General features: G+C 30.4%; 2 protein-coding genes across 5 annotated transcripts; both read right to left on the bottom strand.

The window, feature by feature from the left end:
- Positions 1 to 11,294: 11,294 nt before the first annotated feature.
- On the bottom strand, positions 11,295 to 27,905 carry LOC125063894. The gene is made up of 9 exons (XM_047670578.1): positions 27,441 to 27,905; positions 20,656 to 20,763; positions 19,666 to 20,576; positions 19,450 to 19,574; positions 19,241 to 19,348; positions 18,641 to 18,807; positions 16,001 to 16,147; positions 15,232 to 15,316; positions 11,295 to 14,269 (listed from the first exon to the last, which is right to left on the bottom strand). The coding sequence occupies exons 1-9, from the start codon at positions 27,498 to 27,500 to the stop codon at positions 14,160 to 14,162; spliced, it is 1,821 nt and encodes a 606-aa protein (XP_047526534.1). The 5' UTR covers positions 27,501 to 27,905; the 3' UTR covers positions 11,295 to 14,159.
- A 94-nt stretch (positions 27,906 to 27,999) lies between these two features.
- Positions 28,000 to 37,963, bottom strand: LOC125063881 (dentin sialophosphoprotein-like). Of its 4 annotated transcripts, none has more exons than XM_047670557.1 (21): positions 37,812 to 37,963; positions 37,429 to 37,566; positions 37,054 to 37,248; positions 36,869 to 36,949; positions 33,713 to 36,772; positions 33,534 to 33,626; positions 32,959 to 33,084; positions 32,780 to 32,848; positions 32,575 to 32,685; positions 32,396 to 32,488; positions 32,066 to 32,152; positions 31,703 to 31,795; positions 31,238 to 31,342; positions 30,951 to 31,052; positions 30,691 to 30,765; positions 30,060 to 30,185; positions 29,894 to 29,974; positions 29,582 to 29,674; positions 29,402 to 29,503; positions 29,200 to 29,258; positions 28,000 to 28,980 (listed from the first exon to the last, which is right to left on the bottom strand). In XM_047670557.1, exons 1-21 carry the CDS (start codon positions 37,834 to 37,836, stop codon positions 28,516 to 28,518), a joined length of 5,379 nt encoding a protein of 1,792 aa, XP_047526513.1. In that variant the 5' UTR covers positions 37,837 to 37,963; the 3' UTR covers positions 28,000 to 28,515. The 4 variants fall into 4 exon arrangements, with proteins under 4 accessions (XP_047526513.1, XP_047526514.1, XP_047526515.1 ...); XM_047670558.1 differs by having other exon boundaries at positions 29,894 to 29,971; XM_047670559.1 differs by having other exon boundaries at positions 30,060 to 30,170.
- Positions 37,964 to 63,354: the final 25,391 nt, after the last annotated feature.

Here is a 63,354-nt window from a genome sequence, read left to right as displayed (position 1 = left end):
CGAGAAGTAAAAGAAATATACAACAATTTAACGGTGATCGCTATAGTACTTGGAAGTTTCGTATAAGGTCACTACTAGAAGAAATGCAGTTATTGCCTGTTATTGACGAAGAACCACCACCAATACCAGATAATGAGTGGATTAAGAAGAATATGCTAGCAAAAGGTACGATTGTAGATTACTTGGGTGACACATTTTTAAGCTTTGCAAGAGGTTCTTCTACTGCAAAATCCATAATGGCCGAACTAGACAAAGTATATGAGCGGAGGAGCTTAGCGACTCAATTGGCTTTACGTAAACAGTTACTTAATATGAAACTACAGCCAGATGTGACACTATTCGAACATTTTAACAATTTCGATAATATCATTACTGAATTAATATCGGCTGGTGCAAAATTGGATGAGATGGATAAAATATCACATTTACTTTTAACTCTACCCACATCATACGATGGTGTTATAACGGCACTGGAAACACTTGGAGAGGAACAATTGCATCTATCTTTTGTAAAAACTCGTCTTCTAGATCACGAAGTCAAACTAAAGAATACCACGACGACAGAACTCAAAGTTTTACATACATCAACGAATAAATTCAAATCGCAGAACAAAATTGGATTCAATAAAAGGAAATCATATAATTATTATAAAAAGAAGTCATACACCGGAAATTCATCATATAAAATTTCAAAATTATATTGTGATTATTGTGGACGACGAAATCATATGAAGAAGGATTGTCGATTTTTCAAAAAGTTACAACAAAATGGAGGTAGTAGCGGCAGTAAAACAGCAGCTGCGAGCGCTTTGCAAATCAGAAACGATAACGAGGACAGTTTCGCATTTATGTTTTCAACGTGTAAGTTGTCAAATTCTTATAAATATCATATTAATAATATTGTTTTCATTTTAGATTCGGGTGCAACTGACCACGTTGTAAATAGTAAGGAATTATTTTCTTCCTACTCAGAGTTCACAATACCGATTAAAATTGGTATAGCTAAGAACAATGAAAGCATTCAAGCGTTTGGTAAAGGTACAATAAATGTCACTACTAATTTAGGTTTTCATTACCTAATTAATGATATTATGCCTAATGATACATTATGTGAGTCTTGCATACTTGGTAAACAGTCGCGGTTGCCCTTTGCAAAATCAAAAGATAAATCAGTCAGAAATAGGCCACTTTTTATAGTTCATTCCGATATTTGTGGTCCTATTACACCACCTACATTTGATGATAAAAATTATTTTATTACTTTTATTGACGATTTTACTCATTATACAGTAACGTATTTGATGCATTCTAAATCTGAAGCATATAAATGTATGAAAGACTACGTAACAAAATGTGAAAATTTATTTAATTCTAAAGTTGTTAATTTATATTGCGATAATGGCCGAGAGTACCTTTCAAACGAATTCAAAGAATTTTGTGTTGACAAAGGGATAATGTATCATTTAACGGTTCCTTACACCCCACAACAAAATGGTGTATCAGAAAGAATGAATCGTACATTAACCGAAATGGCTCGAACATTGGTTACAAGTGCGAAATTAAATAAAATATTTTGGGGTGAAGCTGTTTTAACAGCTACTTATTTAATTAACATACTACCCACTAAAACTCTGATAAATAAAACACCATACGAAATGTGGCATGGTAAAAGGCCGAAAATAAATCATTTAAAAATGTTTGGATCTACTGCATACGTTCATAACAAAGCTAGAAAAACTAAATTTGATGAGAAATCTTTCAAGTCAATATTGATCGGTTACGATGCAAACGGTTATAGATTATTCAATATCGAAAATAATCAAGTTTTTATAGCTCGCGATGTTATTTTTGACGAGTTAAACTTTGAAAAATCACGCCCTACACGTAGCAGTAGTGACAACATTGAAACCCTTTCAAAATTTAGTAAGCCCGAAATTGATTCGGCAAAGCTAAAAATAGATCAACAACAAGATTCTTTTAATGACAATTCGTTGGACGGTTCATCGAATACCACTAATTTAAGACGTAGCGAAAGAATTCGAGAATTACCCCCAAAGAATTATAAGCAAATGCACGATCCTGATTTATTTTTATCTCTTTTTAATGATACGCAATCTTTACCTACATCATATAAGAATATTTTCGATAGGCACGATTCTGATAAGTGGTTGAACGCTATACACGATGAAATTGAGTCGCTTCGAAGCAACCAAACGTGGACATTAGTTATTAGACCGAAAAATGTTAATATTATAAGTTGCAAGTGGGTATTTACAATTAAAAATAATGAATTTGGTGAACCTACACGTTATAAAGCTCGGTTGGTTGCTCGAGGTTTCACTCAAGAGTATTTACAAGACTATCACGAAACGTTCGCACCAGTGGCTCGGATAACTACTTTTAGATTTATATTAGCACTGGCAAATCAGTTTGATTTACATTTACACCACATGGACGTTAAAACCGCGTTTCTAAATGGTATATTGAAAGAAAATATTTATATGGAAGTACCGGAAGGTATTTTAGCAAGTAATAACCAGGTTTGTAAATTGAATAAAACATTATATGGCCTAAAGCAGTCGTCCAGGTGTTGGTATGCACGGTTCGATCTCATTCTCAAGGAAATGGGTTTTAAGAACTCTGAATTAGATCCTTGTCTGTACATATTAGATAAAAATTGTATAGATAAAAACGTGTATATAGTTCTGTACGTTGATGATTTAATTATTACTACTAAAAATAGTAATTTATTACAAGCGTTGAAAAACAGTTTAATGCAAAAATTTCAAATGACTGATTTGAAGGACTTAAAACTATTTCTTGGTATTAGAATTCAAAGAACAACTAATACAATTTCTTTAGATCAAACAACATATTTGCAAAATGTTCTAAATAAATTTTCTATGAAAGATTGTAATCCATCGAATTCACCTTTTCCTTCTAAAATCAATTTTGTAGCTTTAAATTCAGACACTCACTATGATGCACCTTGTAAAAATGTTATAGGATGCCTTATGTATGCAATGCTTTGCACAAGGCCAGATATTTGTGCTTGTATTAATATATTAAGTAGATATCAATCTAAAAATAACGAAGAGTTGTGGAAATATTTAAAACATCTCTTACGATACATTAAAGGTACAATTAATTTAAAATTGGTTTATAAAAAATCTGAATATAAAGAGATAATAAGTGGGTATGCAGATTCCGACTGGGGAGGTGACGAGAACGACAGAAAAAGTACAACTGGCTATTTGTTTAAGGCCTTTAATAATTGTACAATTTCGTGGACCACACGAAAACAAAATACTGTCGCCGTCTCTTCAACGGAAGCTGAATACATGGCTCTCTTTGAGGCTGTGAGAGAAGCAGTCTGGATAAGGTCATTGTTAAATAGTATTTCTATACAAATAACAGAGCCTATTGTAATATTTGAAGACAATAATAGTTGTATATGTATTGCCAATAACCCCACAAATCACAAAAAATCTAAGCACATAGATATAAAATATCATTTTATTAGGGAACAAATCGCTAATCAAATAATAAAGCTAGAACCTATTTCCACAGGAAATCAACTAGCTGACATGTTCACAAAAGCGATACCCTCCAAGAGATTTATAGAATTAAGAAAGAATTTAAATTTGTTTTGAAAAATAATTCATGTTTTGTGTTAATCAAGTAAATGAAGGAATGAGTTTATTTAATAAATAAAACTATGGTTTATCTAACTAAATAGTTAGTATTTTATTTGTAAAAATGAGTAATGAAAGAAATTATGTTATGGTATTGTTATATTATATTAACTTGTATTTTTGAGGGGGACTGTTGGAATATACAAAAATTCAAGCCTCTATACATAATAGATTTCTCTTTCATTATATTATTCAATCTTTCACTCATTCACATTCGCTCACCACTCATTCAATCAACGAACAGCTTTACTTGATTATTTAATATTCATTATTAAAAACATTGTCAAACAGTGCAGACGTGTCTTATTATACCTACCCCATTTCCCTTCATGAGGAAACCTGCATGTGTCTAATTTCAACGAAATTCTGCCACATGTGTATTCCACCAACCCGCATTGGAGCAGCGTGTTGGAATATGCTCCAAACCTTCTCCTCAAAGGGAGAGGAGGCCTTTAGCCCAGCAGTGGGAAATTTACAGGCTGCTAATGCTAAAAAAAAAAAAAGAAAATAATATTAATTACATGCAATGGAGCCATGTTATTAATAGTTTGCAAGAAAACGATATATAATTTTTTTTTTATGCTGAGTTATTACAAGATGTTTTGACGAAGTTTCCCAAAAAGTTGTCCAACTCAGTTGTATCCGTCTCTTAGAAGTTGTTTTTGTTTAGCTGAAGTAACTGCTTCTTGTTATACATAATCAGAAAAAACTTCGAGTGAGACTCCGTTTACAGTGACTGGTTCGGGTCAACGTGCTCGTTGATTATAACCAAATAAATGCCACTGTTTTATGTTTAGAAGACTTGATACCTCTTAAGATCCGGGACTCTCAATAGGGGTACAATTCGCTACTACGATTGCTGAAGCAATATCTTTCAAATTTCTTTGTAGAAAGATAAGATTACAAAGGTGTACATACACCTGATGGATTTGGCTTTTACTTGCTTATGATGTCAATAAAACCCTCCTGGCAAAATTTGATGCAAATAACATAATCATAAATATGTTTAAGTCATGGCTTGGGTAAGTAGATCTCTCAACTTTATTAAGAGTTCAAAATAGATTTTGGATTAAATTAAAAAGCTGTTATCTTTTTTAATTAGAGTTCCGATGGACTCTTTAAATATCTTTGGGTTACCAAAATGCATGTCTAGGGAAAATCCCAGACTTTTAAAGGATAAATGTGCCACAGATCTTGAATCAATTCAAAATTTCAATTCCATAAACAGATTGTGGCACGTGCACAGGTTAACAGAGTCCGATTGGGATCGAGCAATAAAAGGAAGGGCAAAGTAAGGTTCTCTCTAAGCAAGATAAAAGTCACAGGTACAGAGTAAATGCATTGAATTTAAAATATGGCTAGTCTCCTGCCTTATTATAAATCTGAATCCCTTCTCACCCGATCCAAAATTGTCTCGTAATATGTTGGAAAATCTTTATAGTTGTAATGAATTGTAATGATGAGATACAGCCACGCATTTATTGGTAGGCTGCAAGGTGCTTCTTAATAAGGATCGTTACTAAAGTCGCCATGAAGGAATATTTCAAATCATACATAAAGCAGTAAATGTTTCAGTAGCTAGAGCCCTAAAAAGATTGACCACACATAAAAATAAATCAACAAGAAGGCTTAAACGCTAATTCTAAGCGTCCATTCCATTCATCCTGTCCAGACATATTCCTTTTTTCTATAAAAATCGAAATCGAATACACCGAAAGACCACACAATAAAAATTAAATAAATATAACAAACAAAGTAAACCAGAGCGACCGCTGGAAGTGGAAGCAAGAGGTATACCAGCAAAATCTCTCCTAATATAACCTTCTAAAATACCTTGTCCTGACGAGATTATTGTTCTATGTTAGAAAGAATATTCAAAGCTGCGCTAACAGGTTTCTACTAGATTTTCCTAGCAACACGAGCAGTGTAAACCTACTCTCGGATCGCCTGGACCAGCTCTGACGTTGAATCCATGAATGATAAGAAGTTTGTTTTATATATATTTGGGATTAGAGAAATTTCTAACAGGGCGTGAATGGCCAAATCCGAAGCGATGAGGAATAGCCAAGAATACTAATAGAAATCATAAGCTCGATTTTGAAGACAGCTCTATTTAAAAAAAATGCATATTATAATTGCTTTTTGTCGTATTTATGATGATTTTATTTGATACATCGTTATTGTACGTTTGTTTCCCTTTCGTCCCTTAAATCTGGGAATGTAACTTTTTATATTATATTTAATATATTTAACATTTATTTCATTACTAGCCATCGTAGAAAGCACAAAATACCCTTGGAGTATAAAATATAGTTATATATATTGTTGTGTGATATTATCTAAAACTTTCAAAGGGATATAGTACAACAACATTTTTTATGCTAAATCGTAACGATGTTTATGGTCTTGACATTGCTAAAGCACTACAATTAAATAATTGAAACATATAGTTTGCATTCATGGAAAAATGTCTACTAAATTTGAAGTAAAAATTATACCCATTTTAACTATTTAAAACTGAAAATGGATCCTTACCTATTTTTGATAAATATGTATTATCCGCCTTCATATATATAAAGTATGTTATTTGTACTGTTTGCTGATGATGTTTCTAAAATTTCCTGTTGTTTTTTACTGTAAAATCTACTTTCCATAACTTTACAATATATATATTGTGTCTTATAAAAAGGCGACTCAAGTGCTCCTAAGAGCTCGAATAAATAATATTTTGTTTTGTATTTAGCTTTGATATTCAAAACAGAACAAACTGTATTTTTTAATAGCAATTTTGCCAACTATCTTTCTATTTTATCTATGTTTTATGAAGAATATGTTAACAATTATTTTTCTTTGTTGGAATATACAAAAATTCAAGCCTCTATACATACTAGATTTCTCTTTCATTATATTATTCAATCTTTCACTCATTCACATTCGCTCACCACTCATTCAATCAACGAACAGCTTTACTTGATTATTTAATATTCATTATTAAAAACATTGTCAAACAGTGCAGACGTGTCTTATTATACCTACCCCATTTCCCTTCAGGTTATGGGCCCAGGTCATGTTTAAAGTTGTTTAAATAATTAAAATTAATAGTAAAAGTGTTACTCAAAATGGATTCGCGAAGTAAAAGAAATATACAACAATTTAACGGTGATCGCTATAGTACTTGGAAGTTTCGTATAAGGTCACTACTAGAAGAAATGCAGTTATTGCCTGTTATTGACGAAGAACCACCACCAATACCAGATAATGAGTGGATTAAGAAGAATATGCTAGCAAAAGGTACGATTGTAGATTACTTGGGTGACACATTTTTAAGCTTTGCAAGAGGTTCTTCTACTGCAAAATCCATAATGGCCGAACTAGACAAAGTATATGAGCGGAGGAGCTTAGCGACTCAATTGGCTTTACGTAAACAGTTACTTAATATGAAACTACAGCCAGATGTGACACTATTCGAACATTTTAACAATTTCGATAATATCATTACTGAATTAATATCGGCTGGTGCAAAATTGGATGAGATGGATAAAATATCACATTTACTTTTAACTCTACCCACATCATACGATGGTGTTATAACGGCACTGGAAACACTTGGAGAGGAACAATTGCATCTATCTTTTGTAAAAACTCGTCTTCTAGATCACGAAGTCAAACTAAAGAATACCACGACGACAGAACTCAAAGTTTTACATACATCAACGAATAAATTCAAATCGCAGAACAAAATTGGATTCGATAAAAGGAAATCATATAATTATTATAAAAAGAAGTCATACACCGGAAATTCATCATATAAAATTTCAAAATTATATTGTGATTATTGTGGACGACGAAATCATATGAAGAAGGATTGTCGATTTTTCAAAAAGTTACAACAAAATGGAGGTAGTAGCGGCAGTAAAACAGCAGCTGCGAGCGCTTTGCAAATCAGAAACGATAACGAGGACAGTTTCGCATTTATGTTTTCAACGTGTAAGTTGTCAAATTCTTATAAATATCATATTAATAATATTGTTTTCATTTTAGATTCGGGTGCAACTGACCACGTTGTAAATAGTAAGGAATTATTTTCTTCCTACTCAGAGTTCACAATACCGATTAAAATTGGTATAGCTAAGAACAATGAAAGCATTCAAGCGTTTGGTAAAGGTACAATAAATGTCACTACTAATTTAGGTTTTCAAGGGGCGATTAATAATGTATTATATGCGCCGGACGTGCCATGTAATTTAATATCTGTATATCGTATTCAACAAGGAGGTATGGTTGTTATATTTAAAAATAACAGTGTTTATATTAACAATAGTATCAAGTGTTTAGTATCGAGTGTTATCAGTAATAATTTATTTAAATTAGTTTTTCAAGTGCATACGCGATCTCAACATAATTTAAATTTGTCTCAAACTTCTACATCTTACGAACTATGGCATAAGCGTCTAGGTCACTTAAACAAAAATAAATTTAACATTCTAAAAAACTTAATTGATGATAGTTACCTAATTAATGATATTATGCCTAATGATACATTATGTGAGTCTTGCATACTTGGTAAACAGTCGCGGTTGCCCTTTGCAAAATCAAAAGATAAATCAGTCAGAAATAGGCCACTTTTTATAGTTCATTCCGATATTTGTGGTCCTATTACACCACCTACATTTGATGATAAAAATTATTTTATTACTTTTATTGACGATTTTACTCATTATACAGTAACGTATTTGATGCATTCTAAATCTGAAGCATATAAATGTATGAAAGACTACGTAACAAAATGTGAAAATTTATTTAATTCTAAAGTTGTTAATTTATATTGCGATAATGGCCGAGAGTACCTTTCAAACGAATTCAAAGAATTTTGTGTTGACAAAGGGATAATGTATCATTTAACGGTTCCTTACACCCCACAACAAAATGGTGTATCAGAAAGAATGAATCGTACATTAACCGAAATGGCTCGAACATTGGTTACAAGTGCGAAATTAAATAAAATATTTTGGGGTGAAGCTGTTTTAACAGCTACTTATTTAATTAACATACTACCCACTAAAACTCTGATAAATAAAACACCATACGAAATGTGGCATGGTAAAAGGCCGAAAATAAATCATTTAAAAATGTTTGGATCTACTGCATACGTTCATAACAAAGCTAGAAAAACTAAATTTGATGAGAAATCTTTCAAGTCAATATTGATCGGTTACGATGCAAACGGTTATAGATTATTCAATATCGAAAATAATCAAGTTTTTATAGCTCGCGATGTTATTTTTGACGAGTTAAACTTTGAAAAATCACGCCCTACACGTAGCAGTAGTGACAACATTGAAACCCTTTCAAAATTTAGTAAGCCCGAAATTGATTCGGCAAAGCTAAAAATAGATCAACAACAAGATTCTTTTAATGACAATTCGTTGGACGGTTCATCGAATACCACTAATTTAAGACGTAGCGAAAGAATTCGAGAATTACCCCCAAAGAATTATAAGCAAATGCACGATCCTGATTTATTTTTATCTCTTTTCAATGATACGCAATCTTTACCTACATCATATAAGAATATTTTCGATAGGCACGATTCTGATAAGTGGTTGAACGCTATACAGGATGAAATTGAGTCGCTTCGAAGCAACCAAACGTGGACATTAGTTATTAGACCGAAAAATGTTAATATTATAAGTTGCAAGTGGGTATTTACAATTAAAAATAATGAATTTGGTGAACCTACACGTTATAAAGCTCGGTTGGTTGCTCGAGGTTTCACTCAAGAGTATTTACAAGACTATCACGAAACGTTCGCACCAGTGGCTCGGATAACTACTTTTAGATTTATATTAGCACTGGCAAATCAGTTTGATTTACATTTACACCACATGGACGTTAAAACCGCGTTTCTAAATGGTATATTGAAAGAAAATATTTATATGGAAGTACCGGAAGGTATTTTAGCAAGTAATAACCAGGTTTGTAAATTGAATAAAACATTATATGGCCTAAAGCAGTCGTCCAGGTGTTGGTATGCACGGTTCGATCTCATTCTCAAGGAAATGGGTTTTAAGAACTCTGAATTAGATCCTTGTCTGTACATATTAGATAAAAATTGTATAGATAAAAACGTGTATATAGTTCTGTACGTTGATGATTTAATTATTACTACTAAAAATAGTAATTTATTACAAGCGTTTAAAAACAGTTTAATGCAAAAATTTCAAATGACTGATTTGAAGGACTTAAAACTATTTCTTGGTATTAGAATTCAAAGAACAACTAATACAATTTCTTTAGATCAAACAACATATTTGCAAAATGTTCTAAATAAATTTTCTATGAAAGATTGTAATCCATCGAATTCACCTTTTCCTTCTAAAATCAATTTTGTAGCTTTAAATTCAGACACTCACTATGATGCACCTTGTAAAAATGTTATAGGATGCCTTATGTATTCAATGCTTTGCACAAGGCCAGATATTTGTGCTTGTATTAATATATTAAGTAGATATCAATCTAAAAATAACGAAGAGTTGTGGAAATATTTAAAACATCTCTTACGATACATTAAAGGTACAATTAATTTAAAATTAGTTTATAAAAAATCTGAATATAAAGAGATAATAAGTGGGTATGCAGATTCCGACTGGGGAGGTGACGAGAACGACAGAAAAAGTACAACTGGCTATTTGTTTAAGGCCTTTAATAATTGTACAATTTCGTGGACCACACGAAAACAAAATACTGTCGCCGTCTCTTCAACGGAAGCTGAATACATGGCTCTCTTTGAGGCTGTGAGAGAAGCAGTCTGGATAAGGTCATTGTTAAATAGTATTTCTATACAAATAACAGAGCCTATTGTAATATTTGAAGACAATAATAGTTGTATATGTATTGCCAATAACCCCACAAATCACAAAAAATCTAAGCACATAGATATAAAATATCATTTTATTAGGGAACAAATCGCTAATCAAATAATAAAGCTAGAACCTATTTCCACAGGAAATCAACTAGCTGACATGTTCACAAAAGCGATACCCTCCAAGAGATTTATAGAATTAAGAAAGAATTTAAATTTGTTTTGAAAAATAATTCATGTTTTGTGTTAATCAAGTAAATGAAGGAATGAGTTTATTTAATAAATAAAACTATGGTTTATCTAACTAAATAGTTAGTATTTTATTTGTAAAAATGAGTAATGAAAGAAATTATGTTATGGTATTGTTATATTATATTAACTTGTATTTTTGAGGGGGACTGTTGGAATATACAAAAATTCAAGCCTCTATACATAATAGATTTCTCTTTCATTATATTATTCAATCTTTCACTCATTCACATTCGCTCACCACTCATTCAATCAACGAACAGCTTTACTTGATTATTTAATATTCATTATTAAAAACATTGTCAAACAGTGCAGACGTGTCTTATTATACCTACCCCATTTCCCTTCATTCTTGAGAATTATTTGTTACATCCAATTGTAGAAGAAACTTTATTATATTATTTTAAAAAATAATAGAATATAATGAAACATTACCATACATTAAAAAAAAATTACAAATAAAACCCCACACATACTCATTTCTTTTTTATTACCAAAAAATTATTAAAAATCATTCAACTTAGCTGGCTTAATCTATTGCTATTAAACTAAACTACCTCTACCCTTATCTTCTAAAATCTTAAGTTTAATATGGATGTTGAAATACTGGCAGTGGAAAAATACATTTCTTGTTTTATGATACACATCAATTACAACTACTCGGCTATTGTGAGCATTATGGCCATTAATTGTTACAAATGTTTATTGCAAAATGTATAAAGATCAATTTCACTATTATTATTTAAAAATGACATCTTAGAACTTAATTTCATATTAAAGCGTTAGTAAATTATAAGCAAGATTTCTAAGTAGATCCTAAGATAGAGGGAAGTATTTACAAAATTGCACACTATAATATCAAACAAATCTTAATCAACATCGATTATTTTTTTCCGATGTGTAAAAAGGTGAAATTGTGTACTTATATAAAGTACAAATATTATTTTTTTACATATAAGTCTATATAAATTCAATCTACACTCAACTTCAATAAACCACTCGTACTACAGGCTTGCGAGAATACCGCACTACTTGCACTATCAGGCTCCAATTACTACTATTCATACCAATCGCTATAAACTTTTCTATAGACAATAGTCTATCACTCCAGGACCTGGTGACTGATTGTATCTAATTATGAGCACACACGATTACGTCCTACCCATACAAGTGGTGTTATAAATTTGTTTAAATGCGTAATTACACTATATAGAGGCCCATAGTTTATCATAATATAATTGAAATGTAAAGACACGTGTATTGCATTATTATTTAGGTTCTTACCCGGAAAAGGGACAATATATGGTCCCTGTACTATAATTTCATCATGTAATTTGTGTGATAAATTAGCAAATCTCGTATCACAGTTTTAACTAATCTAAATGAATTTTTATTTTAAGAGATTGCTAAACTATAAACTCCTTAAGATTGGTTAATTTATTATATATAAAGGTACAAATTGATTTATCGTTGAAATCGATACAAGTGCAATTACGGTGCATTTATAGTAAAGGACGTAACATGTGCCTACATAAAATACATAATAAATATTTCTAATAGACAATGCACAATGTAGATTTATTAAAGAGTGACATTTCGACTATTTATATTTTCTATCGCACCACATTATTGTAAATAACCATTGGCAACTTTACTTCTTATAAATCTACAATGTGCTTTGACTTATACTAACGTTCATGCTCTCTACGTACCGAGTATCTTACTTTAGACGAAACAAGTCACAACCAAATCTACTACACATTACCTCTTTTTTATCCTAAACATCGAAGTTGACAATCCTTAAAGTATGTATTAACATTCGCAATTATATAGTGAACAACAAAATGCCGCACTCGTAGACAAATTTAATATTACACTTAAAGGAAATCGAAAGTTATTTACCGAAATACTAAGATTAAAAATAAAAATATACCATAATTTATAAGACATTCTGTTTTGGTATATTATTTGATAATTTTATTACTTATTTAAAAAAAAAAGTAATTCTATATTAAATGTTTCCTTAATCGTTAAATTATCATTATAGAATTTATGAAATTGTCGTCACTGTTGTGTACTGATAAATAAATTCAATAACAAAATTAACAAAGATAGATTGTAATATTTTTTCATACTAGAACATAAACAGTGACGTGCATACTATACATATGGATAACTAATGTTTAAGTTTCGGTATCACTTATTAACTATACTATTTATATGTGTGTATATACATATATACACACACATATGTTAAAGTTAAATTGAATCGAATTGTCAAGAGTTAAAAACGATTACAATTTATTGGTTAATTTGTTTGATTTAATGTCCAAATAACTAAATTGTTACAAAATCTATTTAAAATTGTATTTAATCTAATTCTCGCTTTAGTTTGCCGTATACACAAAACCGTTTGCACGTCCCTGTTTCTAAAGCAAATATTTACAATCTCAAAGAAATAATGTAAATATTTTAAATCCACATTGAAAAAAAAAAACAGTTTTCTAAACTCGAAAAAAGACATTTGAACAAATAAATTCTGAGCCCTTACAAAATTTATTACAAAAAATATACTTAAGTAACACAATTAATATTATGATATTGTATATTAAAACTAATTTCTTACCTTGTTTGAATTTGACAAACCTTTTTCGATACATTTATAAGATCTTCAAATCTACTCATGCTTTGAAAATAAAGCATGAATACATTCAATGGAACGAATACAACATACGGGCTCAGAATTAATTTGTAAGAGAGAACAAGCTGCCAGCGTCAACATATAAAATGCACACAATAAAATAAATATGTACAAGCGGTGGGAGCTTTATTAATATACCCGCTATGATTTTTGCTACTATGGTAATAGTTTTGGTATATTTGAAACATTACATCTAAATACCTATACAAAACATATCACCAGAGTAGCAAAACACATGTTTTGTACTGAGAGTGTATGGTCTAGAAACCACTTATTATTTATAAGCTTATTAATAGAATCTATTCAATGATTTCGAGACTTTTTAAAGACAAACAATGAGGTTAACACCATCGCATATCCGTTTAACTTATTAACTAAAACTATATTTTACAGTGTACGATATGTAACGAGTGTTCCATCTTCGTAAAACGTAAATACACTTATCTGGTACAGACTATCACGAGGAATTAATGTTCACAGACAAAACACGAATACACACTACTAATATTACACTTAAATTTATTTCGTTTTAAAATAATATTGGAACTATATATGGATAACACTCGTTTTATCCTGTGTTTTTGTAATCACATTGTTTTAATTAATCGAAGTACGTCGAAACTAAAAGTTTGGGTAATATTTTAAAGTTTTCTTAAACTAGCGCTACTCTGTTCACGAGTGGTGTCTTTCGTCTGCTCGTGTGAGTTTGTGTTGTGACTGGTTGGTATATGAAGCTGGTCTTCGCCCTTTTCGCTGTATGAACTGAAAAAAAATTACGACTATAAATATAATGTTTATAAGTTTAACAATCGTAACAAAGCTTAATTTTATTAGAAGTAATTCAACTTTAAAAATGTGCCCAATATACAATATGTAAATAAAATAGCAATCAATTTTGAACTGCCATTTTCTTTATAAGTTTAACGAGAAATTTTATAGATGCTTACAAGTCTCATTCACAAAACACACTTATCTTTTAGTCTCTATATAACATTGTACAGAATACCAAGTTTGTCCTTTTTATTATTTTTCAAGTATTAAATTTATAAAAAATACTAATATATTTTGTATAAACTCTGTATTCCTAGAGTTTTGATTCTAAACTAAGTTTAAATAGATTTACATTTATGTAATTGTTATTATGTCATTTCAGGGTGAATCTGATTTTTACCAGAGGAAAACTTTATGCATTGAATGCATTAAGATTGCTCCACTTGAAAAATTGAATGCCGCTTGGTTTTTGAAGGCGCAACTTTCAGATATAGTCTATATATTTTGCTCTTATTCTCGTGGTGTAGAATATTTATTTATTCATACTTTATTGCTCTTCAATTAACGAAATAGTTCCACAGGTACATAATTAATTATGAATATAAGGTTGGTTTAGGTGCAGATTAAGTAATATTATAATGTCCGAATATTCTATATAATCGGAAATTGGAATCTATATGAAAGCCAATTTCTAATAGTTTACCAAATGTTAGTATTTTAACCTTACGCCACCACCACAATGGATTGTGTGAGAAATATTAGATAAAAAGTTTTACCATCCTACAATTAAGAATAAGCACAATTATTTAATTAATGTTAATTTCTAAACAAAATATACTTTTTTATTTTTATAAATATCATCAAAATTAGGATGTACCAGTAGCTCTCTGGAGTTTTAATATAAATTTGAATAATTAAAGTGTTGAGAGTTATAAGTACTTAATTATACTTACTGGTATAATTTTCCGAAACGGATAGATCTAGTTTGACAGGTTTCGTTACATCGATATCGATCTCTTCGTAGGACTGGTCCAATACCTGATAACAAATATGATCATTTAATAAATATTATTCGAATTACTTCTTTATTCTGTCAAAAAAAATATTGATAATAGTTTATTTTGCAACCCAATTTAAACTGTTCTACGAAAATAGATTGTTGCGCTTGGTATAAAATAAATTATAGTCGTTTTTAAAAACTACATTGGATTAGCGCGGTGGAATTAAATCCAAAGTGAATACTTACGAGCAGATACACTTAGCTCAGGAGTGGGACATTAAATGGCTGTTATTTTATGTACTTTATTACGTATAATTAAAATTGTATTTTATTCTTCTTTATAGACTAAACGAGACGCGATAGATCAGCTAATACGTAACAGACACATTACAAATGGACTCAACTGAAATAACAAAAATACAGCCAGTATGAGATGATCGTTTTAGAAAGTCTTAATGAGTTTTTAGTTTATAGATTTAAACGTGTTAACGGGAAGTAAGCTAAGAACGACATACAAGGCGCAAAATAATGAGTGATTATGAAGCATAATGAATTTGGTCGTGTGGTCTCGGCAAAATACAATAGATCCAACCTATTTCATCTCGTGATCTCGTATGAATGAAATGAAATAAAAAAATGTTGTAAGCGTTATGAGGGTCGGCCAGAAAAGAGAAATGGGAGTTAGGCGGGCGAATGAGGATGATATGTTAAAGCATAGTGACCTCTATGTCGCTGACGTCCTCTGCGGAGTCCACGTCGGCGACGTATGAGGCGAGTGAGGGTCCAGCGGCCAGCAGCCGGTAGGTGCCGCCCACCATACCCGTGCCTTCCACAACCTCCTCCACCTCCAGCTCCTGGTCCGACACCTCCTGGCAATAGGACACAACTCCGGTCACATCTCCACGTACTTTTATGTATAATAGATTTGAAATCGTGTCCAAAATATAAAGTTTTTAAAATACTAGACAGTACTTGTAAAAATAATAAAAGCAATACTTCATCACTTATTCCAAACGAAGGGCTTGAGACACACGAACCAAAATAAACAAATCACTTTATCTGTGCAATTTGCGAATAGCTCTCTTATTATTCATTATGAACAGAAAATATATCTTAGAGAAAAAGATTGTCCTGTTTCATATTTGTCCTATTTCACGTCAACATCCAAAATCTTTCGGGTACTTCTGGTATCTGATTTTAAAATTGTCAGCTTAGATATTCAAGTTCTCGAGTAAATGATATCGCGGTAATTCAATGTCAGTTTTTTATTTGCCTTTCTTCCCTATTGATTGGAATAGACTATACTATTAGATTTTAATTGTAAACATAATTTTTGTTGTTATGACTTTGTGATTTAAAATGGTTGGACTTTATTCCCAGACTTGACAATACGAATACTATATAAGATTTTAAATTAACATGGTTATTTTTATTACTAACAGTATTTAAAACGGGATATTTACCATGTTTTTTATTTGGTGGAGCTCGATATTTCTACATTATCTACGAATGTCTTGTTCTGTTAGTAATACGAATACTGATGTCATTTATGTTGTATAATTGGATGGCAAGGTTTTTATGGACTCACCCCTATTTTTTTAGTTGTGATAGATACAACCGATTACTAAATGTATTTTAGCGAGGTTTGTATGGAGTTATATACTGACACATTTATATGTATCAATAAATTGTTTAAAAATATGATTCTTCAAATATGGATCACAGATAAGGTTCTCCAATATATCCAAACTACGCAACAAAATGACAAGCGATGTATCTAAGCTGTATAGGCAAGTGTAGGATAAGTAAAACATACGTCAATCTATACAAATGTTATAAATGGGAAAGTAAATCTGCATGTATGTCTGTTGCTCTTTCACGGCCAAACACCCTGAATTGTATTTAATAAAATTTGGTCTGAAGCAAGCTTAAAGTCCAAGGAAGTACATAGGCTACTTTATATGCCTAACAGCTGACGACCAACCACTAAATGCGAGCAAAGCTGCGGCCGGCGACTAGTAACACAATATATAAATTAATAAAAGTTTTTTTATTTACAAAAAACACATTAGAATTCATATTCATAGCTATATTAATGTGATATTTATTTCGGCTATTTCGATGAATAAAAATGATACTTCTATTTAAAAATCCTTCATACGAAATTATAAAAGATTTTATTTTTACGGAACACTAAAACGAAAAAAATACATTAGCCTGGATGACATTATGCCTTGACATTGAGTGTTTACTATCGCATCACAGCGTATTTGCATAAACAAGAGGTCACTCACAGAGGATATAAAAGTTCACTTCAAGAGTTAAAATATATTTAAATACTCGAATAAAAAAATATTTTACAGTTGAATAATTAAATAATAATATTCATAATATTATTTATTAAATAAAGTCGAAAAAGCATATTTTTTATGTCTATACTTAATTAAACTTGAGCTTTCAAAAAAACTATTTATTTAATTACTACATTTTTTAAACTACCTTCATTATGAATGATTACATTGCACAAGTGCTATTGAAGTGAGCTATACGAATGATTATTTCTGTTCAATGTCAACTACTTATCCCACACAATTCATTAAAACCAAAAACGAGTCTTTCGTTTTTTTTTTTTTAATAATTTGTAAACATTAAGGAAACATTATTGGGTTCAGTTATTATTAAAAATATTAGTATTAAATTTAATTTTACAAAAATATAATTAACTAAATGTAAACAAATGACTTCTACATTCTTCACGGCAGCATAGGTAAAAATAACAAATTATTAATTAAAATAGTGAAACGTGATTCCAATTAATCTCAGTGCTAAATTTCACTACCAAAAACAATATTGCCGTTATTTACTTGTAGCAATTTTACTAGCACAAGTAGATAAATGAATTAATCTCGGTGTTCGTTGATGAAAATAGATTAATAGTAATTTGAATTACATAGACATTTTCAGAATATACTGAAAAGAAAATGTATATTTATTATAATAATAGAAATACCAAGGAATTTCTCTTTACTGTTCATTTTGTGTTTGAATCATATTAATTTATGGAAATTTGGTTCATTTTTGTGATGTTATTTTTTCAATATGATGTTTAAAAACTTTATGTGTATTTTTAAATAAATAAGACAGTCTCAACCGGCGATAGTCGACTAAATGAAATGTTGTTTACCGCATCCATCAAACGATCACGTAAGCCCCTAAACCAACCTTATAACGGCGGGAAACCTATCCACTAGCAAAGGTATTCCCAAGGAGGGTTGCTATATAGACAAGCCCCCGTAAAAAATGCCGACTTCACATACATATAATATTGTATTATTGGTTTACCAAAATAATGAATACGGTACCTGTTCAATGACGGTCTCGTCGTCTTCGGGCTCCTCTTTGACCTCGGGGTCGATCTCGAAGTCGTCGAGCTCCGGGTCTACGTCTGCATCTCCGTCGTCGTCGACTTCGTTGTCGCTGCCGAAGCCGCTGTACTTCATTTCACCTCGCTCCAGTGCCTCTAAACTCTCTGAAATTAGAACGATGGAAATTTAATTTCTGTTATTCTATAGTTTTGTAGGGATTTGTGTTAGTTCATCTGCAAATATACAACTCACACATCAGTTAGGAATTAATAATAGGGTTTTTCACATGTATTGCCGATAATAATTGATCATGTTAGATATTAATACGATGATCTCAATCCAAGCATCGCACGGAAGGTGATCATCACATTTAATCTTTTATCTACTACGTTAGAAGGGTATCATATTCAGTATTAAAGTTAAGTTATATTATTTTTATCTTTAAATCGCTTAAAGAGTAATTAATCTTAAGGAACTAAAGCAGGTTTTTATCCCACAGCAGACGTGAACTTGTTCAGATAGGCGGTTAAAAATATTGTAATTTAATTGATTTTTAGTTTTATATTATTGATTGATATAAAATAATTATCGACGTACCCGGATAGATCATCGCTTTCTTGATAGCTTGTGGGTCTTTCCTTGACCATTTTTGAACCTCCTCGTCCATTTTACCGACTTTTGAAGGATTCATTGCCCATAAACAACCTGCAACATAAAAATCAAATGAATATATATAGTTAATCATTTGGTAAACTGAATTATTATACTTAACTATATATGTGTATGTATTTTTGTAAAAAGCATACCTTTTCTTTGACTTCCGTTTGTTGATGGTTTTTCTATTTTTTCGAAACACTTATTTAAACTAAGATTATGTCGGACAGAATTCTTCCATCCATTTGGTGCAGTTTTGAAGTAGGGAAAATGTTGACTAAAATAAAATGAAATAATTAATTCATAAACCATAGAAGATAAAAATAATTAATATCAAATATTGAACGGAAAATATAAAAAAAACTCACCACATAAAATTATATATTTCAGAAACCGGTAGACTTCCTGTTCTGGAATTCTTTAGCGCCATTGCAATTAAACATGAATACGAATAAGCCGGCTTTGGAAATTCTCCCGCTACTGTTTTACTAGTGTTATTTACATATTTAGCTTGGCTCGTGTCCACGGTGAATGCACCGCTGACTGCAGTTTTAATTATTTGTCTACTATGATTTAATGATGAATTATCAATCAATATCGTCGCCTGATTTTTGTTACCATTAGCTAAAATTGTTCTAGATTGTTGAGCGTCCAATATGTGTATATTACCAGATATAATAGTTTTAGTTCCTAATGAATGAGTTATTTTTTGACTACTATTTAAAATGGAACAATTCTTATTGTTCATTTTCAATACTTCGGACTGGCTCGTTTTAATTCGAACTGTAGGTGTTATTGTAGGTATGCTATTGATTTTTGTTTTACTCGTATCTAAATCTTTTAACAGATCTTTTACTACACCATTGTTTTGTTTTCTTAAATAGATAACCATCTGCGTCGCTTCCTCTAAAGGTTTCTTGGAAATGGGTTCATTCGATTCCTGTACTTTTGATACTTTAATGGCATTCGGGGAGAAAGTCAAATGACTTTTTTCTTCTTTGGGACTTGATAGTGATGTACTATTATTAAGATCATTATTAACAGCTGAAGTTAGCAATAGATTTGACGCTTCCTCTTTAACGACGCTCTTAACTGGTGTTTCCGCGAACGTGGATGGCATAACTGAATTTGGATTTACCATAACAGCATTCGCTTCGGAGCCGTATAAATCGAGATTATGTACAAAACTCGAAGAAGAGTTGTTTAGCCACGTTACAGAATTATCTGTATCCATGTCTAATAATGGGGGCATTTCTGAAAAATTCAATCCCAGCGAGTCCTGAAATAATTTTATTATTGAGTAACGTTTCATAATAAAAAAAAAAACATCTTATAACTTAATATTTTCAGATACTAACCGAAAAATCGGTTATGCTGCTTAAGTCTGTTGCTATTTCATTTTTGATGTCCATGTCCAGCATGTCCTGGAGTGAATCGGTTATGTATAAATCCATGTCTAAGCACGCCTATAAATAAAAAAATAAAATTATGTTATTAAAAGCGAAATAACATTTAACTTATAATAAATATTATATTTATACATAGTACAATGTTTAGAAGTAAACTTTCGCGCTCTTTTTATTTCATAAATAGCAAGCATTTTTCGTGACGAAAGGAAGACGGGAATGAGTTCTACAACTCTGTAGTGAAACCTGTTCTTGTCTTTTGGTATGCGTTGCCCTAGCAGTGAAAGAGAGAGACTATATTTATAATGCTATCTCAGACGGGCTCATTACAAGGACGTAGATATATCTATACTTACTCAATTAATATAATTCGATCATTGGTTCATTAAAATATCGTGTTATGTTTATTTATCTAGAATACTAGTATGTTTTCATTCAGATATTAAAAGATAGATGTTTATTTTCATTCATATATTAAAGTACCATGGCGTGTATTAACTATGTACTGATATTATTTATTTTCGTAAGTTACTTTTTTATATAGACCTACATCAACAAATAATTAGTTGTCTTGGCGAGGGACTGAACTGGATGTATCGTCGTGCTACCTAGTGGTATACATAAAAAACGTTAACATCGAGAGGCACATCGGAAAGGCTTCCATGTTTCGGGACGATATTTTTTGTCGGAATATCAACGTAGCTATAAATAAATTACTTGTTCTGTTACCACGTGGTCTCTTTGAGCTATATACGAAAATAATCCACTTTCATCTTCCGATCGGAAGCGGTTACATTATCATAATATAGGTATAATTTAAAACTTCGCCTCGTCGAATTTAATGCGCGTTTTAAACCAATGTCATTAAGACTTATTAGAGGGGTTTTTAAAGAAATACAATGAGAGAGCATCTTCACGTTCTCGGCGTCGCAGTCAATATCTTTTGTGTCGTTACAAAGAAGTCAACGACAAAAAACAAGGGACTAGTCAAGGAATGAAGGTAGCAGAGCATAAAGTTATTCATGGGAAGTTCACGACCGACAGATGTTGATAGTATTGGTTTCATCGTTTCAATGTACGGAGTTTACACACAATGATTAGATTAACTCCAATGAACGCTGTACACTTCTTATAAAATAAATTACTCTCGCTATTTAAGATGTCTGACGATTTACTGTGGAAATGTGTTATGTTCCTCTGTGTGTATATTATCTGTTATATGCAGTCATTACGAATTTAACAATATTGTTCTCTCAGCGTTATATATAACTTCCATAATATTTTATGAGGGTTATTATATAAAGACTTTAAAATGAACTACAAACTATAGCAAGATATTTATTTATTAATGTTAAAAATGCCAAACAATTTATTTTGTATAAGAATATGTCATGATTGTTTATCTATGTTGTATAATATACACATACAAAATATTATTCTGAATGCGAAACGAGTGCACTGACAGATAAGAGGAAACGTGAGTACCATATCTTTAGCCAATCACAGACAAAGTTTACCGTATTTTTTTAAATAATTTACCTTTCACTAATCTATATCATACAATTTTTTAAATGATAGCAACTCAAACAAACATTGCCTGATAGTTCTTCAATGTTAAGAAATGGGTGATTATTATTGTTTTTATATTGTATTATTATGTGAATATATTTAAACGAATAATTCTGCGAGAAACTTTAAAATTGGGGTGGCAGAGAGAGACAGCAATATGAGATCGAAGGAGGGTGAATCGACCCCTAATGACATCGCAGCCGCCATTCCGCGCCCTTTGAGCTACTTTAGGCTGGCTACAAACATTTCTCGATTTTTTAAAATATATATAATTAAAAAAAAAAAAAACTTTAGAATTTAATGTTTCAATAAGTAATAATTATTTGATGATTCTTGATGAAGTATGCATTTGCTTGATATATATAAATATATTAGGGTCTATACTAATCTATACTAGCATTATAAATGTGGAAGTAACTGTCTATCTGTTACGTTGTTACCGTTAAACTCTAAGACAATCAAGCTTGAATCCCAAGGAAGAATAGGTACTTTTTATTGTACTAATTAACCTATGACATCCCTAACACTAAACTAAACTTGTCTTCTATAAATATGAAATGTTTGACCATAATGATACATGGTTTTTTGTCTTTGTCAATTACACTATAATAAGCCAAAAACACCGTTTCACATAACAGGGTCTTTACTTTCGTCATGCTCTGAATTTGTCGTTAACTTTTTGATACTTTTGCTTCTCTACACATAAACATTTGCGCCGCAACAATAACCATTTCTTAAATTGTCGATGCGCCACTAAACGTTGAAATATTATGTTGTGTTGTGCCTGTACACACTTACTCTGGCTCACCGACCCTTCCTAGTCTATGATGACCTATTGAATAATACCAGATTCAATAGCATGACTTTAAAAAGATTTTCATAGTTATTTGCTGTATGTAGTAAAATTTTGCTTTTATTATTTTCGAATTAAAATACTTAATCTGGATATTTATGCGCATGTTTGACAAAAGCATTTTTCTTTTCAATTTAAATGAATAGGGTACGAAAAACGTGTCATGAGCGTTTTATTATTCTCTGTTTTTATGTTAAAATGTTTCACAGGCCGAAAACGTCTGTACATCCGTCTCGCGAGTGCCGGAGTACAGCCATGCCGCAGAGGGCCATGAACTCGCTCTTTATTACTTAGAGTTCATCTCGCTTACGTGCGATATGAAATAGGAACTATTAAAAGATATTTTTGAAATGTTTCTTAAGTAGTTAGATAACCAATGCGACTTTTTATTTGATTTAAAAGCATTTCAATAATAGGAATAAATTGCTGTAATAAAATATATTAGCCGAATGAGTAATTTACCCAAAAAGATATATAACCAAAAAAAACCAACAGAATAATAATGCTTACACGATATCCGCTAATAAATGTTTAAATATAACAAAAAATCAACGAGATTGTTAATTTGATACACATTTGCCTCAACGGCTTTAATTAAAACTTGTTCCTGCTAAAGCATGAATGACTTGTATGAAACAACACTATATCAAAGGAATTTATTTTTGATGAATATTTTTAGATTAATATATTATTTAAAATTGGAAACATTTACAAGTATACCATTTCTCACACATTCACGGGAAAAAAATATCATTGTGTTTTTTACCCTGTTTGAAACTTTACAAATGTTTTGTTAAGAAGCAGGTAGTTGTGAACGGCAAAATCCGTCCGCTTGTTTTTTTAGAGCACGCCTTTTCATTATTCACAAGGCAATAAAAGTCAACCATGTATATATTTAAAGTTACTTTTAAAATATATATAAACAAAGCTCTAACTTATTTCAGGCTTTCAAATTTTTCCAGGTAATATCATTTTTGTTTCCAGAGTAACTTATGTGTCATTTGAGGAATAATTTCAGCTTTACTCGTGAAAATGATAGTGGGGGGCCAGAGAGGCGCTGTGAGGGGCCGCCTCGTGTCCTCGAACCTGACCGCGCTCGATCGCCTTGAACTCGTCGTAGTCTGCTTGTACAAATTACCTTATGTCTACGATGGAAGTCTGCATTACCGCGAAAAATGTATTGCAAGAAGAAATGCTAATTAAATATAGTAAATTTGATCTCGTAATGATGGATCGCGTTCGAATTACGCCTAAACGTTAATGCCTGCATCCGCATTACGTATCATCATCCTTTGTATTTTGTTTTTGTACTTATAAATTAAACGTCACGTTATATGCTTTAATACTTATGTGTAACGTAATCATGATAGATACTTATATTGATTTCCCATAAAGCAATAATATACAGATTAAACAAAATGTGACCTTGATCTATGTATAGTAAACGTATATAAAACACTTTTCTAAATTAAATTTGTTAGTTCTTTCTAAAACGACCTTGTTCTATTTGAACACTATAGCATTATTTAATTAATCATTACAATATTCGCCGTTGAACATAGCCAAGTAGACAAGTAAGATATTTTTGTCTAGACGAGTGATTAGTTTTGAAGTTTCTATATAAATATGAGGTAACTGAAAACCGATAGAAAGTTGCTTGGCGCGAAAATAATTCCAGCGAGTTTTCATTCTGCGCGCGCAGTATTGGATGGGACAAGGAGGGGTTCTGTATTGATTGGATGTACGGCTCAGTCACTCCCCTCCGTCTACTTCCCTGTTAAAAGGGAGGGAAACTGAAATATTCCTTGCGTAAACTTTTATATATTTTGCTACGTCGAGATTATGGAGATGTAATATAAACTTTAGATTAATTGGAACGAAGTACTATGACTTGGAATATTCATTTGAACGTATGACGTTTTTATAAAATATCTATACATTGAAAAATATTTACATATTAATTAGTAACTAATCATTATCCTAACTATTCCTTTTTGAAAATACATTTAATCTTATTTCGAATGATCAAATTATTCGTGATTAGTAAAATGATGACACCTGCCAGGTCAACGCCCTTTCGTTTTAAGTATTACTCAGCCTTGTGTGATAAGACTCATCATTCATTTATATTTTATAGGTATTTTTATTAAATTATTTTAAAAAACTCAACAACATATATCGTGAGAAGTGATTATACTCACGTCTTATTTATATTTAATTTATTGAAAGAGATTTTTCTCAGTCATAATGCACTTGATTAGTTTTATTTGTAACGAAAAATATCATGTATAATTCAAAGTTATCTTTCTGTTCAGTTGAGCCTGAGAAAATTTTAAGGTAATAAAACCTTCGCTATGTAAGACTGAATTTAAGAAACGTGACGCCTACGTAACTATATATTTTGTACAACCTTAACCCTATACACTGACAATTTTTATTTCATTATTTATAAAAGTTTCAGCTTATTCGTCAAAAATAAAATAATTTACTACATTAGTAAATACACCATTAAAAACATTAAATTTAATAAGTGTACTCTTATCTTGTAAAGATTAAAATATTCACATTTTTTTTTAATCTTTTAAAAAGATGCAACAACCATAAAATTTTTAATTAAACAAATTTATAAATAAAAGGAAACGTTTTGTGAAAAATTGCTTCAATTATTACGATATATGTTCTCATAATCGTAATAATATAAACTGACGTGTTAATACTATTACATGAAGGAATTTAAGATTATGTGAATCGGATTGTACATAAAGAAATTGTTCGTTAATAGGTTATATTTAAATATATTTGCAATACATTTTATGGTACTTATTAATATGAATTTGGCAAAGCTAAGACTAGAGAGAGCTAGAGCTAATGCAATGACATAAACCATTCCAGGTCAGCAAGAACTTGTAAAATGAGGCAGTGTAAACCTTAAGTGAAAATTAATAAAATAGGAAGGAACTTTTTGTTTTCGTTTGCTCGGAACACCAACCGTTAACATTAGGGGAGAGTGTAACGGCTGACAGAATAACCAAAGGCGTGTGCGTCTGGTATCCACGTACAAAAACTACTACTACATTCACATATACGCACACAACAACAGGTTGCAGCCAGTCCCTTTTTCGTTGAGTGCACTTTCCATAGACTATTTCAATCAGTTTGTTTATTCACATATTATAAATTAAAAATAATAATAATAACAAGATTATATATATATATGTTAAATAACGTAGTTCATATTGTTTATAAACCATGCTATATATGTGGTTTATATATTTAAAAAATATTTCTTAACTAATTATAAAACATAAAAAAGAGAGTTAGGTACCAAGTAAAAAAAATTGAATTTGATTTTTTTAAATTAATTTATATTTAATTTCAAAATTGATTAACTTAATTCTGTACACTGTGGCATGCGACACACAAGCCTACTCGTTCGATAACACACAACTACATTGACAAGGTGCACTCATTGTTAAACGTTTTGAAATTCTCGCTCGGAACCGGCCGTGGGAACCGCATTACTACTTCGTAGACATAGTCTAAGCATTTAAAAAATATATCATCGATGTTACAAGTAAAATATGGTGTCAAAGTCAAATGATGTATTAAACATAAACTTGCATATTTATAAGTAGACATACAATATCAAACGTATAGTTACAACTTACGTTAAGTTCATTGACGGCGAATTGGCGCCGTTTTACCACATACTATTACGAATATTTATTATCAAGTTTTCAATAATATAACAACTTTTCCGTTTATCATGAATAAGTTTTAGGAAAACAAAACACTAGTAATTACTAAAATAACTCGATAAATAATAATAATATGCCATCCTTATCACACGCCATGTTAATGAATGTGCGCGAAAGAGACAAAACACGAAACAATTTCGTCCGTTACAATTATTTATACACCGCGTGTTTATAAATGTGTTAATTTAACATTAAATATAGGCTTATTTGTGGCATTATTTACTGAGTGATGTTTAAAAACTATTTAGCTTTTACAACAAATTATATGACAGTCACAACACGTAATGATTTTAATGAGAAAGAGACTACGTAACAAAATGGGACGATTTCCCGCCACTTTGACACACATAATTACACGATAAATAGTTAATTAGAATCTCTGAGAAATGGTATTTCATCAAATACATAACATATTATTTATATCTTATAAAATATCAAAGATGTTTTATGAATGAATGACATTAAAAAGAGCGGGACACAGGTCTGTTACTTTCTCATTGCTCGTATCAAGATAAAAACATGTAAAAATAAACTTCTACGAATAAAATGTTACTTACCGAATATTTATTCCAATAAATATCCTTATGCTCAATAGAATAATCCTGAATTTCACACATTTACGTTTTTAGCGTCATGAAATTGACAAATATAACACCACTCACTCCATAGACTATGTATTCTGTTTTGCTATTATGTGAAAAGGTACACAAAGAATGGTTTGCTTTTCTATTGGTGGACTTGACCCACGTGACACGCTAACAAATGACGCTATTGGTTGAAAATAAGTTAAAGACTGACGTCACATTTGTTTAGCTTCTTTTTTAATAAATAATAGTTTTTCATAATTTTAATAAGCAAATATACCTTAAGAAAAAAATAATAAAATATTTTTTGAATTTATTTTATATTAATGTTAACTAAACACGCGCTACTTTACTACTTACCATTTATCATGACTCGTGTATTTTCGACAACATGGCGGTTTGTTTACACCGGCATGATAAGGCGGGAAGTATTTTTATAGTTTGTCTGTCTGAGATTCTAATTGCGGCATGTTAGAAATAATTATTTTTCGTCTAAATATTTTTTTATTGAGAGAAATAATAAGTTTCGCAATTTAAAATTATTATTTAATCGAAAACACGGCACATGGGCGATACCAATTTTAATACAGGGTCCAGCGCCATCTAGAATAACATGAAATACAACGAAACAAGTTATGGCGGGAATTATAAAAGATCATTAATATCTAAAATTAATAGTCTTAATACAATGTGAAACAAAGAAATGTCAGTAAACATAATAGTAACAAGTAAAAAAAAAACTAATGCTACAAAAACATTCAATTAATGTAATACCTAATTTTTATAATCTAAAAGACCATAACATTCACACATTAACAACAAAAGCAGGAAATTTATAAGTTTATTACAGACGACATAGTCGAAGAAAAGATATATAACTAAAAGTAAGAGTAACAATAAAATAGAATGCATTATTATTGAAAGTATCACCTTTTATAAACGATTTACTATTAAGCAGTCTTTCTTATATTTTAGGCACTGAGTGTATTTGTCAAGCTTTTTAAGTCAAGCGGAATAAGGTTTGTGTTCTCCAAAATTTACATTTTTATTAGAATTTGGATATTTTAATGTTTCTTTTTCTTTTATATAATTCATATGTACCATGCCTTCTAATATTTTTATTGAACAAAAAGTCTTCTTTAAAGTTACTGATTGTATTTGATTGGGCAACAAATTTCATTTCAGTAGGTATTACATTGACTTTAAAGTTTGTTGTATAACCACTTGCTGACGTCAAAACAGTAGGTACAAAAGGTAAAACTTTTGGTTTTGGAAGGACTTTCTTTTGTTTTTTGTTTTCATATTCGTCGTCATTAATGTAAACACTCTCTTCTAAATAATTAGAAGGCTTGTTTCTCCGTCTTCTTGCCTCGGCTACTGAGAATTGAGTTGTTGAAACTAATTTAAGCTTTTTAGCAGTCGATAATTGTTTAGGTTTATCATCCAATTGCTTTAAGATGCTAGTAGGCAAGCGTGGAACATGTACTGTATCAAATGAGTTTTCTTTGGCAACCTAAAATATTTAAAATCTTTAAGTTATATATTACAAAAATTAATAATTTATGAGTCATCTAGTGCATGTTTCATCATGCATTGCACACATTCTGCATGAGCAAAGTGATGAAATAAGTTTTAAACCTCCTTTTTAACTGTGGAACATTACTCACTGGCTTATTTAAATAATTATTCAAATAGAATTAAAACAATATAAATTTCAATTCAATAATTATACCTTGGCAATCTTATTTCCGTCGTCGTCATCTCTCACTTTACGTTTATTTGTTTTAACTTCTGTAACAAAAAAACAATAATGTATATTTAGTTGAAACATCAACAGCAGCCAAAAGATTAATCCTACCCAAATGATCTATTTTGAAGATAACAATCCAAATGAATATTTGCACCGAATAATTTATGTATCAGAAAAATTGTACCTGTAGTAGTATTTTGAACTTTTGGGTGAGTTTCATTTTTCAATTTTTTCTTTTTACCAACATTTGATTGTCCTAGGTTTTCGTTAAGTATTGGTTCCGTATCTGTGATTAAGAAATTTGAGTTAGTTATGAAAACAGAAATGATAAATCAGAGAACTAATTTGGTACCAGATGACTCACTTCTAACAGCTTCTTCATTTTGCGAAACCTTCCTCTTTTTCTTTTGACTACCAACTAAGGATTCGTTTAATTTCTTTGGAGTATTAAGTTTATCTGAAAACAAAAGGTCTTTGATACTCAATTTATTAATTCACTTTTTAGACAAGAGTCTGAAAACATATGTAGTATCAATTTTATAAAATAAGCATTTGAAATGAATAATTTTATTTATTTATAATATCCACAACTATTTCTTTTGATTACCAAAATCTTATTTTATTGCCACAAACAAATATGCAACAAATTCTACTAAGCATATATCTAATATTATACCTTCAAGAACAGTGTCTTCAGGTGTAGTTTGAGATGATTTCCGTTTACGTTTCTTTGTATTCTTACTATCATTAAATTCTTCTGAAAGAGATTACAGTTATAAATTGTATTAATAGAAATTTTTAATAAAACACTTTTTTGAGTCTTTATTTAGTTTTTTATTTACCTGCTGTCGTCAATAAGTTGCTTTCTACAGATGAAAAGAGAGAGTTTGTTTTTTTAGACTCTGCACTGCCCGGAGTCATAATATTAAAATCTTCTTTTTCATTTTCTGATACTAAAAGATGAGAAACTTTATATATATTATTATATAAATACATACATAAAGTAACAAATAATTATAAATACTACTAATAATTAGTTTGATTAAAGTACACAGGTAAACACGCAATTCTTACATCATTCAAACATATTTTAAAAAAAAGCTAAAGCACAACAACATCCTGTTAATGTCCGACAGCTAAGGCTAAGGTTTTTTCTTCTTTAACAGGAGAAGTTTTGGAGCTGGTCCAATGCAGATTAGATCATCCATTACATGCAGGTTTTCTCATGATGTTTTTCTTTACCATCAAGTAAAAGATGAATTATAAAAACTGATGAAGCTCATGAAAATTCAGTAGTCTTCTAACCAATGCTACCATGGTTCAAATATATTTATATATTCATTTGTGATAATAGACCATAGCTATAAGTATGGTAAATATTACAATGCTGTTTAATAATTTAAAATATATAAATAAATAAATTTCAAATTTTATACTTATATAATTATAAAAAATATGACTGTTTCTTCAAACCTGTCACATTCTTCTTCTTTTGGCTGCCTGGTGTTTTTATTTTTGAAGTATTGAGTTTTGTCTCATGTAAATCTCCTAAAACAACATATTTAGAATACCATTTAATTCATATTTATTTTTAAAATAGGTGATACATGAGTTATTTTATCAATAGTTGATGGAAATTTTGATATTCATATTGTGAAGTATTTATTTGTAATTGTAGTTAAATTAGAATAAAATAGTCAATATTATTTACGAGCTGATTAATTATTATATACCTGATTGTTCACAATCCTGAGATTGTAATGACAATTTTTTCTTCTTCTGGCTTCCTGGTGTTTTGATTTTAGATACATCCAGTGACAATTCCTCTTTCGGCTCTGAAGAAAAAAGATAAGTCAAAAGTAATAAATAATAGTATATAATTAGTGCCTTTGTTGGATTGCTTAGTTATTTTTTAATAATGTAAAATTAATAAGCTGGGAATATAATTTATAATAAACATTATAGTTTATTATAAATTATATTATAATTATATAGTAATTATCAGTAAAATAAAAATAACCTATTTGAACACTTTCAGGAGAGTATATGAGCTGTTTCTTTTTCTTTAAAATGTTTGATGGTGTACTGAAGGACTTATCAGTAGGAGCATCTTCCGCATTTGGAACTAAAAACAAAATAAATATTACTTTAAATAACTAAAAATTTCTTCTTTTATTCAAGCCATAATAGCTATTCCTTTTAATTCCTTTTAATCAGCTATAAATTCAGTACACATACATGATGTTTTTATGTTATACTTTTTTGTTTTGTTAATACATATGTATGTAGTATACTATTTATACAGTGTAATTAAAATCAAATACATTTTTATAATTATTCAATCTAATTCATACATTATGAAAATACAACAAATGGTAAATTTTTAAATTGAATAATAATCCTAAAAACAATTTAAAAATAATGAATTTGTAAATGTAATAGTTAACTTATATCTTATATATATATTATTAATGTTATTGACTACCTTGTTCTTGAATTTCAGACTGTGACATACGTTTTTTCTTCTTACTGCCAGGAGTTTTAGTTATAGATTCGTCAACAACTTGTTCAGGCACATCTGAAAATAGTAAAAAAATAATAATAATTTAATACTTTTTTATCATAATGCTTATTGTTTGTGAAAGAACAAAAAAAAAGTAGATTTTTGTTTAAATTGTAAACTTTGTGCATGCACTATGTATTTACTGTTTGGTTTCCTTCTTTCATGGTCATGCAAGAGGACAAGATTTTGATCAATTTATAACATTGGAAATTATTTTTTGTTTGTTTGTTACGAAAATTGTATCATGATATTTATTCCTTTAAACTAAATATTACTATTGTTTACCTTTTTGAGTTGATTCTTCATTTATCATATCAGTAGCCTTTTTCTTTTTATTCTTGCTCAATGAACCATTCAAGTCAGTTTCTTTTACTGAAAAAATACCGATATATAATTTTATTGATACTCAAATATAGTAAAATACAATTTTTAATATAGAGAAAAATATTAAAAACGAATATTGAAAAAAACAATACTACATGTTCAAAATTAACAGTATAATATAGTATAGTATTTTATAGCAATCAAAGTAGGTGTACACTGGTTTATTTAAATATTTATAAAAAAAGATAAATTGCAAAAAATTTACTAACTCAAGTGTAATATATTAAATACCTGTTGGTTCTAGGTTTAGTGATTCAGTCAACTTCTTTTTCTTTTTTTTTTCACTGTTTGGAGTTTTCGTAACTGATTTATTACTAGCACCATCTAAAACAATAATGATGATATTGGTAAGGAAAATGATTTCAAACAATTAAATTAAGCATGCAATTTATATAAAAATAAAACAAAACCTGTCTCATCCTTTCTATCTTCATGAAGGTTTTCTTGTATTTTAGAGTTTCGATTTTCTTTTTTAAAAGGCACATCCATAGGACCATCAGAGTCAGAATTGTCATTAGCTCCTGAAATACATACAATACATATACAGAAAATATTTTTTTAATAATATGTAATTTTAATTTTAAAAATATATAAATAATTATTTTTTTTATATACCTGATTTGTTTACAGCTATGCTTACATCTTTTTTGTCTTTTATTTCATCATTGTCTTCATCCAGATTATCTGAAATTAAATATAAGATAAATTTTATATCAATTTAACAAAAGCATAATTAATTGATGACAGCAATATTAAAGTTTAATTTTAAGTTAGACTTCTTTCATAAATCTTACCATTATTTACAAGAGATAATTTCTTCTTATTCTTTTTTGAGCTGGATTTATTTAATGAATTGTTGCATTGTGCAATGGCGCCCTCTGTATCAATAAAGAAGCTTTCATCATTTTCATTTGTGTTATCTGTAAAGAATTTATATTATGAATATATTAATATATATTATGAAAGTTTATTTTTCTTTCCTTTTTGTGACTTTTATGTAAAAATTAACAATTACACTTAAACAAATAATGTTATATATACACTTGACACACTATTTCTAACATTGCTTTTCCTCACCGCCAATCAATGAATTAAAACACAAATAAATCTACTTCACTGATTTTTATCCAATTGGAAAAATCCAATACTGGTATTGCATCAGCTTGTACAGCATAATTTTAATGAATGAATATATCTTCAACACAGTTCAGACAATATTCATGGTTTTGTGGATTGCACATTTTTATTTAATTTTACCTGAATCAAGATCTATTGAATGTAATTAGGTACGGTATCTTAAGAATTCCCATTTCACAAAAATTCTCAGAATGACAATAAATTACATTTTTATATTTCATAAAAGTCTTACCAGAAGTAGTAGCAGTTTTTGATTTATGTTTCTTATTTTTTTTATTGTAACTAATATCAAGATTACTTAATTTATCAGCTTGGTTGCTCATATCTGAAAAAATATTGATGTATTATGTTCAGTTAATAATATTAATTAATAGTATGTATTGGTTAAGTAAATATTTTTTTGATAATTACCTGTATTTTCCCTTATGTCAGTTTTACCTTCAATTCGCTTCAAGGGAATAAACTCTTCTGTGTTTGAAGTATTTTTTTTATTCTCTATGTTCTCACTGCTATTGCTATCTTCAGAAAATAACAAATGTAAATCAATTGAATCAGGGGATGAGTCGCGGTCTATATCTGGTTTAATAATTTTATTTTCTGTCAAAGTATTACTTTCTTTCTGCTTCTGCTTATTATTTTTTACTTTTTTAGCAGATTTAATTTGAGTTAAGTTTAGTTCATCAATTATAGCAGTATTTTTTTTCTTATCTTTTTTCTTATCAATATTTAGTGAAATATCACATTTCTTAGATTTTGTGTTATTGGTTTTATTTAAGCCTTCAAGAATTGAATCATAGTTTTGTATTATATTCTCATTGTCACTACTAAGAGAATCTTCATCAGCCATAGAATCTTCTAATGGATCTAGAAATTCTGTTTGAGTTTTTGTCAGTTCACTTTCCATATTCGGATCATTTTCAGTATTAATAAATGCTATAGAAGAATCAGCTTTTTTTGGCGTTTTTTGTTCCTCTTTTATGTGAGTAGTTAATGGATCAATTTCTTTTAAGCTCTCATTGCATACAGTTATTTCCTTTTCATTTACAGCATTATCGTCACAATAACTCTCAGATAGGCTTTTTCTTTTTTTATCTGAAATTTTATTCCCATTTTCATTTTCCCACAAACTCACTTCATGACTGGAATCCAATCTCATTCGGTGATTTTTTTTCTTTGATTTTACTTCTGTTTCGTCTTCAGATTCTGAAGAACTTAGTTGTTGTTTTTTACGTCTTTTGGAGTTTCCTACTTCAGAACTAGAGCTTTTATTTGAAATATTTAATTTGTGCCGAGACTCATACATTTCCCTGGAGGCCTTTTTCTGTTCCTTCTTTTTGCGTTCATCATATTTTTTCTTTGACTCTTTTGTCATTTTCAGTTCATTGTCACTCATAGATAGGTCATCTTCCGTACCATCTAATAATTCATTATCTTCTTCAGCTGAACTAACTACAAATGAGTCTTTTTCATAGTCAGAATCGTCAGATAAGTCATCATCGGATGTTAGTGTTTCTCCTTTATCTAATATCTCATTCTCTTTTAAATATTGGCGCTCATTTTCATTTTGGCTGTCACCTGATTCATAGGAGTCACCGGCATCTTCAGCTTCGTCATCTATAAGATTAACAGATTCTTGTGATTCATCATTTGATGCCATTTCATCATCAGAGTCAGTTGATGGAAAAGATTTAATAACTGATTTTTTAGAAGAGTTGGAACTATTGCTTTCCATTTTATTAATTTTATTGTTGATTGATTTATTCTCTTCTGTCGAATCAATTGAATCTTTGCTGGTCTGGCTGGTAATTTTTTCTTTTTCATTTTTACTCATTGATTTCTCTTTATTATTCTCTGTTTTGTTCAAAGAATTATTTAAATTTGATTTATTCTTAGAAATTTCATTAATATTATTTTGGCTAGTTTCTTCTTCAGATGAAATTTCATTGTCCACATTATCAGATGTCTTGTCATTTCTAGATAAATTTATTTTATTTTTAATATTATTTGTATCATTATTTGCAATGATGGAGGTGTTAATATTACCCAGTTTTTGCAAATTTTTCTGTTGTAAGGGTGTGCTTGTTGTTACATAATTAAGTGAAAGATTTCTCTTATTATTGTCATTTTCCTGGGTCGCATTTAAATCATCTGTTGTTTTTAATAACAAACTTTGTTTTATTTGAGGAGATTTTGTAACATTATTAATATCACCTGAAGAACTGTCTTTGAGTTGTGACAATATTAAAGTACTTTTATTTTCATTTTCACTTTTATTAAGATTTAGTAATATGGATGAATTTCTTTTAGATTTGTTAAGTTGTTTTTCTTTTGATTCACTTTTATCTAATAGCACAGAAGGAGAACTTGAATATATTTTGTTAGGTTTTATTTCAGGTATCAATGAACTTTCAGGTATTGTTTCATCAACATCCATAGGTTCACAGCTATCATTCATTAGATTAGCATTATTGGATACATTTGCTTTAATTGAATCATTTTTTTGAGACATCACAGAGAATTGAGAAATATCTTTTTCTAATTGATCGGAATGTTGAATTACAGGAACACATTGATCTTCATGTTCATGTCTATTTTGAATACCAACTTTAACAGAATTAGTATCTGAATCTTCATCAATATATACAATAGTTTGAATGTCACAACTTGGTTCTGTTTCAAAAAGTTTGTTTGTTACATTCAGATTATTTTTTTCATTGCTGCTTTGATTTAATAATGATTTATTTTCATTATTCTTTTTATTTATACTTTTATTAATCACATCTGTCATGGATGTATCAATATCTCCTTCCATAAAGCTGTTACCATTTCCCTTAATCTTAGATTTGTTAACTTTGCCTTTATCCATGCTTGTATTTAAGCCATCACCTGAATTAAATTTATTTAATTGGACTATGGGAATTTTAGTTCCATCAGTTTGTTTTTTTCTTAACCCTTCATTATCACTGTAAAAGTTGTTTTCATTTTCAACCGTTGCAATAGTCCAAGACTTAGTTCTGTTTCTTTTTTTATTACCATTGCGTTTGGTTTCCAAAGCTGATGTGCTTTTATTAAGGTGTACATTATTAGTCTTGGCTTCAGTATTTAAATTTTTTAGTAAATTAGAAGTAAGTAAGGAATGTCTATTTTTTTGAGAAATCTTGATATTAGCAGTCTCTTCATCTTTATTCTCAGATTCCTTAGGAATTGAAGTTTCCAAAGATTTATTTAATGAAGTATTTTTGGTTTCAACAGTTGGTTCATCATGGTCAACTTGACTACTCTCTTTTTCAATAACAGAGGTGTTTTGCTTAATTTTTTCTTTAAGGCGTGGACTCTTACGCACATTGCCTGTAGAGGTATTTTTTTCATTTGTATCAGTACTATTTGTAGATTTTCTAGCATTGTTTTCTGGTTCTTCAGGAATAATTTCATTAATTTGTATTGTTGGTTTAGTACTGGGTTGAATTTCAACTGAAAATATAAATTTGTATGTGTCAATTGTGTTTCCTTTATAATTATATAAATAAGTCAAACTATTTCAGAGTTACATTTAAATTACAATTTTACCCTTTTCTATGCTGGAAGTAGAGTCTTTTCTAGTTCTACGAGTTTGTCGAACTGGTGTGGGTGGTGCTTCAGTATCACTTCCTGTAAATTTATGATAATGTTTTTATTAATTATAAATAACAATTGATAATGTTTGTATTAAGTGTTTGTACAATATGAGTAAAGTATTTACAAAATTTACAAACCAATTTGTGAAGTTCTTCTAATGGCTCTTTTGGCTCTAGGAGAATCAACTGCTAAAGCAATGTCTGATACAATACTTGTGTTTGATTTTATTCTTGTGCTACGTCTTGATGGTGTGACAGGTTTTTCATCAATAGAGTCAATAATTTCTTTTACTGGTGCTTTTTTAGTAGTCGTTTTTGTAGTGTTGTCTGGGTCTGTTGAATTAACACAATTTATGTTTTAGTTTAAAAACACAATATTATTATTCAATGTTTTGCTATTGCATAAAAATAAATTAAATTATGCAAATAGTTAGATATGCAATACAAAGTTTCCGAGACTAAAAAGGACTTTATATAAAACATAATTAGTTAATTTATGATGAATCTCATTACTATTTTCATCAATGAGGTCTAAGTCAGGTTTAGCAGCTCTTCTTCCTCCTCTCTTCTTGGTTGGAGTGTTAAGTGCAGGCGACTTGCTCTCTTCAGACTGTTCTACGGACATTCTTCTCCGTAAACGAGTTACAGGAGCTGAAAAATGTTTTATAAATAAATTTGACTAAAAACGAATTCTAAGAACATCGTTCAAGTCGCTTTACTACATGCTTTAATAAAAGAGGTGTTTATAGAAATAATAAAATAGAAACATTTCTTTATATAAACACAGTTATCCGAAATTAATTTGAACGCATGAGGTGTACCGGACAAATTATCAATGATAATGCGTAGTTTTATCGAACCGCTTTTTGAAATTTTATTACGAAATATCTACAAACCTTTGACACCTCCATCTGCCTCCATCGTTGAAATAAATGTTAAAAAATTATGTTTGTAATTCCCAATAAGTTACGCAAACACGTGTAATACATTAACTTTTCAAAACCGTGCTTTGAGGTTGAGATAATGGTCGAACAGCTGTTGAGACGCCGCGAACTGTCAATTCAAAACCAACGCGTGCTTAATGATGGCAACATTGCCGATTTCCGTCTCAAAATCATAGACTAAGACACTTTACAGACTTTTTACATTTTAATGACATCTTTTGTGAATTTACAGCTAGCATTATTAAATATTTAATGAAAAGGTATTATTTGAAAATCATTGGAAAGATTTGATAATAAATACATTCAGTAGTAATGATTCTAAGGTTGTTTATGCACTATCAACAGCATGCCTTAACTATTTCATAGCCGTAGATAGGAAAAGTTTAGGGGGTTAATAAATACAATAGTATAAAATAGGGAAACAACATGTAAAGTTTAAAATGAAGAGTTGTGAAATGGAAAAATTAGAAAAAAAACATTTCTAAAAGCTTTTGAAGAGTTGTGAAATGGAAAAATTAGAAAAAAAAACATTTCTAAAAGCTTTAATTATAGTTTTCGAAGTATTTTTGGGAAAATTATCCATTTACATGTAAATTTATACTTTTTCATCGAGTAAATTTTCACTACCGCTATGCTACGCAAGTTACAAAGCAATAACTTAAAAAAAAAGTAATTGACGAAATGTCGAGCTTGAATAATCTAATATTCATTATGGGTTTTCGAAAAAATGGCGCTTTAAACTACGACGAAGCTGTAAGTAAAATTAAAGTGGATATAAGTAGTTAAGTGGTATTATAAATAAAGAAATATTAATCAAGAACAGTTAGTAGTGTGCAATATAGTTGAGCTTTTAGCAAATCGCATGAAATAAGTTTGTTTATGTTTATTGCTTATTCGATTGGAATAGACTATATACGATACTATACTGAAATTTATTTATATTTAATTTAGCACCTGTAACTTGCGATAACATTTGTGCAATTTTTTCAGATTATATATTTTAAAATTAGCATTTTTATTGCCTATAACTTTTTACGAAAAAAAGACTACACTTTACGGTATTTAGTTTAGTAATATTACTGAAAAATAGTAATGTAGAATGTAAATATGGATGGAAGTTAGTCATTTTTAAAATTCCATACAGGGTGTATGGGTTTTTGTAGAATGTTTCCAAAATTATAACTTGACCAACTTCAAGCCAAGGTCTCTTCTCATCTTCATCCGACACATTTAGGTATCCGTTTATCGAATATGACGGACTTTAATAATTAACTAGCTGTTGCCCGCGGCATTTTTAATCAGTATTCCAAAAATGAATTCTTGTAACTTCAAAAGTGACAGATTTTCAGACTAATCTATATCAGAAATGTTAACAATTATTACACCCCTTAGGGTAGTATACAGAAACGCTTAAATACATATCTACTCATTTTTAATCAGAATCTCAAAAACAAAGTTTCATTTTTCTGGCTACGGCTGTAAACTAATATTGTAATATGTTAAAGTTTTTTATTACACTTTTACGTCTCATCAACTCAACTGACAATCACGAAATACTAGGGCATATTTTGACTATTTTTGACAAGTTTTTAAGAATATAGCAAAAGGCAAGGGTTACCTAAAACTTGTTAAAAGGAAAGGCTTATAGGAATAATATAAATAAAAATAAAGGACTGCAATAATTCCCAACACTAGGCAATAGCCTACTGCCCTTAAAAGATGAAGATTTGAAGCTTATGCTCCAGAACCATCAGAAACATTCAGGTTTCCTTACAATGTTTTCCTATACCGACGAGCACGAAATGAGTAACGTACATAAATTAAAGCTATAAAAAATATTTTGCTCGTGTTTGAAATATAGATCATCTCGCCTCCTAACTAATATTCTAAGTCCAATTTATAAATGGAAAATAATAGGATTACAAGCTGACACAAAAAACTATTTTACTTATAGAAAATAAGTAAAATGTACGAGAACGAATTCACAACTCGGCTTGAATATGGACCGTATTCATATTTCATTTTTAATTTTACTAATATAGCAGGTAACATTCTGGTCGGAATAAAATCTGCGGTGAGTTTTGTTCAAAGGACCGGTTGATCCCAAGCTTCACGTATTGTTATCTACGTCGCTTTTGTCCGAGGAAAAAACTTCAGTTTTCAGTACAAAGACAAATTTTTACCAGCGCTTTCCAAAGTCATTTCATAAAATACTTAGTAAAGCAGACATGTTTTAATTACTTAACTCTTGCGGAGCAGGAGAGTTCGCGAGTAGACGCACGACTGAGATAACTTCTTGTGATATTCTTTGTGTTATATTTGTTGAATCTTTTTTGTGTTTAAATATCTCTCCGAATTAAATATTATACAACGATGCATAAAATAACTACTGAATATCTCGATAAGTATCATCATTGGTGACACATGTGCCCTTAACATTGTTATCGATTGTTTGAAGGGATTCAGAACTACGAGCTGAAATGAAACGGACTAACATCGTTGGGGTAATTTCTGAGGGTCATCAGGAAGATATAATGCCATTTCTGTACCCTTGATGTCTTTTTAAGTGCGGACCCACTTAACCCTAACGCGGACTATTGGCTCGTCTACGCTTCGCAATTACCGATGAAAATAGGGATAAAAGATTTAACATCATAAATTGTTTTATATACATATTTCTTACTGCTTTATGTACCTTTTTTAAAACTATTATGATAAATACATGTATTCACAACTTTATCTTTCTAGTCCCGGTAATTTTTTTAACGATTATACCTATAATTTTTTATTACCTTGTATATACTCCCTTAGTTTCTCATTTTTTATCTTACTTATTTTTTACAAGTAAAATAGAAACTCATCGATTATATTTAATAATTTTATAGTTCATATAATAGTTTTTTTTAATCGGGTGAAATTTTCGAAATTCATCCATCCAAATATGTTCTTAAATCTAATATAATTTAGTTATTTTTTTAAGTAGTGGGTAATACGATCACTGCTTTCGTCCAGGTCCTACACAAAATTATATCACTGTCGGACCTGTACGGAAGCAAGAACAAGAAATATTAATGTAATAATAAAATTTTACGGTCTTTTACTTTTCATTTTATTAGGCTACATATGAGCGTGGTAAGTTCTAATAAATAAAAAATATTTCATGTTTAACTTGGCAATGCTAGCGTATTAAGAGTAAATTCGTAAGAGTTAGTATATTAGCAGTGGATGCAATTATATTTTCCTCATAATATTTATTCTACCGTTGAATAACTCGATTTTCATTATGACTATAAAGGGTCGATGATGTTCTACTTTTCAAATCATACATACCTACATTATTTTTTTAAATTTAAGTTCTTTCCCAATTGTATATTTTAGTCATAATTTTGCTAAAGTGATATAGGAATATCGTAGATCTTTGAATATTTATGTATCTCTAAAGGTATTCTTTGTATGTAATATTTAAACAGTTTTTTTAAAAGTTGACTGTGTTTTTCTACATGAATTAAAACAAGAATAAGGAAGAGGAAATTTAATCTGTATATCATTCAATATAAATTCAACTATAAAGGCAAATGAGGATGTTCTTACTTTTGTAACTTTTGTGCCTAAATAGGATTATTTCGTCAATGAATGCTAATCCTATTGCTAATAATAAGCTGATGACATACTGAGCCTAGTTGTATATGTAACAGCCCTAGTTGTATGTTGATTGAAATTGGGAAACTTTGAATTGATCACTTTGTGATCTATACTATTAATCTGTTAGACTTAATTATATATAAACTGCATGTTGTATGATTTGAGACAGACATATAATATCATAGGTACCTTAACTCTTGATGGTAGGGTTTAGTGCAAACTCGCCTAGATACGAATCATAAATTAATTAGATATTGAACCGCTAAACAGTTATACTTAGTATTGTTGTGGTACGGTTTGAACGGTGAGATAGTGTAAGTAGAGGCAAAAGGTACATAACATCTTAGCCCCCAAAGTCGGCGACGCATTAGCTATCTAAGGTATGGTAAGTAATTTTTAAAGCGTATGGCCAGTGATGAACAATTACTATCAGATTGCTTACATGCTCTTCGATTACATATATTATAAGAAAAAAAAATAGTAATCGTGTACAATCTTACTTAAAGAGAACAGATATGATGATTTATTTTCATTAGTGAACTATACGGTGCATTTTTTTATGCAGTTTATTGGTTAAGAGTACTCAAATTTTATTCCTCTTGATTTTCTTGGTAAAATTGATATTTAGAGACAGTGGTAACCATTATATAGCTTTTGATTGATGGGAGAGATTTATAAAGAGGCCATTTACAATTGCTTGTAGCTGCCTGTATAAAATATATATTTTGTTCTTTTTTTTTTAATAATACAAATTGATTTGCTTTACTCGTTATACAAATATATATTGTCTTATTTGTAACGTTCTATATTTATGTGATAACGACTGTGTTAAAAACAATCTCTCAGTTACAAAGTTGATATATGTTTTAATTTCTTATTAACAATAATACATGCTTATAACTTACAAAGTCGTTGGCTCGTCTTTCGCATCTTGGCTACCTGCCAGCTCGCTTTATGACTCTATTGTGAATCAGCTCTGTCAAGCATCGTGCTTATTGACTCCATCTTTCTATATGAAAGTTTTAATATTATGAAACTTTTATTTGTGCCTAAGATATGTTTTTGAGGTCTAATTATTTTTATTAAATCTAGTATTTTCTAAAAGAAAAGTTTAATAACAATTTAAGTTATAAATTATTTATATTTTCGATTTGTCATCACAATTACAATTAGTAGAAATACTATAATAGTTTGATAGTTTATTTGGATACATAAATTTCGGTATAAACTTGTGAATAAAAAAAGAGGCAGATATTTCTAAACAGTTTTTGTTGAATTGCATTAACTTTGAAGATTCTAGGAGAAATCTTAAGAAAAGCCTTGGAATGTGTCTCCGAGACATTTTGCAATGCAATGAAACGTTTCAGGCTTTGCAGCAATGTAGGTACGACAAAACATTGTTTTAGCGTTTAGTAGTTTAATATCTTAGGTCAAAGCGTTCTCTTTGAAACGGGGCCAGGCATTTCTAACAGGGTGTACCTGGTAAGTTATTATTAGTGGCCGCCTTGTGTATGGATTTTGCTTGCTACCGTATTTTATAACTTGTAATCGTAAGTATATTAAGAACCAGTCTTTTCATATTTTTTATTTATTAATTATTATTTAATGTATATACATTAATTACACATACTATTCAAATGGGAAGCCATACGAAAAACATTAAATATATATACAAAGCTACAAATGTTCGCATCTGTAAGTATAGATATTGTTTCACCAATCCATGAATACGTTTTTTCAAATATTTTTCATTTGGTAAAAGTGCTTGTAGACGTCTATTTTTCTAAGAAATATTACCTCTTTAAAATTGGAAAGAACAAGGGTTTTGAGTTGGTTATACCAAGATTGACTCCAACGCGGATAATTGAAGCGACATTATCTTCAAAGATATACAATTTTTTTTAAGTGGCCAATGTCTATGCCATTAATATTGGTCATTTATTCAACTTCCTGCTTAAATAGATATAAATATCAATGAAATTGTAATAGTTCATTGTCTACCAATGTTTATATGGATGATATGATTGTTGATTTCTTGCTTAAAAGCATATAAACATAATTAGATTCATTACGTAGATATCGTATCAATCTCTACTACTTGAGGACAAAGTGTTACGTAAATGACAACCGTTTAAGTATAACCATTTACAAAGGTTCTTCGTGGAATTGTAAAAGTTTTTTCGTTAAATTTTTCGTATGCGATGCGGGCGTCCTTTTACGTTAGAATTTCTCTCGTTTTGAGACAAACCTCAAGCCACAAAGTAAATACAGCGTGTTGAGGAAAATCTTTCTTAGAACTTTAAGCGCCTTTAAAATCTTAAAAGCTATAGGTATGTATTTACCTCAATTCAAAATTAAATAATATGATTATTCCGAGTAATGATAAATTGTAACTAATTGTATGTGATGTTGAAGTGGTTTTATAGTCAGTCTCTCGACACATACAGACGTGTGAAGACAAATGTGGCATTTTTGAGATGACATGACCAAACTATATAAAAAAGCGCGAACAAGAGTCGGACTTACGCGAAATAAGCTAAACTTCACATTTGTTTTCAAAGTAACGGCATACATAATTCATAACTAAAGATAATAATTAAAATTCGCATGCATAGTGTAGTATCAGTATTATTTTTAGAGTATTTTGGTATTAAATTAGCAAAACATATTTGTTAGTTTTATGTTTTAGTTTTTCTTTAATCAATGAAAATGTATTCATCATTTTTATGAAAGCAAATACACCAGTGACTTTAAAACTGATCAAATATTGCTTTGTTTCGGCTATTGTAATATGTTATTAATAACACAACATCAATTTTTTCTTTATTATATTTTATACATAAAATTTTAATCTGTCTGTATGCCAGGGTAGCTGTTCAGGGTAATCTTCAAAATGAGATCTATCAAGAGTTGCTACAACTTAAACTCCACTATTATTATTATTATATATTTGTTTACCGATATTAGAATATTTTAATAATAATTAAAAAATGTTTCATGTGAGTCAGAAAATTTATACTTTAAACGAATTAGATAGTAAGTATTTATTTTAAATTTATTATTGGAATAATTTAAATATCTAAGAAGAAAAGAATTTACCTAAAATGTTTCGGGAACAGATGCTAGTGGCAATGCATGGAAAATTAACTTATACAAACAACGTTGTGGTTTCCTTGCTTTCTTTTGTGCCTGAATGGAAACAGTTGGCTTTTCTGTTTTTCATTCCTATTTTTTATATATGTACTACTCTGGAAAACATTCTACCTTGTGTGCTACTTTATTTGGATTAAATTAAATTTATCAATATAATTAGTCTTAAACAGTTGGATAAAAAAAGGCTTATTGAATGAATATGAAAATAATACTTTGAAAAAAAAGCTGATTTAATAAACACTCATCACGTTCTTTAAGGATATTATTAACCTCTGTAGCGTGGCCATCAAGTTTACCAATTTGACTTTTTGGCTTTATGTTGAAATTAAAAGTTGATTAATTACCACAGAGAGCCAAATTATTTAATAGTACGTACACAGGCAGTTTTGAATAGATCAATTTTCAATTATATAACTACATTATTGTTTTATAAATAAAATGTTTTTAAAGTACATTTTTATTTTAAAAGTATTTCTTTTTCAAGTGTTTCTGTAAGAGTAATTATGTGTACACTTTTCTATGGGTAAGACATACATTAAGGTACATAAATTATGTTATGTATTTTGTTTACATATAAAGTTTAAAAAAAAGTTACTGTATATCGAATTGCGAGATTAATTTGTCTTGAAATTAGTTCATTATCCCATAGAAGCCCAATTAGACAGCCCTTACGATCGTCATGAATTGAGGTCAGGTATTTTCTATTCAATCGATACTAATTATTTACTTATATGCTGTACATTACAGCACAGCGTAAAAGAATAATAATTAGTATTGTTGGACAAAGAGTCTGTATTGGAAACATTCATATAAAAAGGGGATGCACTAACAGTTGTTTTGTGGGCGAAACGAATTAAATAATAATTGTAATAATTTGTGTGACGCAGTTCGAATGAAGATATGATGAGATGAGAGTCAAGAAGGCTTAGTATCCTAGAATCCAAACTACGGGTCCAATTGATACGAAACTTTGATATTATTATAGTTAAAGTTTCACGTCATACATAAGATATAGTATGTTTACATAATACATATTTGTTGAGATATAGTTTAATATACTGATGAAATCGGAGTGAAAATTGTCGGTCTAGCTTTCTTTCAAACGAAAGCTGCCAAAAATATATCTATATCTATTATCTGTACAATAACTTTGTATGAAAAAATTGTTGGCATTTTATATGTCTACAGAAGAGCCAACACCAACTTTAATTTACCTTTTATAGATAATTTAAACTAATACATTATAAAACTAATAAAGTATTTAATCCGTGAACAACTCAAGATGAACAGCCCTCAATGAGTTCCCTCAATCGCCTACGAATTGTACCTTCGCTGAATGAACACGCAGTGCCATGAATAGAAAGAGATGACCACTCCGCAAGGAGTGTACGAACGAGAGTAAAAAATTAGTAAAAATTGATAGCATAATATTAAAAATATGTAGATAGATATTGTATTTTACACTTAAATAAATAAAAAAAAAAGTAATTTAAATAATCGTTTTAAAAAGGCATATGTATATATAAAATCGATGTAAGTACGATGCTTTTGCACAGTTCGGGAATAGATCGGCTTGCCAATGTTTATATCTCATAATTCAAAATAGCATGAGGTAGAATCCTTATTAATCCTTATCCCGGGCGGGTAGCCAGTACAACATAAAATAGATAATATAATGAAAATAGGCCACGCATAGATTTTGTATTTGAATATCTTACCAAATCATAATGTTAATTGTCAAAATTGAAATTGGCGTTAAATTAATTCTATGAATAGCTGATTATGCATAATAATTATTATCGTTAATTACTTTAACTAATTATTTAATGTTTAGCTGTTTTGTAAATTTAAGCGTCGAAAAAGTTTGAATACGTCGACTTTAAATTTTCAATTAGATTAAATAATTATTACGTTGATGATCAATTGGAATATATATCTTGTATTATTTGTTATTAAGCAACTAGGCTGCTGACCTGACTGACTTTCTAATGCTCACATTAAGAGAGTGACACTGTTTGTTTCTTATAAAATAATGGTTCCTACACAAAAAATTGCATATCAATATACCGACGAATACCTACCTTCTTCTCGTCACGAGTTGAATATTACTAAAGAACTAATAAACGAGTTAAATATTTTTATTACTACTAGAAGAAGCCCATTTCATATACACATTCAAATAAGATTACCGATTTAGTCATGAAATTTAGTATATAATACGCTATACAGATGTTCAAAATCGTACTATTTATACGTATTCGTTAATATAGAAGACGAGGAAATAAAGTATAACGGTGAAGCTAAATTGACTGAGATGCAAAGCGTTTTATCTTAACCTGTAACGAAATTAATACAATAATAAATCATAAAATATTTTTAAATTACATAAGGTTAGCTCTAACCTTTTGTTATTTAGGCTAATCACATAGGAAGGATAAGATTCGTATCGTTCGTTCAGCCCTTATCGGAAATCAGTTAATTATTTATTTGGAAAATGTTAGTTAGTTAGGTGTCAAGTATGGACAAATAAAAGTATTATAGTTCATTTCTACCCCCTAACATCAATACTTAGCAATGTTGTGTTTCGGCCTGAAAATTTAGTGAGCCAGTGTTATTACAGGCAAAAGAAACATAAGATCTTATTTCAAACGGTTCATGGCGCATTGGTGGTATTAAAATGATTAATATATCTTACAATATGGGCAGTGGTGACAACTTACTATCAGTTGGCGTATTTACCAGTCTGCCTATCTATATGACATAAAAAATTGCCCTACAGATTGATCTTGTATCAATAACGTGCGGTTTTATAAAATTTTAATAATAGAAGAAATAAATTCATCACAGCATAAGTACTTTGAGCCCTCGGTTGGAAAAAAGTATATTGGCGACCTGAGTGAGAAAAAAATATTTCCGCTAGTGTGTAATATAACACTCACGGTAGGTACGGTAAATCAAGTGTGCGGAGAAACGCGACAGTTACTACTGTGTTTTTATTATACTTAGATTTTAGGTTTCCTGTATTATGTTCTTAGTAATTAATCAATTTGATTTACAGAAATATATATGTATGTTAAATTATATTTATATAGAGACTATTATGTATTTATGTTTGTAACAAATTTAATTTATATTAATAGCATTTTGATGATCGTTTTGATTATATCAATTCATCTAACGTTGTGTATACTCACGCAAGCTCTCAATTTATGAATTGTGTATTTTATTTTTATATTTCAGTTTTACTGAGTATGTTAAATGTAATTCCCAACGACATTACCAACGACTTTATCTGCTTTTCGAGATACGAAAGTGTTTAACTTCTTAATAGCGTCGACTTCCTTGGCTTCAAGTGAGGATTCATTGAAAGAGATTCATCGAATAAAGTCCAAATGCCTATTGGCATGACCTAGGATTTGAACCTCAGGAGTTGCAACCTCATGAGCCTGCCACTAATTAAAGGCAGTCAAATTACTGCCATTTATTATTATCGAACTCCCAAAAGTATTTGTATTTTTTAAATAAAAACATATGATTTATTAATAACAAACTTCTGATAATTCTGAAAAAACCAATATTGGTTTAATTTATTTTGGTAAAGGTCTTTTGAACGAAAATTTTACGCATTCCGTGAATCTGCAATCAGCAAAGCAATTCTGCACACGAGGACAAAGTGACTCGTTGATGAATTCAAATGTTAAATGTAATGTATTACGAACGTTGCTGACATCCGACGTGGAATACGAAATCAAATATAATAATTAAAGGAGGTATCAATACATAACATAATATTTTTTTCACTGTTTTGCAGTTTGCCTGTACGGATTCGGAATACTTAACCTTAAATCCGGCTTCTAGCCATTGATGATACATGAGGCCAAGTTTTGTCAATAAATTCTTAGTAGCAATCAGCAGTAAAGAAATTGTCAGTGTTTCACATCCCTGCTCATTTGCACTCGATCTCGGTTCGGATCTCGTTTTCGGTTTGAGAAAATGATTCCCGTTCGTAACAGCACAAGTAAGCTGGCTAGTCAGATTTTTATTTCATTGGATTACACCGTTCTTCTTTTCGGGGAGCGTCAGGGTATCGCTTACGCATACTGCCGTGCCATATCGACGGTTGACCCACCAATACAGGCCTCCAATCGTAGAGTGACATTTATTGTGGGACATGTGGATGCGCATAGCACCGGCGCCTCCTCCTCGGTATTCTTCGGCGCTCTTCAGTGGAAGTACTCACCTCGTACTCCCTCCTGCACGGCTTCGTTTTGTGACGATCTCGCAGAAAGACAAAAATGCCATGATTGTCAGCGAGATCTTCGCCGAATAAGTGGCTAGTCCCTAAGTTTATCAAAGATGACCGATTTTTTTCAGAAGCGCTTCAAATATATTGCGGTAAAATACAATAAAAGGTTTTGTTTTGTACTATAAATTTATTTATGAATATATAAATTAGTAATAAGCAGTTTGGTAATTAAAAATGTAAAAACGAGAATTTTAAAGTTTATAAAATAATCTAGAGGATAAATTATTGATATTTTTTTCAGAAAGTTAAAATAAACTCATTAAAAGTGCACGAGAGACCGGAAAAAATCTGATACATATATACATTTCTTGGAAAATAATTTTAAAAGCTATGGCACAATACAATTATGACACTAACAAGTTTTCTCAGAAAGGATATGAGATGCCTTTTATAAAAAGGATGGTTTGTGAAATTGTCTTTGTTATATAGGAATTAAACAAATGGTAATATGTAACTAAAAATTAAAAAGTAATTTGAAATTAAATTGCCATTTCAATTTGGATTCTTCTAAAAATATATATATCTAACGAAGACACTTTATTAACTTATATTTATTAACTAATGTCGTATATATAAAGTGTTTCGTAAGTCATAGATCTAGTTGCTAGTTGCGTGGATGCAGTTGCCGAGAACCTGGGGTCAAATCCCAATGTAACTTACGTAGTTATTATGTCTATAAATTCTTAGTAGCTTTGAGTTTCAAAGTTGAAGTGTATAAATTCCCGTGGCTCAGAAAGTACGTAAAGCCTTTGCTCCTACACTCCTGTCGTGTCGGATTGCTGTCCGATCGAGTTATGAGAGAGGGTGTAGTGAGTCCACCTGCGCGCATACACTGTATTTCCCGCGTAGTTGGTTTATCGGTACATCAGCATCGTATAATATATTACCAGCTACACAAAATATATAATGATTTTAATGTTTCAATAATTTTAAAATTTTGTACAATTAAATGTGAATAGTGGAATAAAATCAATATGAGGTATCGTGGATAGCTTCGAGCGAGGCACTTAACTCAAATTGTTCGCAACCATTGCATATCTCGTCAATGTATATAATCAATTCGCTTTTTTAATTAAACTTTTGATTAATGAATTCAGTGGTTTTAAAGTATAAAAAATAATATACTGGTGTTTTGCTGAAAAATATCGAGTGAATTGAACAAAATAGAAAATAATTAAATAAAAAAAAAACAAGAAATGGTCTTTATGTAATTTACGGGGATTTTGCTAATTGGGACTATAATTGGAGACCAACTTTGTCTTTCGCAATTTAATTTGTTTCTTCACTGGCTGTTGCATTCATCCTTTATATTATGTATATAAGGCATGAATATATAATATTGTGATATAAAATATCAACAGGTTGAGGTGTTATGTTTTTGATAAAAAAAAAATGCGCTATTATTCCAAGTTTCAAGTGTTTCAACAGCTAATGGGACAAAGGAAACTCTACAAGAATTAGGAACTCCTGCTTGTCTTCAGGGAATGCAGTCTCAGTCTATTAAATTTTTTGTCACCATCAATTGATCGATTATTTCCAAATGTCTCGATAAGACTTGATGTTGGCAAGAGCAGGCCTATAAAAGGGAAGGTAAGTTATTAAGATAAAAGTAAGCTGCCGTTTGACAAATCAGCAAGTCATGTAAAACCATTTTATATTCATAAATCGTTTTTATTATAATTAGGGTCTTTGGTTATATAAAATAACGTAATATTCAATGTATACGTATATGAACGACTTTAAAGTGCTATTAAAAATATTTAATGCTTATAATTCATGTCTTTAATATTAAAATATTATAGACTTCGACTGTTTTATTTTGTCAGTATTACTGCAAAATACCTACATTTTATATATGAAAATTTGTAGCAGGATTAGTCTACGAAATAAAAACTATAGAAGCGAAAGCGTACAGCTACTGTTTTTTGTCCATTTCAGATCCAACTACTCAGGGTAAGGACTTACTGAAGCAAAATGTTTAAGATTTAACGTTGTATTTTATATTTAGTGTTTTCATTTTAATTCACACAACAGTGATAACACCTGAAATATAATAATGTTTTTTGTCATATCTGATGGTGGTTTTAGAAAGCAGAAATGAGCAGAAAGTTAATGCACAGATATGTTCGGAAAGGTTGTCTAATTCTTCATTTGTGTTTTTTAAAGAAGAGTCATTCAGTTATCTACCTAATCAGTCTTCGAATCTTCATATAACTGTTAGTATCGTAGATATAGTATAGAACGTGACAGTTTGTGTTTACAAAAGTGTATGCAAAGTAACGTCGATCGCTAATGGTGGATGATGCTGTTGCATTTGCCATACGAATTATTTAGTAATTCAGATAATAACAGTTATCGTCATAGACTCACACTTCTACCTTCTTCTCCTGTCTACATTTTTGTAGTGTTTGTTAATAACACTCATCATAGTCACGAAACTCAGTCTACAAGAAAATAGACTAAGTGATGGCAAGAATTATCATCAACATGATAATCGTATATTAGATGTATTAGTCGAGTTCCTTGCATTCCTATTGACCTGCCAATTCTAGATCTTCAGTAATGTAATTATGTCAATTAATTTATTACAATTCAATAATCGTATCGTGTAATTATAGTTCTATCTCAAAATATATTATGTGCATACTCGTGTCAAACATACATCAGTTAATGGAAAGTTTAGTTGTGCCACGGATTCAAGTAATTTAGTAAATGACAAATAGGTGAATGTATTTAGTGATGTGATAATAAATTAAATTTTCATAATATTACTGGGAATTTAAATCAATAATAATTATATTAATAGTTACATTATTTTATTATATTAGTCTCAGCAACTACATCATAAAAGGCTCATTGGAGGATGTTCTTTGCCTTAGACAACCTCTTTATTAAAAAAAAGTTCTAAAAAACTTACGACAACAAGAAATGCAGCCAATAATAAAAGGAATAAGAAAAGGTAATTAACTTAAACACAAACAAAAGGTTGACGTTAATTACTCATTTCATTTCCAATTTTCCGTGCAAAGGTCATATACCACATTAAATGACACGACGGAACTGGCGGTTTGCAACCAAGCGTAACACATTGGTTGAAAGTTAAAAAGTTATATGAACCATTTTATTTCAACCCTTCAGAATTGGAAATTGAAACGAAATTGAAACAGTTGTTCTGTAATTTTTCTTAAAAATTTATCATTTTTTAATTTTGTCTTTTTTTTAGGAGTATGTAGAATTAGGGTTAAGCTTATGTGCTTAGCTCACTAATGTCAGTAAATTTAAATGAAAATCAATATAAATGTCTCGAAGACATAATTTCTTTCATAATCGATTTCAAACAAATTTCATACGTTCAAGAGGTATTTACGTTTTATATCAACTGAAATTCAACGAATTGTAACAATAATAACTGCATAAATCATAGCTTATTATATAATTTTAAATTATTATCAGATAACTAAATCAAATAACTCGACAGTATATATAAGACTTTTAAATTCTGCTACAATATACATTACTAAGAATGCACTATTTAAAAAAAGAATCACTCTAGTGTAGAATATACTTCCTATTTGATTGTAGAGACGAGACTCTCGTCAAATAAGAAGTTAATAGTCTTGGTGCAACAAAATGTAGCGAAACAATTTTTATCTATACAATTTCAATGAAATAAAACATAATGATCGTATAAAATACAACTACCATAAAACAGCCATACAGATGAAGAATTATCTTAATAACCAAATTTGTTTTATTATTTTTTTCTGTTTAATAATAAAGGAAAACAGATAGCAGGTTTTATTACAGTTTCGAATACTTCGACTAGAAAAGTCATAAACTGGAACTTGATGATATAATTTTCTATCTATTTAATCGCGTTTGTATAATATTTGTCACTGTATTAAAGAGAACACAACTTTTACATTTAGACGAGATAAAACTTCAAGACTCTAATAGAATTAACTTGGACAGAAACGAGGGCACAACTGCTACCAATAAGTATACAGACCCGAAGTAAACATTATTATCTAAAATGCAGACGCCAATTTCTGCGCCTAAAAGGATACCGAAAAATATCTGTTTATACAATACCTACAATATTTCAAAGAATCCTCTTCAAACAATTCTGCTGCAGATGAACTTGGATTACGATTTTCAATTTTATTAAACGTGTTATATTGAAAAGATTTCGTATTGCCAAGCAAATTTTAACAACAGAATTATATTAAATACTAGCTGAAACTGCGGTTTTACCCACGCGAAATTTATAAAACATAATCTTCCAACCTCCGTTTTACCCCTTTAGGGTGGGAGTTTCGTAAAATCCGTTCTTAGCGAATATTTACACCATATAAGGAACTTTAACTTAACTATAGATTAGGATCATTACTCTCGGGGCTTGCACCCAAAGACGTTATGAAACTATATGCGTATAATTTATTCTTTAATTAAATCACTAAAGAAGTATTTGAAATTAGAATGCAGAATATAGTTGATTTCGTTTCCTCTTCGCTATAGTTTAAGAAACTTTGAATCGCAATAAATTGTGTTACGGGTACGGATTCTTTGCCTCAAGACTTTGTCCACGCGGTTTGCATGTACGTGAGCTGAATGTCTGTAATATATTGTCTTATACGCTAGCAAGTATATACTTCTGCTGCACAATGAATTCAATCTAACATAAGTAAAATAGAGATAAGAATATATCGTTTATAAAAATATATTTTTGACCTAAAAATTATATTAAGAATACAGTCCATTCCGTTATAGATTTAGTTAAGTATTTTATTAATATTCTACCCTCAAGCAGCAAACGTCCGTTAAACCGGAATACAACAATACGAAGTGTATTATTGATTTCTGGTTCTTACACCTTTTACATCAGCCTACATCCGTCGAGCTATTTCGTAAAAAAATATTTCTTTGTTTACATTTTCTATAATCAAGGTTTTGTTGCTAATAAATTTTGGATGATGAATGCTCGGTGACATTATTCGTGAAATGGATGAAGATGGGATTTTAGGTGAAACGTTTGCGGTTGATTGATAGAGGGTTCTCTGGTCACAAAATGTCCGGCAGTGCCGTGACACTTGGACGTTTTTGATTTTTTGAGAACCCGGCCTTGTTTGCATTTTAAAGAGATATGTAATTTCGTTTTTTTTCGGGTCTCACACATTGCTTTTGTGTTGTAAATCGGTATCCTTATTTATGTTTGCTTTTTATCCGTAATATTACATATAAAATATTACTTAATCGCGTAACTGCAATTTCTGTAAACGCAAGTAGCAGGTTTTGGAAGAATGTCTAAAATTTACTACTTTATAAATACATGCCGTTTAATATTGGTTTCGGAGACGATAAGGGTAATACCTATTTTATGAGGTGCTAGTGCAATGTACTCCTTTTGTTATAATAAAGTAAATAATCTACGGAAGCGACGTAATAAATTGTCTAAATTAAATATAGTACAGAGAGCTTAAATGCTAAGATTTATTTTTATAGTTAACATAATAAATTGCCTGTAATGCAATTGCAATTTCCAATGCTTGTCATATCGGAAGTCGGTATGGAATATTGCCTTTTAAGGAATGCAACTGCGAATAGAATATTGCGAAAACCTGCCTGCGGCCACTCGGGCGAAATGAACCAACTTTGTAACTTATTTGCGATTTTACAACTTTATCTACATGTTTCATCAAACAGGTTTAATTTAAACATTCCTTTCAATGTGTTCAGTTTCAAACACATAAAATTTTCTACGTTTATTCGAAAAAGTACATTTCAATTTAAATGTTTGTTCAGAAACGAAACATTAATGCTTTTCGAACTTGGTCGATTTGGGACGGCTCTTGGGATTGCTTTGGTAGCGTAGGCGATTAAAGATACAAAACTTGGAAGTTATTTGTTTTACGCAGCCACCAGCTTATAATATAAGCCTTTTAATATTTATTCTAATGGATTTGATTGACTCGGAACAATTAACTGATAAAAAAATACAAAGTTCGTAAATTTAAAAATCAGTTTATATGTAGATTAGGTTGTTTATCATTTTAATTTAGATTTTAAATTATTCGACGGATATTACATCTATAGTTCAATCTTGTAAGGGCTTGGTAATTTCATCGATAGTCTGTCGTTATAAAAAAATGCGTATATTATCAAAGTTAAATATGGAGGTTATCTAAAAATGATCAAAAACTAATGTCGATAGTTTTATATTTTAATTGTTGTATTACGATCAGTATCTGGTAAAAGTTAATGTTTCTTAGTTTAGCGGTAGGATAAGAAAAATATATTTTCATTTTTAATATATAGGAAATAACATAACATAACATAATTGTGATGTAGTGATATCATGATCATTTAATAAGACCTAGACTTTGTATTTTCTGAAGTTGTCTGTTTTTATGATATAGGTATAATATAGGCGAACGGGCAGTGGGACCACCAGATCGTAAGTGGACGCAACGGCCCTCACTCTTACAGTAATTATATCATCAATTATACCTCTTACAACAATTATTCAAGGTTAACTATCTACAGTTTTATGTTAAGCTTAACAGCGCTATTTCAGTTATATTTTATCTATTACGATTTTTTTCGAGAAATATAATTGCTGAAGAACCCAAAAAAGTGAAGCCAGGATAAACAATTTTGGAATACCGCCAAAATACATCGAAGCAAAAACGTGCCGTTGCCAAAAGTACACCAAGTGATAGATGGAAACAGTTATTTACGATTAGCATATAGACCATACCAAATATTATAAGCCTTTACCGTACACGTTAATGAAATGAAATCGGTTCTGTCTTTTTATATCGTGTATGAACAACACGCTTTGTGATAAAATTTTCATTCCATGAAACGTTGGGTCAGTAACCCTCTTATATAGATGGAAGTCCTAAGATCTTGGGTTTGAATTTAGACAGAGTTAGATAATAATAAATTTGTGTTGGGTATTCCGTCAAACAATTCTTAGCGGCCTGTAACGAGTAGATTGTTATTAATTTTACATTTAATTGTTATAAAAACCACGTCTAAGCCACGGTCGAGTCAGAGGGATTATTGTCCTCTCTGCATACGTGAGAAAATTGTCGAAATACAAAGGGTACATATGTTTATGATCAGACAAATACTGCACTTGGTATAATTTGTGTGATAAAGTTCTAAAAAATAGAGGCAACTGCTGGCCTGTTTTCCGTTTAAGGAGAACACTTTGAGCTAATACCACAGCGCTTGCTTGTTTCATTGTGGGAGATCTATGTGTATACGCGTATGGTTGACATGCGTATCAAAGATAGTGTTATAATTTTATCAATTCATGCAATTGAAATATGGACCAGTGGCGAACTCATGCACTTTAACCGACAATTGCCGGTTTAAATCCGACCAAGCAATACTACATTTGTGTTTATAATTGATCTAGTGGCGATGAAGGGAAACATGCTGAAAAACCGGCATGTGTGTGGATACACATGTAACATCCCTTGAAGGACGAGGAGGCCTTAGCCCAGCAGTGAGAATTTCTTAGATTGTTACTATACAAGGTGTTTACATGGGATGTTTTTCTTTACCACGAGATAAATTGTAAGACAAATAAATCATGCTGTTAAAAATAATTGAAACTCATTTGTGTTTATCAGGATGTGTGCTTGAAAAGTTCCACAATTATATCCATTGGGCTATCGGATTTTTAGACACAATTTTCAGATCACACTTACTAAATCTATTTCACAGAACCTTTCAAATTCTATTTGTGTTGTCGTTTCTTGTAAAATAAAAAAAAAATTAATATACGTTTAATATATTTTTCAGTTCATAGATATTACGGATTTATCTAAGTTATTTATCAAGGAAGCCTCGATATTTTTGGGGAAGTACACCTAAATAATAATGAAATCATATGAAATGGTATTCTTGTGTTTGGTTATTTGAGATTGTATTAAACCTCTCTATAACAGAATATTTCAATAGCAAAAATATATTTTTACGCGCTTTTTTCTAACTACTTGGATTCAGTTCACGTACTGAACATATAACACATATAGGAGATCGCATCGAGTGCTTACAAAGTTTAGCTGAAGAATGGCGTTTTTGTGATCACTGAGAGCGGTGTCGTATATAATGTAAGTAGATGTGAGTAATTTCTTTTATGTGTGTATGTGAATTGTGTAATGTGAATTGGCGATTTGCGGTCTACACCAACGCTCGTACAACGTGACGGCAAACGGCATAACGCATGAATGCCATCGTATCCCTCTCCAGCGTCGTTCTCTTCTTCTTTGTGTGTGTGTGGTGCGTAACTATATACTTCGATGCTATATGACATTATATGAATTAGAAAAATATATTTATATCAGGTATTAAACTCTTATGTTTTCATTAATTTTACTTCATATTTATTTATTAGTTTTCTTCTATTATTATTAGTTTTTATTGGTTATAACCATCAAATTCGATGTTACATATCTGCCGGGCTTTCACTGACGGTACATTTTTATCTTATATATGAATTTCATCATATAATTTATAAGTTTTCATATAACTGACCTCAAATTATATCTGAAAAAATATATATAATAGACATTTTTATTGGATGTTGAGCCAGACAGTTTTTTATGGAAAATGAATAATTTTGTAACTTATATACCCTCGGTGGGTGGGTCGCTTATTATTTATATATAACCTTCTTTATTTAAGAGTTGTGAGTGGAAAATCGTTAATCGCTGACCTTTTCGCTTGTGACCTTCCATATAACCTCCTTTATTATAAACTAAAACGTATTACCTACATCACGACTTTGTCCGGGTTTGCATGAACGTAAAACTTTTATTATCTCTTATGAAAACTTTTCAGAATAACATTACGAAACTAGTTAAGAACTCGTAAGGAGTTATATTAACACTTACATAAAATCTAAGCTTGTATAAAACCTTAAGGATAACCGTAGAAAGAAATTAATAGATCTTCGTCGTTTCGTCAAACTTTTACACTAAGAGAGGTACATTATGTATATATAAAGAGGGACTATACCCAAATACAGGTACGTACACGTCGAAAAGTTAATTCTCATAAAGTCGGAACAAGGCAAATCGTATCATCAAACGTCGTTTCGGATGTATTGATATATTTATTAATATATGGTATATTTATTGTGCCATCCATTAAATATAAATGCGTAAATAGTGAGAGCCAATCGTCGACCAGTTACTAAATTGCCGGCCAGACCTAGTGTCAAAAATTACTTCTATTATATATCTTGACGACCTCCGTGGTCGAGTAGTGTGTACACCGGTTTTCATGGGTACGCCACTCCGAGGTCCCGGGTTCGATTCCCGGCCGAGTCGATGTAGAAAAAGTTCATTAGTTTTCTATGTTGTCTTGGGTCTGAGTGTTTGTGGTAACGTCGTTACTTCTGATTTCCATAACACAAGTGCTTTAGCTACTTACATTGGGATCATAGTAATGTATGTGATGTTGTCCAATATTTATTATTATTATTATATATTGCATATGATTTGGGAAAGATATCAGTATGGCTATTCCGTAAGAACAAATTGCAAACTCACCGAATATAATTGCAGAAAACGATAAAACTCGAAATCTCGCTTATATAATACCTAAAAGATACACACCTTGAAATAGCGTATGAGTTTCTAATAATTCACAAGTGACAGTTAATTTTAAAAACAATTTTTTTATTGAACGAATTTTCAGATCTTTATACACATTCTGGTTCTTAGTTATATTTTTTTGTACATAAAACAAAATATAAAACTCAATTAGAAAAGTATAAAGTAGGCAGTTTTAAATTTGAATTTTACTGAGAATTATTTTGATGTAAGCATTATTTACCTAAAAATATTTTTCAATAGAAAAACAGAATATATGAAAAACCATGATTTATGAAATACCATGTTCGGTATCAATTCATGCCATAGCTTTTGATCATCAGTCATCCCATTACATTTCACACAAAAAGGGAGAACGTATTTTGGTATTATTTTAGGGCCACAAAATCAAATATCTTGTTCCACAACATAAATGTTTCGGGACTTACAAAAAGGTACTGATGAATTAGGGCTGTGTGACACGATTTATGCGGTACATCTGCATACATACACAGGGTTACCACTCCAAATAAAAAACAGGTCATGACAGAAGTGACAGAAAACTGACGAGGGACGAAGTATTGTTAGAAGTAATACATCGGGTATTTAGCTAGGGTAGGTAGCTAGGGTAGGTAGCTAGGGTAGGTAGCTAGGGTAGGTAGCTAGGGTAGGTAGCTAGGGTAGGTAGCTAGGGTAGGTAGCTAGGGTAGGTAGCTAGGGTAGGTAGCTTTAACGTTCCCCAAGTAAATATTTGATTATTTTATTAAAAGTAATATTGAACAAGTATAATTATAATCAAGTTTTTTTAATCATGGATCGATACCTCAATTACTTAATATTACAATATGTTCAAACGTAGTATGTATATTTGTATTATATGTATAATTTAATTTTTTTTTAATTTTCATTCCAACGAAACCTTAAAAACTAAACATTCCTAGCGAATACTGGTCACCTGGTTACCCTAATTTACATATGAGGATATCGTTTATTCATAAATCACAGAGATGCGACCGACGCGAGAACAAATCGAAAAATATGCTCAATAGAGATATCGAAGTATTAGAATACCGGCGGCAATTCGTCCCAGTTTTTTCCTCATTCAAGTCTGAGTGTTATTGAATTTTCATCTTTTCCATCCGATTTCCGGGAAGAGCTTGAACAGTACCTACTTGTATAGAATAAAACGTACCTACAATAATTATATAAATACTATATTTAAGTAACCTTTTTTTTAATTTTTATGAGTGCTACAATTGTGCAATATTATATTTTAGCACTCATAAAAAAAGGCTGCTTAATATTGGGTCTATAAAGTTTTTTTTTTTGTAAAATTTATTATATAATCAAAGTATGCACCCTTGTTATCTATGCACTTTTGTTATCTCATAAATAGTTCATTGATCCCTTTACTAAAAAAACCATGGCGGCGAAAATCAATAAACTCTTTGAAGGTGGTTTGGACTGCCGCATCGGAGTTGAATTTCTTTCCTTGTAAGAAGTTGTCCAAATTCTGGAAAAAATGGTAATCTGTTGGAGCAAGGTACTTTGGATATCACAGACATTCCAATTGTAGCTCATCTTAGTCGTTGTTTGATATGCAGTGTGTGGTCTTGCGTTGTCGTGAAGCAGCAGTGGCCTAGAGCGATTGACCAATCTCGGTTGTTTAGCAGCTAGTTCTTCCTTCAGGATTTGCAGTTGCTGACAATAGATATTTGCCACCAAACACTTACAATAACTTTTTCTGGGTCAATTTTCGTTTAGGGCAGGCCATTGCGAGGAGCGCTTCCGATTATCGTATAGTATCCACTTTTCATCACAAGTAATGAATCGATTTAAAATCCCTTCATTATTGTGTCGGTTGAGCAAAGTAACACAGCAGTCAACGCGTGTTTGAAAGTTTGATTCACTCAATTTATGAGGTACCTATTGTTCAAGATTTTTTACTTGCCTGATTTGCTTCAAGTGGATTAATACAGTTAACCTGAAGCCTGCAGCTAGCTCTGAAGTTCTTTGTGACGGATCCGCTTCCACAATAGCCTTTAATTCTTCATTTTCCACTTTGATCTCCGGCCGTCTACGGGGTTGGTTCTGAAGGAAATGTCCAGAGTGAAAACGTTAAAACCAAAAACGTACCGTGCTTTCTTTTGCAACACTAGCGTCGTACACACCATTAATCAATCTAGCTGTTTCTGCAGCCACGTTAGAACTCGTATTCGTAAATATACCGATATTTCATGTTTTCCATTGTGCGGTAATAAGCGACGCCAAAGAAAAAAATCATTAGGAAAAAACAAATGAATGACTGTTTTCAAAACCCAAATGGACCAGCTAAATGGATTATAAATTTGTATTTGGAATTCTTAACCATACATACATACATACATTAGCAGCCTGTAAATTTTCTCCTACTGGGCTAAGGCCCCCTTTTGAAATTTACTCTCCCTTTGAGGAGAAGGTTTTGGAGCATATTCTAGCACTCTGCCCCAATGTGGGTTGATGGAATACACATGTGGCAGAATTTCGTTGAAATTAGACACATGCTGGTTTCCTCATGATGTTTTCCTTCACCGTCGAGCACGAAATGAATTATAAACACAAATTAAGCACATGAAAATTCAGTGGGGCTTGCCTGGGTATGAACCCGAAATCATCGGTTAAGATGCACGTGTTCTAACCACTGGGCCATCTCGGTTCAGTGGTTAGAATTAGTGTTAAATTTCTAACCAAAGAGGAGATATTTCAGATCACAGTGATCGTCAGTACGACAAAATTGGAAAAATAACAAAAAATATATATTTAAATCATTATAAAATGATAAAAACTATTTAAAATTCTGTTCTTAGATGTCCTTTTATTTTATTTGGGAATGGTTCTTTCAAATGTTTATTAGTTATATAATATTAACATTGACTAATATATTTTCTTGTTAAGATAAATTTTTAATTTAATTTGTAATAAAATTCGATTCTTGTCTATATTTTTTCCATCATTTCGTATTTAAGTTTGTGAAAATATTTATTAATTGGACTTGAGATTTAGGTTTATAATTATATTTTTGAAAATATTGTATCTCCAATATCATTCTAAATACATTTATTTTATCTTAGCCTAAAAGGTTGTGCGGCATCTGTTAGCTCACAAAGTATACATTATAGAAAATATAAGCATATAAAATAAGGAACGCGTAGTAAGAACAGGAAATTGAAATTGTTTGTTAATGATTAACAAGCTGGAAACTACTCACAGATATTTCTGACACATTAATATGTATCGTTACAAAGGTAGCTTAGAATACCTTCGTTGGTACTTTAAGACTTTAGACATGTGTAGACATGAAGTGTTGGACGAGCGATACAGTAGCTGAAATGAATCGGTATTTAATAGATTGGCTCCCTCGCTTCGCTATCTCAAATCTAGGATATGTTTCAATTTCAAACAAACCTATATGTCATAAAAAAATCTAAAAGCGAGCGCGCATATATACAATTCCGACAGCTACGTCCAAATTCCACTTCTATACGTCACAATATTGTGTTCTGCGCTTTATTGTCTTCCTTTTTGTGTTCGTAGACGGATTTTTTTTTTGAGCCAATTGTATACAATCCTTACTAAATTTTTTAATTAAATATATACACATCATCAAAATTCTAATTAATGAAAATTAAACATAGGAAATCATGACTGCATGGCATGTCATGGCATGAATACAGGATTTTGATTTTGATTTTTTTTGGCATAACGTGCCGTAAATAAATATTATTTATGTCATAAATAATTATATCAATCAATTTATTTATATCGCAGTGACCTAGAATGGGTTAATAAATAACAAAAAAAAGCTAGTTCACCGCGCTACGATGCAAGGCACGTAACAGGAATTTCAATGTAAAATCGCGCGTGCGTCAGTGCAAGTTATAGCGAGTGCTACGGAGACCTCTACAATGCAGCTAATATTGCCATATTCACGTTTGTGTCCTATATCCCTACGGATAATATTACATATTTACTTGTATGATTATATTATTTTTCATGCATTAAATACTTTTTGGTAAATTAAACTTTCAAAAGAGTAAAATGTTTATTGCACATATACGTAGTATGTAATATATAGTTAAAAGTTTAAATACGTAAACGGCTAAGCCCAATCGTTGAAAGCTTCGTCGTGATCATTTTAAAACACAAAACAATAAATAAAACCTTCAATGTTCATTTTCTCTATTTCATTACATTATTTATTTAAAAAATTGTATCTAGTTGAATCTTCGTACCTTTTTCCTCAGAAATGTAATGAAAACGTCTACTGGCAACACGTCGTGAGGACCAACTTCGTAACTTATTTGCGTAAGTTATAGGTAACATCTTACGTGCTTAATTAGAAGGCATACGTTGGTACGGTTACGTCGAATGTCGTCGTGTTAATTCAAAATATTATCATAATACAATAAAGCGAAACTAAATTTTTCACAATATATATAAAAGTTATAAGAAAATATTTTATAAAAGCTACCAGTTCATAAAATCAGGTCAAACTTGACTTTAATCAAATTGAAAGCGAACTGCTATTTCTTCGCAGCGTGTCTTTATTCAGGACAATAAAGACAGATAAGTATACTTTCAAGAACACCCGACAAGAGAACATTCTTCCATTATTAAAGGCATTATTGTGATACAACCATAAATATAAATGATGTGATTATTTTTTACATGTGTAACGTATCTATACATTTCTGCATAGTATTTCATAAACAAATATTTTTTTTACTTTATTTAATTTTTCATT

This window comes from Vanessa atalanta, chromosome 5 (assembly GCF_905147765.1).
Source record: "Vanessa atalanta chromosome 5, ilVanAtal1.2, whole genome shotgun sequence".
Classification (NCBI taxonomy): domain Eukaryota; kingdom Metazoa; phylum Arthropoda; class Insecta; order Lepidoptera; family Nymphalidae; genus Vanessa; species Vanessa atalanta.
Note: the sequence above shows the minus strand (reverse complement) of the source record. Positions and strands in the feature narration are given on the sequence as shown.

What these genes read in the sequence shown, in the direction of transcription:
- LOC125063894 (XM_047670578.1), bottom strand. Translation starts at nt 27,500, where the DNA reads ATGTGTGAAATTCAGGATTATTCTATTGAGCATAAGGATATTTATTGG. An exon ending in AAACGGAAGTCAAAGAAAAG is followed by an intron (nt 19,349 to 19,449) that starts GTATGCTTTTTA and finishes TTTATGTTGCAG; the next exon opens with GTTGTTTATGGGCAATGAAT. An exon ending in GAAAGCGATGATCTATCCGG is followed by an intron (nt 18,808 to 19,240) that starts GTACGTCGATAA and finishes TTCTAATTTCAG; the next exon opens with AGAGTTTAGAGGCACTGGAG.
- LOC125063881 (XM_047670557.1), bottom strand. Translation starts at nt 37,836, where the DNA reads ATGGAGGCAGATGGAGGTGTCAAAG. An exon ending in TCCTGAAAGTGTTCAAATAG is followed by an intron (nt 31,053 to 31,237) that starts GTTATTTTTATT and finishes TTTTTTCTTCAG; the next exon opens with AGCCGAAAGAGGAATTGTCA. An exon ending in AAATGAAGAAGCTGTTAGAA is followed by an intron (nt 29,504 to 29,581) that starts GTGAGTCATCTG and finishes TCTTAATCACAG; the next exon opens with ATACGGAACCAATACTTAAC.